The sequence below is a fragment of the Aythya ferina genome (genome assembly GCF_964211825.1).
Source record: "Aythya ferina genome assembly, chromosome: 3".
In the NCBI taxonomy this organism is placed as follows: Eukaryota; Metazoa; Chordata; class Aves; order Anseriformes; family Anatidae; genus Aythya; species Aythya ferina.
Window position 1 is genome coordinate 61,568,777 of NC_140298.1, and position 72,089 is coordinate 61,640,865.

The 72,089-nt window shown below is 44.0% G+C and overlaps 2 long non-coding RNA genes across 2 annotated transcripts; one reads left to right on the forward strand and one right to left on the reverse strand.

The window, feature by feature from the left end:
* Nucleotides 1-17,158: 17,158 nt before the first annotated feature.
* Nucleotides 17,159-47,971, forward strand: LOC311434454. The gene is made up of 3 exons (XR_014691507.1): nt 17,159-17,277; nt 25,898-26,156; nt 47,217-47,971. It is a non-coding gene; the product is annotated as an uncharacterized lncRNA (long non-coding RNA).
* A 9,400-nt stretch (nt 47,972-57,371) lies between these two features.
* LOC311434654 lies at nt 57,372-62,207 on the reverse strand. Its single transcript, XR_014691625.1, has 4 exons — nt 62,181-62,207; nt 61,137-61,256; nt 60,885-60,973; nt 57,372-58,106 (listed from the first exon to the last, which is right to left on the reverse strand). It is a non-coding gene; the product is annotated as an uncharacterized lncRNA (long non-coding RNA).
* Nucleotides 62,208-72,089: the final 9,882 nt, after the last annotated feature.

The following is a 72,089-nucleotide window of genomic DNA, read 5'->3' on the forward strand; positions in this document are numbered from 1 at the left end:
TTAGGTTCCTAATTTGGAGCTGAGTTACTCTGCAGACTTCACTGACTGCACAGACTTTTTCTCTACTGGCATATCTTAGGGGCTTGGACAGCAAGTTAACACCTAAAGACCTGCATGAACATGCCAAAATGTAGGTGTCTCAATCTAGAGCTGATTCTATGTTGGGCTCTCTTGTAGTGAGACCCTAAGAAACAACAGATACTTTATTATAAAAGTCATAGCATTTACTGCAAGGACACAGCTGTTAGTTGAGGATCAACTTAAATTAGCACATGCAGAGCTCTGTGCCACTGCAGCAAAACAGCTCCCAGTACCTGAGCTAATGTATTTACAGCTCAGTGCTATCCGTGTGCTGCATTGCTGTCTGCAATGGAAGCACACCTGAGGATTCCTGGTCCTGAGGCTAATGCTGCTGTTGAACCACTCTCCCCAGGATCACAGGTCACTGCACTTAGCAGGAGAAGTGAAGATTATCTTAGTGGTGTAACCATGCATTTTTTTAGTTGGTGCCAAAGCCATTAAACATATAAATCAAAACAAAATGTCCTGCATTTTCCCTGCAGTTTCTCTTGGAGAGATGAGATATCTGCACCCCACAGCTCAGAAGAACCATGAAGAAAAAAAAAAAAAAAAAAAGTGTTAAATTATTAATGATAGCAGCCACTTGACCAGCAGTGCTACTAGCATGGAAAGTGTCCCTAGCCAGAGGCTGATACCAGATTTAAGATTAGCTTCAGGCTTAAACTAACATCAGAAATGTAGACATAGCCCAAACTCTTACATGTGAATAATAATTCATACGTGGAACACATAATGAACAGCAGTGATATATCATGTTTTCTTGATGTATCGCTAAGTTATACCCAACCCACAATCAGTCACACAGAGACATGAGTAAATGTGGATTCAGAAGAGGAAGGAATAGTGATTGCAGGCTATAAGGGCGTTTGCAAATGACTTGCAAATGTCAGCCAGGCTTTATTTGCATTAACTAATTTTCAAATCAGAAATAAATGGATTTTTGATTGGTTAAATTAAGAAAGACTTGGGAAAAGAATAAGTGAAAGGAAAAGCATTTGAAAAACGTAATTGCACACTACAATATCCATGAACATTATGTAAGGATTTACAAATCAGCCTTGAATTACCAGGTAGTGGAGACAGGCATTTTGAATTGTTTTTCTGAAACCCTCATGGAGTTCAAAAATAATTCAAGAAGGATAAAGGTTGTCTCAAAAATGATGCTGGAAATGCACCCTCATATTTCAGTTTATAAGGAGCTTCTTAAAAATAATCCCCCCTCTGTATTATTATTTGAAGTAGAAGAAAGAGAAGGAAGTCTCGCTTGGACTACAACCAAGTGAACTTGCCAGCAGAGCTTTGAAGGTATGGCCATCAAAATGTCCATCTCAGCAACTGAACTCCCCTCAAAAAATTGCTGCTACCAGCTGAGGGAGGTTTGATGAATGAAAAAAAAAAAAACGCCCAATTCTAAGGAACTTCTGTTTGGTAGTTAAAGGTTCAGTTTACCTCCTGATCACTTGAAATAGATGCATCTGCTACAATTATGCTCTCTTGTTAAGTGGTGGTGTGAAACTAAAAGTTTCAAACTTTTAGTTTGAAACACAGGCTCTTTGTATTCAGTTCATAGCTTTCCTTTGGCTGCTTCCTCTGTTCTCCTTTTGTGCGTATCACATTGAAATCTCCCTTCTTGTAACTGGATGTAATCCCAGTCCCAGTTCCTAATAACAGTGGTCACTGGTGGTAAGCAGCTTTCCAGGGGAAAAACATTATCTGAGGCATTTATAACTGGGCTGGACAAAACAGCCGAAAATGTGTAGGAGGGAGCGGGAACAATTCTGCAGTGCTGAGGGTTGGGCTGTGTGACCAAAGGGGTCTTTTCTATCTCCAATTTCTATGCCTATCATGGAAGCACACAGTCTAATGAGCCAGATATTCAAACATCTTCAGGCAAACCATTTTGGCCAGGAAGAATGTACACTGGATGCTCAACTTGATGCATCTGAAAGAAAATCAATAGTTTTCCAAAGGCCATAATAGGACAGAAATAGTTCTGGCAGTTCTGGATATTTCTCTGTGGAAATTTGTACCATCAGTTATATAAGCAACCAAGTATTTTTTGCATCAAAGGCTGTAGAGAGCAATTTTAGTTACTTTTCCCTTCAGATCTGAGTTTTGCTGTCTTTATATGGATGTCATTAGCATATCCCAGCACTCCAAAGTCTTTTTTGTTTAAGCCACATGGTTTCCCACCCAATGGATTACACTGCAAGTTCTCTGTATTGCAGAAGGTCAAGGAAAGGACCCCCACCATTGGAAACGATTGTCATGTATGTATGGAAAAGGGGGAACAATCTGATGGGCTGACCCAGCTTCTTCTACCATATCAGACTTCATGCAGCATTAAAAATACAAGTTGAAGAGCAATCTTACGGAAAATTTTGCAGGGAGATGTGATGTTCAGACAGTTCAGGAGGAGATGTTTCAAAGCAGGATAGTGGGGAAATGCTCCTCAGGGGGCCATGTCCATGAGGTATGTAAGTGGGTGTCATCAGGACTGGGTTTCAGCAGGTACAGGTCACCTGCCCTAAAAAAGGGGGAGGAGAGACCTCATTCATCACCCCAGGAGACTCACCCTTGGAGTACTCAGCCCTGGTGAGGCTGTACCTCAAGTACTGTGTTCAGCTTTGGGCCTGTCACTACAACAAGGACATGGAGGCCCTGGAGCACGTCCAGAGCAAGGTTATGAAGCTGGTGAAGGGCCTGGAGCACAAGTCCTGTGAGGAGCGGCTGAGGGAACTGGGGGTGTTTGCTCTGGAGAAAAGGAGGCTCAGGGGAGACCTTATTGCTCTCTACAGCTACCTGAGAGGAAGGTGTGGGGAGCTGAGGGTTGGCCTCTTCTCAAAGATAACTAGTGACAGGACTAGAGGGAATGGCCTCAAGTTGCACCCAGGGAGGTTCAGGTTGGAAATGAGAAGACATTTCTGCTCAGAAAGAGCAGTCAGGCACTGGGACGGGTTGCCCAGGGAGGTGGCGGAGTCACCGTCCCTGGGGGTGTTTAAGGAAAGGTTGGACCTGGTGCTTAGGGACATGGTTTAGTGGATGACGTTGGTGGTAGGGGGATGGTTTGACCAGGTGATCTTGAAGGTCTCTTCCAACCTTAATAATTCTATGATATAAGTGGGTACAAAACTGCCTGTGTACTTGTGGAGACACCTTACCCTGCTGTGTTATCCCACGGGGGCAGCAGGCGGGTAACAGACAGCCTCCGGATGGTACAGCTAAGCCAGTCAAAAATTCTCCAGGAGAATACACACTTAATGGAAAATAACTATTTGCTGAACCTGAAGTACTGAAAGGATCTTGTTGGTTTCCACAAAGTTACATTTTTAAAAAGCCCTTAAAATTGGGCATTTTTCTTAAAATTCAGCATTTTTCATACAATGTTTTTAGTTTGGAAAAGTTGGATCATCAGTTTCATAAACAAGCTATAATTTCAAAATTATATATATTTTGTATTGTTAATAAATTAATGTGTTTTGATCACTTATTTTGTACTCACTATAATGCCATTTTCTAAATCAATTACCAAACCAATTATCTATTACAAATGACCACTTTTCTCTGTTACCAATGAGCAAACCAAATATGAATTACCAAACCAATTAGAATACCAATTAACAATTTCCATTGTAATTACCAGTCACTGGTAAGAATTACCCCAACGGCCATTTTGAATAGCAATTGCCAATTAAAATACCAATTACCAAAGCAAACACCAGTTACAGTAACACTTACCAATTAGAATACTAATGAATTATTGCATTACCCTATCTGATATTGTTTATAATTACAATAATTATTATGCTCTATTCATATATAAAAATTAAACTACAAACTCGAAAAAGCTCTCCAAATCAAAACAGAAATAAAACCTTTTAGATGACTGTAATTATATTTCCTCACAGAAATCTGCACAAGGGTATTATAAACCTGGGGGGCTTTTTATGCCAGTGGTGAATGAAGAATGTCAGAATTCCCTACGGGATGGAAATTTTTGGCTCCCATTTTTAGCAGCAAAACACAGATTGGACGGAAAGCCTACTTGCTCCCAGACACTCCAGCTGGTAACCTTGGGCTCCCTAGTCCCAAATCCCTGAGGTGGGCAGGGTGGTCTGTGTGGGAGGTCTGGCAGGGTTGCCGCAGAGGTTGCCACCAGGATGGTTGCAATGCCTTCAGTCCTGTTGGTGGGGCAATGAGGCCTGGGGCAGGGATGGAGGAGCTCCAGGGCTGAGCTGAGCGGATGCTTCCAGCTTTGGAGCTGCATGACTCGAATACCAGGTGTGTGAACAGTAGTCATGAAATCCTTTCCCCTTGCTGTGCCCAGCCATGAGAGCACTCTGGCCTGTGGCAGTTCCTGACCTATGCCTGGCCCCAGTCTGCAAACACACTGTTTTTTAACCTTCCCAGGGCCCATACTGTTTGACAGCATGGAGAAGAGCATGCAATGTTTTCTGCCTGTGACCTCTGTCTGTTTTCCTAGTGATGTAACCTATACAAGTTTTTGGTTCAGGCACCCCATGGAGCTGTAGTTTGGCATTACCATTTCTACAATGGGCTCAGGGACTTGATACACACAGACCTCAAACTGATAGTTTTATTCAGATGTCCATTGCTGATGGGCCTCACATCCAGCAGCATTGCTGCAGTACTGCGGCAGCTCCTCTACATCACGCTATATGAATATATAACCTCCTCCCCAAGCTGTATGAGAGCCCAGCAATACACAGGCTATTGCTCATTACATAGAATCTGTGAGTCCATATGTTCAAATGAGGATGTGTGATACATTATTCACCCTCACAGTAACTTTATAACTGCACATATTTGACTTGCTGGGGCACGTAACATCTCCTAGGTTCCAGTTAGTGAGTTGGAGGCTTCTCCCAGGGAACCAAAATATTACAGGCTAGTACTTTTCTCATGGCTGAGCAAGTCCTGTGGGATATTCAATAGAGAACATACGCCCTGGCAAAAGCCTATGGGTGATCCAGCCTCAGGGGGCTTCTTAGCAGATGCTGTTACTGACAATTTTAACCCCCATGGCATAGATTATGAAATGACAGAAAGTCTGTCTGACTCAGGGACTGAAGCATCCCCAAAGTGCCCAAGCATAACATCACCTTGCACGAACACAGACTCTGGAAAATAAAGTGGGAAGGGGCAGAAACAGAGCAAACCTCTTTCCTCAAAGTGCCACAGCATTCAGTAACTCCAGAGAGAAAAATATCTGAAAGGAAATATTTATTTGGATTAGGAAGGAACGTGTGGCATGAAAAAAATAAAAAGAGAAAATGATCAATGTTCTGCTTGCAGTTCTGGCTTCCCAACAAGTACTTAATCTTTCTCAGACAGGTTTTAAACGATCTTTGTCTCTTTCCAAAAATTGTGTTATTCACTTTTTTTTTTTTTTTTCACATTTCCTGCTGCAAAGTGTGAAGTTTAAGACTAAATATTGGGATGTCTGAAGTTTAACGCAACTCTGATTTTCCCTGTGCAGGTTCTGTTTGCAGCCAATGAGCCAGCAACAGATTTTCCTGTAAGCATTTGACCAGGGAGCAACAAACCATCACTTTTTGCTTACATAATAACTTTCATCCAACACGGGCAAATTACAGTAGTGAGCTGGCAATATTATCGACATCACCATCAAAGACAGATTAATCATCTGGTCCAAACTCTCTATTAAGATTAAAATATATCCTTATGCAATACTGCCACTTCCTCAGAGCTAGACCAGGGAGGGCTTTTCCTGGACTCCTTAAATTTAGAGAGGAATGATCATATTTTACCTTGCTTTGCATCAGAGCGCGGTCAATTGATGGAGATGTTCACAGTGCTCTATCATTTTCTCTCCAGTTCATGAAAAGCTGGATTTAGGAACTACAGAGCAGCTGGCCAGCTCATCAAAGCAATTTCACAGGGACTTTTGTTGCCTATTTGTCTGCTTCCACTCTCAGCTCTTTTAGAAATATTTAGGCAAATGTAATTGATTCATGCTGCTAATGGGTCCTTTCTAGTCTGCTTTTTCTTACCACATCTCTAAAAGATTGATCTTCTTTTTCATTTTTGCTGCTCCTGTGCAATGGACTGCAAGTCTGTAATTAACCATCTTTTCTTGCTCTATATTTGATCAGAGAACAAACAAACAAACAAACAAAAACCTCATCCATCACTTTTTTGGGGGGTGAAATAGAGGATTGTCCTCTACATTTCTAGTCTTTCAGATGAGCCATAAGTCTGAAAAAACAAAAAATGTTTTTTCTCTTGGAAGGACCATACACCGTGGGCTTACCAGTTGAGAGACATGGCCATTCATTGTATAATCTTGGTGGCTTGGGAACATTTTGTTCAGTAACTTAACAGAAACTGATAAAACTGCTCAGCGATTGATTCCTATTAATGTGCCATGAACTGGGCAAGGCTCAGGTCTGGAAAAGAACAAGCAAATTTTGGTAACGCAGTCCAGAAGCGAGAGCCTATAAACCAGTGCTTGCTCCTGCAGATGCCTCAAATCTTTAGCTGCATTTTTGACAGCTATATTCTCTAGGATCCTTAAGCACCTGAGCGCCTTATCACAGCTTAGCAACTGAGCCCTTACCGCATGCTTAAGCCCAATGACATCCACAAGCTGTGTGTTTTCTGGGTGGTCCAGCCGGGAAAATGGATTCTGAGCATAAAGTGGGGATAGAGAAAACAGATATACCTGATTTATCTTCCAGCAGAATGGTGAAAGTACTTGCCCTAGCTGTGACAAATATGGGTTTGGTTTCCTCTCCTGCCTGCAGAAGATCAAATCTACTTTGCCTGCGTTGCTGGGGACCACCTGCTCTTGTGTCTTGCCTAAAACAGCCCTGTGGAGCAAGGACTGGCACTTGCATCGCCCCATGCTAGGAGGAAGTCAGATTTAACACATTTCATACCTGATTTTGAAAAATGAACAGCTGTAAGAGGAGGGATAGGGGGTTCCTTCCCTTCTCTTTTGGGCAATTACCAAGTGCAGCCTCCTTGCTGAGAGAAAAGAGTCTCCACTACCCTAAGTCGCAGTCATGAGGACACTGTGAGAAATGGGGAGGAGGCAGGAAGAGGGGAACCACGAATGCATCCAGGCCCGTGGGCTCCTGTCGCCAGCCACCTCTTTCCCACAGCACACGTGCGACCTTGAAAAGCACCGTCATGAAAATGTGGTTTAAGGAGCTTTGCTAAAATGTGACTTCTGCAGGAGACAGGTGATAAATCCGGTGGGTCAGGCCAGGATCTCCACATCCATCCATGAAATATAAAGCTTGTTAGAGCTGGCAGACGGTGGCAGCCTCCTGGGAGGTGACCAGGCCCGTTGGCACCCTGATGCCATCAGCTCCTGCCGACAGCAGCTGTGCTGGAGGAGCTGTGAAGTCCAGGGCTGGCTGTGCCTCACACACACCCCCTCGTTTCACCACCACCCACCGGGCCCCCTGCTCCCAAACCCACAAGGTGCTGAAGGAGCTGGGGCAGGAGCACAGGGACCAGGCCCTGCTCTGCACACCAGCTGTGCCCCGTGTCAGCCCTGCCACTGACAGCTGGCAAGGGACGTGGGTATTAGGACCCCGTGACAGACTGCTCAGAGCTCAGACACCCATCTCAAGGCAGGTTCCTGCTGGCTTATTTTTGGGACCAGGATATCCCTGTTATCGAGGCCTGTCAGCAGCATAACCGTGCTAGCAGAGCCAGCGTGCTGGGTTAACTCCTCTGCACTGAGCCGGTGGGCTGGGGCTTCATCCTCCTGCAGCACCCTGCAGCCTGCAAGGGGATTCTTGCTCCTTCTGCCTCAGCACACGCTTAGAAAAACCCAGCCAGCTACAGGAGGATCAAATTTTGGTCTTGTCAACCTTGAAAATGTTCCTTTAGCTTCTCACCGCCCACACGTGCTGCATGTATTCATACACATATGCAAATAAGAAAATACAGTCATATGCGAGCGCATACACACAGAAACACATACAGTTGCACCTACATGGGGTTTGCGTAGTAAGCATAACATTAATGTATAAAGGACCAGAAGGATGTGTAAAACAAGACAGTCTTTTGGATCAATGCAGGAGGTTTAAGCCCACCAGCCTGCTTTTTGTCATCTTAATTCTCCAGATCTTGAAAGGTACTGTGCTGCCATCTTCATTCTTTTTTTTTTTTTTCAGAAGTCCTATGGCTACCTGTGGGATGGACAAATAATTACAAATATTGACTGGCTTTAAGGCAGAGAGCACTAAAACATCACCTGGGGGAAAAAAAAAAAAAAAAAGTTCCTCAAGTTCTCATACATTGCCTGAAGGCAAAGAGCCAGCAGAAAACACACAATCGAAAGGAACTATTTTTACCCGAAGACAATTTCATTTCCCACTCTCATCCTCAGAGACAGTCCCTGCTTGTTGCCATTACCTGTAGCTCTGGCGTGCCCAGCTGTGCAAGGCACGCTGTGCAGGGCACTGCACAAAATGTATTAACATTGTTGGTTTTCTGCTCTCTGATTCGCTTTTCTTTCTGCTCCTAGAGCAGGCTCCAGGGATGAAGGCGAGCCACGAGGTGCTGTCTGTGGTCAGGAGCATCCCGCAAGGAGGAGAGGAGCAGCTGCCCCTGGATAATGCTGCATGCTCAGCACTCTCCCATGTGTACATGTTCCTGCAGGATGGGTCGGGGCTGCTGGATCTGGCTCAGGAGAGGTAGCTCCACCACTCCCGCTGCCACAGCTCGCTGCTCCAAAGCTGTGATGAGAAGAGGGAGATGGCAAAGAAATATCTTCAGCCATCAGCAGCTTTCTGTTCCCAGCTCTGGTCTCCCCAGACAGCTGATACTTTGCAGTCCCAGAGAGCTGGTATTTCTTAGCAGCATCTTCTTGCTGCTGGCACCTGCACTTTATGTTCTGAGTCAGACATCCATGCTATATTGGCACGCACAGTACCATTCTCTATGGCCAATAAAAATGTGTTTCTGCCTGTGTTCTTGGAAATGAGTCCCCATCCCTCCTCGACAGCGTTTAGCTTCTGAGTTACTGTTCAGAAGGGAGGTAATTAGGTCCTACCAGGGGTCTGGCTTTACCAATAGCTCTGAAACCAAACAAATGCATGCTGCATCACGCACATTCTCCACCCCTGAAAGCTGTCTCCAGTGTTTATCTCTTTGGCCCTGGCTCTTCTCCCCTGGGAGAACCAGCCTTTTTGCCACAGCTGCAGCTGGGACACCTGGGAGAGTGAGGCAGGAGCATGCTGGCACAGATCTAACATGTTGTCAGCACAACACACAGTCGTATCCCTCAGGCTACTTTGCTGCCATCTCAAATGCAAGCGACGATGTCTTTTTTAACAGCAATGCCATGAGTGCATTAGCAGGGTTTGCTCTCTGACCTCCCTGTACAGATGGAGCAGGGAGCCCGCCACGTGCCTGTGATCCCTGAGCGTGCTCCTGGGGATAGGAAAAGTAAACATATTACGGGGCTGTAACCCATGCGGTGGACATCTGCAGTGACTTCCCAGCTCCTTCAGTGGGGAGTCGGAGTAACCAAAGTGCTCAATACCTGGAGATCACCACCCAGCCAGCTGAACCATTAAAATCAAATGCTGTGAGGGTGTCAGCACATTATAGGGATCACTGGATGTAAAAAGGCTCTTGTGCACTTCAGCTCCTCTTACACTCTGTGTATGCACCTGTCTTGGCCCCCACAATAAATCCCGATCAGTTGGTGCTCAGTAGGTTGTGCTGCCCCAGTGCTGCACATTAACATTTTTTAACCTTTCTGATTCTGCTGTTGTAATTAACCCAACACTCTGAAGCCTCCTTTGCCAATTCTTTGATATATGCTGATAGAGAAATAAATCTAAAGGCTTCCAATGTGAACCTGCAGAACACAGCAGTCTGGACAAACACAATTTATAAAAGCCATTTCAGCTTCATGTAAAGAGACATTCTCTGTAATTAATATACAATTACAAAAATCCACACATTTATTTGCACACATTTATGCACAGCCACACATACATATACATGTGTGCATGTCTTACAGAAAATGCTGAGGAATAGACAGGCACTTGGTATATACAGAACCTACTATCCTAAGAAACCAAATGGGGATATTAATTTCCTTGCTACGGGAGAGAGCTTATCAAGACATATATTTTTTGAAGTCAGATAACAAGCCCATAATCTCCCTCTTTCCCCACTGAAAGAACAATGATAGACTTCTGACACCAGCACACAAAAGCAGAAAAATTTAAAGTTAAAGCTTCCTTTCTCTGAATGTCTGCAATGCATCATACTTTAACCTAAAGACTGCTACAATATCTAGACATGACTAAAAGAATTAAGGTCAGGATGGAAGATGTATCTCAGAGGATTTCTTCACTGGGTTAAGACAAAGAATATTACTGAATTTTCAAAAGCAAACCTAGTGGGGAGAGATATTTCTGTGGAAATGTCTAAGAGAAAGCGATGTCCTTGCCTTGTAACTCCACACACACCTACACAGACATGCACTCACACACACACATGCACATACATGCATGATTGCAAGCTGCTAAAAGAGTGTATGTGTGTATTTTTTAGGTGTGGTGTGCTCTTGTACATGTATTGAAAATCTGCTCTTGCTAGTCACCCAGACTTTTTTCCCCTGGTCCTTCCATTTAAATACAAGTTTACCCACTTCCGAAATCTTTCCAATGACTATATGAGTTTCTATCATTATTACTTGCATGGGATATTCCAGTGTTACACTTTACTGCTCAGTTTGATTTCAGGATATTTAAAAACAGTGCTGACAATGGGTTGACTCTCTGTTCCCTAAATCTATCAGAGAGTTCTCATGGGAGGGTGGCTGGCCCATGCATTTTAAAATGTAGTATTTCTCATTCATTTCACTCATTTAACCTTTCATCAGTAGATAATGATGCTCAATATCACATCCAAATGTTAACCAGCTGACCAAAAATGAAAATAAACATCTTAGGCCACATTGTTTAAATGTGTGAAACTGGCCTCATTTCAAGGATTAAGAGAGAGACTTGCATTTGACTGACTGTTCAGCTAGTACAGTGTTGACAAATTGCATGACTAGTGCTGAAAAAAAAATCCTCCAGAATCTCCATCTTGCTAAAAACTCTAATATCTCACTGCTTTTTTAATACTGCAGTGAAGCAGAAAGTTTCCCCTGGAATGTGTTGATTGAGAAATATGAAAGGTTAACCTTCCCCATGCTGCAGAAGGTCAAATGTACCCCCTTCCTGGGGATTAGCTCTCTGGTAATTCAAGCTACAACAAAACATATGCCTTTGCCTCGCTTCTCCCCCAACCCTGGCTGTTCTTAGGGTTTCCTGCAGGACTCCCATCTGTTAGACCAGTCATTTCTCTGGTGTGTGTATATAGCAATAGCTATAATTATCTAGGTATAGATATGTAAAAGATAGATGATACACAGAAATGATGTAGATACGTGTACGTTCATGCACGCTTACCTACACATTTGTACTCCTGGACACTTTGAAGCCTCTGTCAGAATTACCACTGATTTCAGCACAGCCCAGGTTTACACGCATGAGTTTATTTGCAGGTGCAATTGAGCAATGCAGTTAGCAATAGCATTGATCTGAATTTTTCTCTCAGAATAGTTTCCCGTTAAAAGATGCCAGTTTGTCCAAAATGAAGTATTGCATATAAATGTACTAATTATGATGGCATTTCTCTTTGCAGAAAGAAATTTTTTAAAAAAGCATATTGACTGGGTCAAAACATCTCCCATTTTGGACATTTTTGGAGCGGAACAAGCTGATACTTTTTCTAAGCTGCCTTGCATTTAGGAAAGTTTATGTAGTGTTTGATATACTTTTCTTAATTAAAATACCAGGATGAGTATGAGTTTATCAACATAAAGCTCTTTGGTCAACATGAAATATTACAGAGAAATGTTTTTGTGAGAAATCTCATATGTTTTTTGTTTGTTTGTTTGTTTTTAGATTTTGCTACAGTTTAAGAGATTTTCTCTTAAATTGTAAAGAAAATTGTAAAATTTCTCTTTAAATTGAGCAAAACTCAATCCAGAGAAACTAGTTCCACCCAAGTGGAACCCAAGTGTGTTTTAGGCAAATTTTCCATGGGGACAAGCTTGAAATGCCTGATCAGGCATAGAAGGCAGAAGAGAGTGCCATGGTTGTGTTTTCATTGGTAGGTCCCAATGCCCTGTAGAGACATCTAGGATGCCCTGGGAACCATCTCCAGAGACCACAGTGACAAAGAGGAGCTGGCTTAGGGTCTCATGCTGAAATATACTGGGCAGAGCTCCTGTCCACCTGTGCCTTATAAAGCCTTCAGGATATTGTCGGTGCTTAGCCAACACCAACGTCATACCAACAAGCAAGTAAGAAACTGCTTGCAGCGCTTTTTGAAAATGGCATGATAAGGCAATCGTCTCCTTCTCTGAGGCACTTGCCAGGAAGAGGCTATTAGAATTTTTTCCTTTATCCTTTAGAAACCTTTTGAATAGATTTATAATATCTCATTTGCTGTTAAATGTGCTACATGGCACTGTGTAAGTGGGTTGCGTTCATTGCTGAATAAAAGAAGAGTATGTCACGAACCTCTCATTATTTTAATTTTGATATCTATAGTTGGCATTTCAAGTCGATGAAAGACATGTACTATTCACAACAAAATGATATTGTTTTACTTCATTTTGAAACATTTTCACAGAGAAAAAAATGACCATATTTGAGTCCTCAATTTTCCATTACAGATAGACAATTTTATTGTCAGGTTGATAGTTATGAGATTATGTCTTCTTTGAAAATGTTGAAAAAACCTGTCACATTGTAGATAAATTTCAATCTCACTAGCAGCGGAAATTCCAAAATACACTTAGGTGACGCTATTATGAGCAGCAGAATCAATCCATTAGTTCAGAAATAGGCAGGATTAGGTAAAAAGTTAAAGAAAAAAAAAAAAAAGAAAAGAGAAAAAAAAGGACTGCTCACATATGGAAATTAAAACAGTCACTGATGACTCCACAAAGAGACAGCTCAAATTATACTCACAATTATCAGGTAGAAGACTGCAAATTATACTCCCAATTCACAAAGAAAAAGCAATCTAGAGGAGAAGCACTGATTTACATAATCAATATAATACAAATTCAGGGAGGCCACTTTTCAGCACACGCACACACGCACACAAAAGAAAGCAGAGCAGGAGATGGGATTTGCACTAGGCAGATAATGGAAGAAGAACCCTGCAGAGAGAAAACTGAGATAAAAGGAAAAGGACTTTAGAGAGAGGAGGCAGGACAGCACCACCTTGCCTGTGTGCCAGCCCAAGTGCTGGCTCTGAGGAAGCTCTCGTGGGGGAGATGATTTAAGGTGTCTTTTAAGTTTCATAATGTCATCTGGAATGGAGAGTAAGCCCTTGGACTGGCTTTCCGAAGTCTAACATGTTCTTTGCTGGAAGTCAGAAACACCTGATGGCTTCCAGCAGGTATAGGCAGATCCTGAACACCCCTTTTAAATGAATAATCATAATTTAAATTATAATGTTAAATTAAAATTATATTATTCAGTTATAACTACACTATTTAAAGTACATTTAAACTGTGATGATCCAATGAATCAAACCTTTTTGTTTTTTTTCAAACTCTTTTTATGCTTTACGGGCTCCAGGAGACAGGTTAATAGCTCAAATAAAAGAGAAGTATGCCACAAGCTCAGGCACTCTGAAAGAGTCCTTCCCTGATCATCAGAAGGAGCAAATGTCTCACAGTGAGTCCCATACAAATATTTCTACCTTCAGCCTCTTGCTACTAGGGAGAATCTGAGGTTTCCCAGACATCACCCGTTTTGCAGATGTGACTTCAAACATTAATGAAAGCATTCATTTGGGCTTGGAGAAGAAACTGCAAAATCTGTAAATAAGAAAGGACTCAGTTTATGAAGAAGTTCTTCACTGTGAGGGTGGTGAGGCCCTGGCACAGGTTGCCCAGAGAAACCGTGGAGGCTGGATGGGGCTTTGCGCAACCTGGGCTGGTAGGAGGTGTCCCTGCCCATGGCAGGGGGGTGGAATTAGGTGGTCTGTAAGGTCCCTTCCAACCCAAACCATCCTGTGATTCAATGTGGGTCCTGATTTGGCCACATTACACTTGGCTTGATCCAAAGGTGGGAGGCAATTCCCATGGGATGGTGGGCATTGAGTATGAGGGACTTGGTCCTGCAAGGCAGGTTTGGCCATGGTCTAAAAGGGCTTGGACAATATGTAAACATATTTCCATGGTTCAGTGCAGCCACTGGGACTTGGTGAGCTCTAGACCATGAACAGACAAGATGAACCTCTGGAAAGCAGCAGTGATGAGACAGAGTGTACTGGAGCAGAGGACGAGCCCCAGGGCTCCTCGCTTCCAGGATTTGGCCCTCATCCGTTCCTCAGGTCACATCTCAGGACACAAGCCACAGTGATTGCAAGTGTGTGTCTTCAAGGAGGTCACTGCAGGCACAATACAGAAATGCAAGTGTGCTCTGAGCACCTGGAAGGACACAATCCTCTTGTGGGTTTTTTTCCTTTGCTCAAAAGCCACTGAGCCAGTAGACCGGGCTGTAAAAACATATTTTGGTGCTGTGGCAGAAACTCCCTCCTGCTTCCATTGCCAAAACTCCCTCCGACTTCCTTCAGGTGGCCCCAGCCCAAGCATCCTGCCAGCTGCAGGAGCACCGCCTGGTCCCGCGGGGATGCTGTGAGCTGGCGGCCTGGCCGGACCGCGGCACACACCGCAATGTTCGCACCCTCGTAAGGAAACTAAAAATAAATTTACAGGAAAATAATACATTCTTTCTAATCTGAGTCAAACCTAAAAATTAATCAGCTATAATTATCAAACCTAATTTAATTAAAACTAGCTACTCACCATCTGGTGTTATTTGTATAAATTTGGAAATCTACTATTTCATATTAAATTCCTCCGTTTAACGAATTATGTTAGAGAATATATTTCTCCACTATAATCATTATGTAATTAATCATTCTACAAATTATATTTCCTTCCACTTGATTGTTTGCATAATAACAGGGCAGATGATCAGCTACTTTTTTCGTCAAAACTGGATTTAAAATGAAGACTTGCAACATCAATAAAAATAATTCACTGAAGTCGAAAGATGAATGACAAGGCAAGATTTTATTTCTCAGCTTCATCACTGAGAGTATAAATGACAACCCCGTTTGATTTTTTTTGCGTATGTGTAAGTTTATAGACAGATATATAATACCACAAGAATATTATATATGTGCATACAGTATGTAATACCCAATTAAGAACAAGAGCTTGATTTAAGGCTCTCCCTCCTGATGGAGTGTGGAAACGTATAGTTCAAGACATTTAAAAATGTGTCATCAGAAGTATATTCCAAGGAGATATTATGTTCATTTATATACTGGTGCGTAAAACGCACTAAAATGAACATGATGAGAAGACAGAGAATTGATCAACACTAAAACAAGAATGTTTGACACAGCTGGCATGGCGGTCACGGCTTTCTCAGTGAAATCTCTAAAAATGCCCATACTTTTTGACATGTAGGTATTTCTGCAAGAATGTAGAGAAACGTCTATATCAGTTCACAAAAGGCTGTTCCCAAAGGGCATCCATGGGAGGCCACAGGAGGGAGAGGATGACAACAAAGTGTTGAGGCAGCAAAATGGGGGGCAGTTTGGGGCACAGGCTATCTAGACCAGATTTGGAGACATGGCACTTATCCCAGCTTGACTGTTCACCTGCTATATTAATTTAGGATTATGTCTTCATGTGTTTTGTCTGTGTAGATGGTAATTAAGTGGCTCTCCAGCTGCATTTGCACAGCACTGGGTTGAGGTGGGAGCTCTTAACAGTGGTCTTTACGTATCTCTGTAAAAATAGAGAGTAACAGCAAAATACAAAATACAAATGCACTGTTCAGGTGCATTGAAAGTGAGAGAAAGGAAAGGAATCCCACAATCCCAGAAGGGCTGAGGCTGGCAGGGCCCTCTGGAGGCCACCTGCCCCAACCCCTGTCCAAGCAGGGACACCCAGAGCAGGCTGCCCAGGACCATGTCCAGGGGGCTTCTGAAGGTCTCTGAGGAGGAGACTCCACCACCCCTCTGAGCAACTTGTGCCAGTGCTGTGACACCTGCACAGCAAAGGACTTTCTTTTCTGCTAGGTTAACAATTGGGCTTGATGATCTTGGAGGTCTCTTCCAACCTAAATGTTTCTACAATTCTGAAATTTAGAAGGAAGAAATGAGGAAAAAAAAAAAGTAAGAAAAAAAAAAAAAGTGGAGGAAAAATTTCCTCCCTAAATCTTAAATATTTGTAAAAACATGCTTGTACCCACAGTTTTCGCTTGCCATCACCCATGGCTGAAAAACTACCCATTAGTCCCTAAGTCACCTACTTGCAATAGCATTGGACTCCCTAAAAAAAAAAAAAATAAATAGCAGGGGCTCTCCTAAGCCATCCACAGTAACCAAACCTCCCTCAGAGTGAACATTCATTTGTAACAACAGCATTTAAAAACACTATAGGAAAGAGTGCTCATGTTCAGCTTGTTCAGTATGCAATTATCTTCTGTGTAGAAGTCTTGGCTGGTTTAAGTTTCCTGGGGCTCCTGAGCACACAAGATGCTCCCACCCCTCTTCCCTTTATGCAGCATCTGGGCTTTGTCCTCACCAGCAGTATTTATAGAAAAGCATCCAGTCCATCACGTTTGGTACTTCACTATTTAATGGTGAAATAAATCCAGTAAGGATGAGTTTTGTTGTTTGGTTGCCGTTGGACTTGGTCCTGATGGGAGCCTGAAACCACTTAGGCTCTCTGGGAGCCCAGGAGAGAGATTTTCAGATGTACGCAGAGAATGCAAGATGACAAACTGCTAGATTCAGTTAAATCGGGACTGTTAATTATAGCAGTTTAAATTGGGTTCTGACTCAGATTTTGAATTCATAGTGGCAAGATGACAGCCTGGAGAAGGTGTTTGCAAATGGCTGACTCAGAGGATGATGATCAGCACAACGGTGCCTTCTGCCCGTGCTAGTACTACGTGTTTGTAGGAGCGCTGCTCCCCGGCGCTGGTTGCCAGCCCAGCTCCACCCCTTGGTCTGTCCACCACAGATTACGAAGCCTGGAAAGACAAAGTGAGCAACTGGAGGAAGGATCGTATAAATTGGGTGAGTACTGAATGGCAGCCCGCCATCTCTCTTAGTGCTCTGTCCTCTTCTTTCCACCTCTAATGCTGATTTTCCAGATGTTTCTGTAGGCATCCAGCTGCTTCTGACTTGAGTTGATGAAATGGCTTCTGAGTGAAGAGCAAGCATTTCCTAAATCCTTTGTGAAGCAGAGAGGCTGAATTTCCACCCGGTTCTCCAAATTGTGAGCCAGCATGTGAGGCTGCGGTCGGGAAGGCCATGGGCTGCCAAAGGGATGGGTGCTCTGGGGAAAAGCTGCCTTGGTAGGGAGGTCACAAAATCTGTCCAAATTTCTGGCCAAATTCCCTCAAATTGAGGCCTCCTCCTGGAAATACTGAATGCTGGCAGATTCCAGTGCTGCCTCTCCTCTCCCCAAAGCACTTTTGCTTTTTTCTGCTAGTTGTCCTTGAAATCATTTCATTCTTGCTTTCATACAAGACAAAAATTCCCAAGATCTGGTTCCCCGTGTACTCACAGTGCAGATCAGCTCAGATGCTCAAACGGTTGCTGACATTAATTTGCAAGCGTCGTAAATGACTAAGTTTCATAACTGTATTTTGTTAGTTGCAAGTGGGGGTCAAGATCTAATACCACATGAATAATACAGCTAACTCCTGCTTTGATCTTTGAAATCCTCATACCTGTGCTTTTCTGTGTGCACTGTCAGCTAGGCACCAAACAGCGAGTGGGGAGGGTTTGTTACAAGCTGCTTGGGACCGATCCAGAAGCCAAGGAGCACATCTAGTGAAGTAAATCACATATCAGTTCCACACAGAAATAATGCACCAATCCTGAAATTACTGTTTTCAAATTTCTGACTCTGCTCTAATGATTATTAGAATGGAGAGAGTAATATATTCAATGAATTACTGGTTTTAATCCATTGAATAGCTAAGAACAGATTGTGATTCCCTGGTCTATTTGGTATTCAAATGAATTCAACAGATACCTTTTCTAATCTTCAACTTGGTGGTCTGAAAGCAAATTTCCACTGTACCTAGTTGGTGGTGGTCTGATTAATCACATGCATCCTATCTGTTTCCTGACAGGAACATTGTAGGAACATCTAGGCTGAATCCCTATTTGCACAAATGCACAACTGGGTTTTCACAATGTGGAAACAACTTACACATGTGGCTTTCCTCATGCTCTTTTTTCCTTCTTTTTCCTTCTTTCTTTCTTTCTTTCTTTCTTTCTTTCTTTCTTTCTTTCTTTCTTTCTTTCTTTCTTTCTTTCCTTCTTTCCTTCTTTCCTTCTTTCCTTCTTTCCTTCTTTCCTTCTTTCCTTCTTTCCTTCTTTCTTTCCTTCCTTCTTTTTCTTTCTTTCTTTCTTTCTTTCTTTCTTTCTTTCTTTCTTTCTTTCTTTCTTTCTTTCTTTCTTTCTTTCTTTCTTTCTTTCTCTTTCCTTCCTTCCTTCCTTCCTTCCTTCCTTCCTTCCTTCCTTCCTTCCTTCCTTCCTTCCTTCCTTCCTTCCTTCCTTCCTTCCTTCCTTCCTTCCTTCCTCTCTTTCCCAAAGTGTCACAGAAAATGAACTCAAAATGAATTTAAATGGGTCCAGAGCAAACTTGTTTACTTTTTTTTTTTTTTCCCCTCCTATGGCACATCTAGGAACAGACTGTGATTGAGGCTCTGATACAGAAAGGTGATTTATGATAGTCTTAGCTTTAGATGTGCTGCCCTGCTCCTGTTGCATTCAGTGTGACTGTGCAAGCAGAAAATGAAGTATGAGCATTGTCTTGGGAAGATCAGGGCCTAAGCTAAGATTATCTGAAAACTTTTTGAATTATTCAGCTCAAATACTCACTGTTTGGACACTACTCCTGAAAGAACTAAGTCTACCATCATTACTTCCTAGTCCTCTAGACAACTTGAACCATGAATTATTGTCACTATTCCCCTGTACAAACAAACAAACGAACAAAAAAGATGCCACTGAGCATAAACAAACTTATATTTTCTGTAAGGGAACATGCCTGAGAGAGACAAACCCAGGCAAAGTAACATCCACTGTGAATTTCCTAGGCCAAGGATATTTTTTTCAAATTATTTCACCGCTAGGTTCAACTTCAACTTTAATATATATAATTTTAATTTCAGAGTAGATTTTACATTTTTTGACAAGTAAACTGGCATATTTCTTGAGGGCTCCCAACAGGATATCACGTAGCTGCCTGTAATTGAGGGAAGGAAGATGGGCAGAAGCATGCCTCATTGAGGTGATGTTCTTCTAGTCCACAGCAGAGTTCCTGCAGATGTCAACAGTGAGCTTGACCACTGCCAAAAGGAAGAAGCTGATCTTCATGTATTAGCCAAACTCTATCATACCCACAGAAACTGTCCGTGATTTCCTGGAAAGTATTCTTGCACTGGGAGGACTCCTCTTGGTTTTTTGTGCTGCACCCAGTTTGGAAGCACCCAGTTTGAGAGGCTATCCTTCCCACCACACAAGAGAAGCGCTATGTTTAGGTTTCCATGGCTGTTCTGTAGATAAGCTGTGTAGATGGATCATGCAAACTCAACCCAACACTCAGTGCCTGCAGTAAAATAGATGTTCTGAAGGTGCCTCTAGCGAAAGTGTAAAATCAGAGTGAAATGTCTTTCCCCAGCGACAGACTTACAATCAGCCATATGAGAGACGTTCCAACCTACATTTGTGCCTTAAATTTGTGCCTCAGTCAACAGAAGGAACAAGGCGTAGTTGTGGAGATTTACAGTTTCTGAAGTTCTCCGCTGTAGAGATGTGGTGACAGATTTACCCGTCAGGAAACAGACTGGGAGAGGAGGGAAGACGGGGCAGGTGTGAGGATCTCCAGATCAGCGTGTGGTCTGGATGAGCAGCTCTGTTTCTCTCTGTTGCCATCCTATTTTTCTCCTATCCATACTATCCATCCAGCCATGATATATCCCAATGGATATAACCCTCTTAGGCTGTGGGACACAGTGAGAGGCCCTCAGAGAAAACAGTTCCTGACCCCTCACCATGGTGGGGTAGAGCAGTGGATGGTGGACTTTTGGTGGCTCCAGGAGCTGAATGCTGCTCCGGAGAATGTAAAAAGGCAAAGGGGAAGGAGGAAAATGGGGACTGAGTGGTGAGAAGGGCTGGCAGGTGCTGGGAATGGTGTGAGGATGCTGGAGGGCATGTGCTCAGCTCCTTGGGCTTGTCGCACCTTCTCAGGGCCTGTGGCCTGCAGCAAAGCAGCCATAAAAGCTAGCATTGTCTCAGAGCACTTAGCCGGTCATGCTTAAAGGGATTGTAAGTGTTTGTTAGAGGTTGGAAGCAAGAATGTGAGTAAAAACATAAGGTAAGCCCTCAGGGTAGATGTACTCTGTGACAGTGTAACCTGCTCCTCCTACTTCCCAGTTTTGCACCTGGTTAACTCTAGGTCAGAATGAAGCTATAAAGTCATAAATGATTATTTGTGACCCCAGACAAGAACATAACCTTTCTATCTTTAGACTCCATTCAAGTGGCAAAACCCTGATTACAGAATATTTTTCCATGAATTAGGAATGCAGGCTCTGTAGGTCACAGGGAGTTCAGACTATTCCCTTGGCATAAGCAGATGTCTTCAAGATAAACCCCTCCTGAACACGTCAACAGTTCCAAACTAGCTTGTGTGCCCTGAAAAGGAAGAAAAAAAAAAAAAAAAAAAAAAGAAAGAAAAAAAAAAAGAGAGAGAGAGAAAGAAAAAAAAAAAAAAAAAAGAAGAAAAGGGAGGTATCACCTTTCCAAAAGACTGAACAGCCAGGTGACTTCAGGAGCTAGATTAAATTGCATTTCAGGTGTTGGCTCTACAGCACGTGGCTATCGATCTGGAAGCAGGCCTTTTTGGTGATACACAAACCTGAGGGAAGGAGGATGTGCTGCACAGCCTGTAGGTGCTGCAGGGCTGTGCTGCCTTCATGCAGGGACTGTGGGGCCAGCCTAGAGGAGGTGACAAGCAGGGCACGCAGAGGCACCCACAACAGCCTGTGCAAAATTGCTGCAGCAGCTGCTTTGCCACTGTTTCTTCCTGCTCCCTATTTTGCTTCTTTTTCTTGACTTTATTTCCCCACAGTCCTCCTGCTGGCCTTCTACCTACTACCCAAATTCTCCATTCTCCTCTATATCTCCTTCACTTTTCCTTAACATCCCGTTTTAAGAAAACCTTCTTATCTTCTCTAAACTTTATTCCTTCCTTCTCTGCCCCTTTTCCCCAGTCTATCTTCTGGTTCCTTATTCAGACGTACGCCTTGTTCCAGTTGCAGTTTATCCAGGATCCTCCTCCACTCGTTGTTCTTGCTGTGACATTCTCATCTGGAGCACATCCCTCCCTCCCAAAGGCGAGCGGCTGTGTTTCCCGGTGAAGCTCCCTCCATCTGCCTTCCAATCAATCATCTCTGTACCAACTGCTGGGATTCGGCTGGCAAGCACCGTGCCCTCCTGGCAGCACACGACCCTCCCAAAACACTTACTCATGGAGGAGACAGATCCTGGCACTGTGGTGCCAGTGGAGAAGCAGGGTGATGGTCACTGCTCCTCTGAGCAGGCACGATGGCTGTACCTGTCCAGAGCTACGCCCTTACCTTCCCAGCACATAGCGAGTATTTTATGTCATTGGCCAAGCGGGAGAGCTGAATCATTAGCAGCATCATGGCTTATAAATCTTCGTGTGACAGGGCACGGTGGTGAAGGCATCTGCCATGCTTTGCTCTTTGGGAAGCAACTGGCTGAGTTTCAGCTGCTGTAATATGGAGTGCTGTGTAACAGGGAGGCAGCCTGCCTCAGAACTGCTCCCCCGGCCATTTTCTGGAAGGATGATGTACTGCCTAGCTTCATCCAGCCTGCACAACGAATACTGTGACCGTACCCCTCCTAGTTATGTCATGGCTTTTTATCCCGTGGGACACTAAAGCATTTGTGGTTTATAGAAATGCAGAACAGCGTCAGCTCTCCTTCAAGTGCCAGGCTGGAGTTTTAGCAGCTCTCTGCTCATGCTGCTGCACAGCCATCTTCACATGAAACGAGGTGATAAATAACAGCCCGAGTCAAGCCCAAGCAGGTTTGCATGGGCTGGCCACCCCAGGACACACACACATGCTGTCCTTTCCCTTGCTGGCACAGAAGAGCCGCTCCTCTGCCCCCGTGCCCTTCCTCAGCCCAGCAGAAACACCTGCACACAGCTGGTGGGGATAACAGGGCAGCCAGGACCTCGCTTCGGTACCTGCATTTTTACTTTCATTAGTGGAAGCATTGTCTCTGGTTCCTCCTTTATCTCCCTGATATCTTACTACTGTTGCTTGCATGGGTAAGAGCATTGTAGTACCAGCAGTATGGAAGCATTGCTGTAAATAGGAGCGTTTTTAACTCCAACCCTTTCTCTGTCTCTAATAGGACAGTTTATGTATTGTTCAAAACAGGAAAGGCAAAAACATAGCAGGAAGACTATTTCTCAGTGGCACCTGTGATGTCGGAAACAGATATGCACATTAAAAGGAAAACACCTTCTCATCTGCCATGTAAAAGAAATTAAGGGATGATATCTGCTGCGAAATATCAACCAGGCACCGTAGCAGGACTCATTCCATGCCCTTGGGTGTTTAGCAGTTATGGTGTACTTGGCTTGGACTTTTCCAGATATTATATCTGCATAAGCTGTCTTTTAAAACATAAATACTTTTCCACAGAGGAAGACTATGTCTCCCCTTCTTTGCCATTAACAAAGGTATTTTGACTGGATGAATAATTTAGGCAGGAAAGGGCCTCAGGAGGTGGGAAGGGACTGTGGGAAGTGTCCAGACCAAGCTGCTGCTCACAGCGGGCTCAGATTCAAGGTGCTCAGGGTTGAAAGCCTTCATGGATGGAGACTGCTCAGCTTTCCTGGGCAATCCTCTCTGCTTCCTCATGCAGAAGGTTTCTCCTTAAGGCCAGTCTGAGCTTCTCTTGCTCTCTTGTTTCACTTCATGTTGTCTCTCATCCTGCTGCCACACAGCACTACACAGGGTCATGCTTGCCCTTCTCAATGGTCTCCTTGCAGGTGGTGGGCGGCTGTTAGGCATATTTTGGGAGAAGTCACAAATGTCTCCGGTGCCACGCTGGTCTCCTAAGGGGTGAGACCATCACTGTCAGATTTTCTTCTGCCACAAAGGAAAGCTGGGTATAAAATCTCCCTTCTTCTCTCCTCGGTGCTTAAATCACTGCTGTGATCATATACTAGAGTGCGTTACGATATTTAATATGATTTACCTTTTTGTAGTAGTCCTGTGAGACCGGAAACCAGTTTCATTCTGAATTTATGAATATGTAAATGAGGCATGGTGAAACTAATTGGCTTGCCCACAGGAAGGTTGTCACAGAATAGGAGCTTGAACCTGTTACACCTGTTAACACGTTCCGTGCTCTGTCTATTTGTCCTTCCCTGCCTCTGTTCTGCTGCCCAGCTGCATCCAGGGGTGAGCTGACCTGTACCACCACATGCTGCTAGCATGAGCTGCAGGCTGCCATCAGGTCCCACGCACCTATGGAAGGGGGAAAGGGCTTGGGCTAATCCGTGTGCTCATCAAAATGCAGAGCCCCAGGGGAAGCCCAGCTTGGGCTCCTCCTTTTTTTCTTATGTTTCCTGAAAATGAGTTGATTCCTCCTGCTATAAGGTGACAATACAAAACATTGCAGAAAGCAAATTCTTCACGTACCAAAAAAGTAACACCAGCGGAATAAACATGACCATCCTTGTAGCTACCCTGCTTTTCCTTTTGTTTTTGACATGGGACCTTCTCTATCCCTCTTCTGCTTGTTTCCGTGCACAAGTTATACATAGATCTCTCTACCCCATTTCATCAACAACAACAAAAAAGGAGTACGAAAGGTCTGCAGAAGCCCCCGGGGAAGTGATGCAATCACAGATGTTGTAGGATCTATGTCCCAGCTGCAGTGAACCTGCATGTGGCAGCTGCTGTTGCACAGCCATCACCAGTAACAGCTGGAGGGGCTCTGCTTGTAATGGCACATCCCCCGGGAAGGAGCGAGTGCGAGCAAAAGCAGCAGGCGCTGCGTACAAGGCATCGCACTGCAACGCTTTACTTTGCCTTTTGTTAGGAAACAAGCACAAAAGCAGGGAGAAAAACAAGAAAAATTGGAGATGTTCTCCTGCACCCCCCTCCCTAGAAGTAGCATCAGCTATCTAACCACCCCAAATTATGCTCTTCCCTCTCTGACTGAGCCCATAAGACAGCTGAGACCAAAGTATTTGCTATTGTTTGACCTTTTCTAAATATCCTTCTTAAAGCAGTGGAAGGACTCAGTGCAAAATAAAGGTGGCCGAAAAGCAAAATAAAAATGAAAAAAGAGCCGCGATCTCTGGAGCCTGCACAGAGAAGCCGTATTCCTTGTAGGTTTTTTTTTTCTCATTACCTGAGAAGAAGACGTACATTAGGAGAACATATAAGAAATAAAACAAAAATGAGGTTTATATCCTCACTAAAGAAAAAGCAGTTCCTACGTTCATTGTCACTGTGTTTTGATATATATTTAGCTATATTATGTCCTAGGATCATCTAATTTCCATATAAAGTATCGCTACTTTCAGTTTTACTAGACAGTGTTCAGGGGAGACTTTGATTTGTGTGCCCGAGGGTAGATCTGAGAAAAGCATAATTTTCTTTAAGTCCCCTCTGTCATGCACCATCAGTAAATTCCTGTACAGATTACAACATGGGTGTTTAGTCAGAGGTCTGCACTCCCACGGAGGAGAGTGGGAGGGAATAATAAATGTGTGGACCAAAGTGGAAAAAAAAAAAAAAAAAAAAAAAAAAGGTAAAAGAAAAGAGAGAAAGAGAGAGAGAAATTTCATTAAGAAAGGTTACTGAATCAAAAAGAATTTATCAAAAGTAGACTGGTGAGAGTGGCTCTTGAATTTTTATGAATTTGTGGGGCACACAAGTCAGCCTGCTTTGGACTGTAATTTCAGCTAATAGCAGAATGGGGACCACTGAGGCACACTCTGTCACTGTTTCTAATCTCCACTGCTCTGGAACACCAGTTACGCATCAATTCAATTAATCACCAGTGATAACAAAAGCTGTTTTTTTTCCCCACTTTAGAAGTGATGCCTTTTTTTTTTTTTTTCTTTTTAAAGTGCAGAACTTTATCAGTCACAATTTCTTTTTCCCTTGGAAAAAAAAAAAAAAAAAAAAAAAAAAAAAAAAAAAAAAAGCTTATAAAGTTCATCTATACAGAGCGCGTAAATCCTATCTCCTACAGTTTTCCCCTGTAACCTTGCATGAAATACGGCTCGAGGCTGTGCTAATTCTCAGCGTTTAATGCGGACTGATGAAAGCAGTTCATCACTCACAGGGATGTACCGTGCTCTCAGTAGCACACCCATGGATCAGGATGCACACACGTGTCAGACCAGCAAAGCCACAGGCAGTGGTGTCATGGCATGGCATGTAAGTACACCATACCAGGTACACCACAGCAGCCAGCAGGTAGCTCTTTGGGGATACATTAAAAAATGAACACTTTCCACCATACAGAAAAGCCTCTCCTTCTTGTCACTCTCCCCCCTCCCTAGATTTATCTCCTTCTGCTAATGACTTTTTCAATTTGTGCCTTTCTCTGACAGATAAAGCTTTGTCTGCCTGTTCTCTTGGCTTGGTGCGACTCTCGCCTTGTTTGCTGCTCATTACCAGCCCTCTGCAGAAGGTAGAGGCACGAACCCTCCCATCAGCAGCTCAATGATCCCACTTCAAACCCAGTCGTTCTGCTGCCACATCTCATCCTGACAACTCATTATCCACCCGCCCAGGTCAGTCTGGCTCTTGCATATTCTCTGTGCTGCGACCCCAGACTCTCTCTCCTGCCTGCTACGCCTTAATTCACTGGTAAGCTTCCCCTGCTGAGTGTGACCCTCTCTTGCAGTGGAAAGGGAAGGGAAGTAGAGGAGCACAGACGCGTGGCTGTGTTCAGAGGTGGTCCTTCATCTCAGCCCCCTTTCTGCTGCCCAGAGGGGCTGCTCCAGAGGAGGTGCCAGACTCTTCCTAACTCCCCGAATGCCACTTCTGTGGGGAAGGCACAAAAGGAGAGCACATGGGACTCTGCCTGTGCTCCCAGCTTGTGACATATGAATGATTAGAGCTGACATTTACAACATCTCCCATCTGAAGCCTTGTAGATATGTCTACCAGGCTGCGAGGCAGGCAGGTGTGATCATCTCTGTGTAACGGAGGAGCAAACGGAGGCACAGCGTGAGGACACGAGCTCATGGCCCATCCTTTCCTTTCCTTAACACCAGGGTTGGGGAAGTCAGGCATTGAACAGGCTGGGCTAGGCCACAGCCTTCCCAGTGAGGCAGGAACATCCATGTGCAATTATTGTGTCAGTGTGAAAGGGAAAAATTTGAATATGAAGTTTTCTAGGTAGAAAATAGGTCTGTCTTTCATCTTCCTCTCTCTTTCAGTCAGGAAAGAATAAGTTTGTTTCTAATGACAGACACCCTATCTGTAACCAAATACATTGCTTCCTTTGGTGCAGTAGAGGACCAGCAAAATTTCACGGCCTGGTTGTTCTCAGATGGTGCACTCGAGGCTGAGCATTCCCGTATCTCTCAGGAGATGAATCAGGGTGCTGGCTCCAGTTCCCTTTCAGAGACAGCAGCCCCAGTGATGACCAAAGAGGTGGCTCTTAGCTCAGCTCTCCCGAGTGAGAAATGTCTGACTCAGTGTTTGTGCCAGGCCGCACAGCACCACCTGGCTCAGGCATCAAGGTACTGTCACAGCACCAGTGATGTAAGGAGGCGGTGTGCTCTGAAATACCTCTGGCTGCCCACTAGAGCAGACAGGAAGCTCGGTTACCACCACTCTGAGCTGGCTGTGAGGGTCACGGCCAGGCTTCATGCACTCCAGCACCATTGACCTTCACTGCTCAGCAAAATCCTCCTTCCTGTAGCACTCATCTACACATTCCCTCCTCGGCTCTGTCCTGACTGGCATAAAGGGTCTGTTCTTTGACCAGCACCAATCTTCTCCATCCCCAAAAGTGCAGCCCACACAAGCAGAGGCAGGACTTAGACCATTTCCAGTGCCCTGCAGGCAAGTGACCCCTGCAACGGCGCCCAGGACAGCCCTCTGTCATGAGCTGCACATGCAATTACCATGATCTTTTCTAAAAGGGCTCTGCAGGGACGTGTCTATTTAAGCAGAAGCAGCAGTTACCAGACTCCAGAGCTGTCATTACACCAACATTTGCAGCTCTGCATTTACCTCTTTGTGGCTCCCTGAGCTCTTGCAGCACTGACAGCCCATACCACACGGCGCTTAGCTCATACCCTACCTGAGCAGTAAGCACATAGGCAGACAGGTCCTGGGGGAAAAAAGAGAGGTGATATTTGCTCTGTAGCCTTTATTTTTATGGGTTAAACCTGACAAACCCAGTCTGCTCTCAAAATGCTTCTTGTAGGACAATACGTCTCAGGTCTCCATGCTTTGCTGCTTCTTTTCTGCCTCACTTTTTCCACACCTTGGGATGTTTTTGCTTTTCTCCAACCACCTTTCCAAGCTGACTGCAGTTCTCCCCATGCCTTCCCTCATATCCATAAGCCCTGATCTTCTGGGTCTCTCTAGAGGTTGCTCACCTCGCTGTGAGTGCTGAGCTGCAGTGACCACATCCAGTTTCTGCACCAGCCTTCCTTTCTTCTGTAGGGTGAGCGTGGCTGTGTCCCCACCCTGGAGGGACAGAGATCATCATGCCTGCCCACATCCCCCTGTCAAGGACTGGGCTCCCCAGGCATTTCTCAGAGGCCTCATGTTTCTTAATACATTTAAGAGAAATCTGAAGGAAGGAGTGGAAGAAATGTTCATACAGCGGTGGCCCAACACTTTGGGACAGCAGTTAATAACCTAGGAGTGATTGCAATGACCTGGGTGAATTAGAGGAGCTGTCAGGAAGGAGATGAAATGTAACAAGTCTAAGAACAGCACAGTTAAGAGAATTACAAATGCAGCTCTAAAGAAGGGTATCCGTGACTGGGCAAGAACAATGCAGGGAAAGAACCTGGGGTAATCACTCATGAAGGAATTAGGATGAGTAGTTAATGAAAAGCCATAATTAAGGGAAGCAAATATAGTCTTGGGATGTGTGAGAGGGAAAATAATATGAAAAATTTTACCCAGAGTGTTTTGATCACATCAGCTGAAACGCAGCTACCGGCGGAGTTGGGTTTGTACCTCTGGAGCATGAAGCTGGGAATCCCCAGCTCAGAAACTGTGCTCGAGAGCCCCCATCCCTCCAGCAAAGCCTCTGCTTGTTAACTTTCACATATGCTGCAAGGTCAATCTGTTTTCAGGCTGTTTACAGGGCTGAAAGAGCAGGGAGGGATGAAACCACCTTTTTCTGGATCAGACGAGAGTTTTCACATCTTTATATTTCATGTCCATTTTATAATCTCCCGCTAGTAAATAGAGGTATGAGTCCTAAAGCTACAGCAAACATGTGCAGGGAGGAAAAGTTTATCTTCTGCTCACAGAGCACCGTTGCACACCCTGTAGGAATTATGCATGATGGTGGGCACAAAGGGAGATGTGACGTTGCTGATAAGCAGGTGGGAGCCAGCTGAGCTGCAGCTGGGCAGCATTGAACATCTGCCTAAAAACACGTGGGGGCTCCTCTGATTTTAGTGCAGTTCCTGCATCCAAGAGCTCCCGTACTGTATGACCAACAGGATGAGGAAGAGGAGGGAGAGCCAACAGCAGGCAGGTTGTCCAGCCTCCGAAGGCAGCTGATGGGAGGAAGGATTGCAAGACTCAAAGGTGGGATGTCCAAAGCCCACGGTGTGCTCATTGCAGTTGCTTGCCTGCCTCAGTTCTTTTGGAAGGTTTCTTACCCATAATAAGAATAACTGAGGCCCCTGGGGCTGGTTTTCCTTGCTCTCTTCCTTCCCCCTGTGTTTGCAGTGCCAGTAGACCATCCTCTGAGGAGGCTGAGGGATGGTGTGCTGAGATACAAGCTGAAATGAGAGGAAAAATAGCCTGTGCTTAGAAGATGCAAATGATGAGGGAGACAAAGTGACCATCTGTCTACCCAACTTCCTTAATCCTGTATAGGCAAGGAGCTACTTTAAAAGTCAATATTCCTTCTGTTTCCTCACCCACCTGTCTCTGTAGTCAGCTCCTGCCTGAATTCTTTGATGTCCATAAATGAAGGGAAGGAAAGGGGATCTGGGCTGTCTTACCTCAGGAAAAATATCCACACAGATAACTGCCTGCCCTAGCCTTTGATGTAATGAAACTTGATTATCTAAGTACCACTGCAGTAAAATTGGATACCAGTGGGCCCAGTGTCCATTTTAATGGCATGGTAATTCACTTTGCCTGCAGCCGTAGAGAGGCTGTTACAACAAAATCCTACTGCTAATAGACAGAAGGTCAGTCTTATCCGTCCTGTCACAGGTAGATTACCACAGCTGAAATCCCCATGGCAGTGGTGGCTTTCTACCCTTTGCATGTAGTGAGCCCCTGCACTTTCTGACACGCAGAAGGAAAACCTCAAATATGTGTTCTCCACCTGCAAATCAAATGCGATCCACTGTTAATGCTACAGTATTCAGAGGGTGTTGCACTTTACAGGCATTCACCTACTGGCAGGTCCCTAACACAAGGAGCTTTCCTTACGTGTTTAAGCATCACGAGACAAGGACAGGCTGGATGGAGGGGATGGGAGGGCTAAAAAAATAATATTTTGTGCCACTGTGGTTTGTTAGGCACAGATCTTACACATGCTGCAACATTGCTGAAGCCAGGAAAGGATTTCATATTTTACTGCTATGGGGAAGCTTGTGTGGTTTCTAGTAAGTATGTGTGATCCAAAAACCTTACCAAAACCACTGGGGATTATAACAGCCTTCCACGAGGGCTAAAAGAGGTAGTGATTAAATATCCCTTTACTCATTGTTAGCTGATCAAAAAGAAGCCCAAATTATGTGCTAATATGACAGCCAGGGCACATAGTGTCAGAGTATTGATGCAAATGCTTGATGGCATAAAATGAGGCTGTAAATCAGAGGTAAAAAGACAAAAAAAAACTCCTTGAAGGTGTTGAAGTCTGGAAACAGCAAGTGTGGCAAACCGTAGCATGGCTTCATGAGAAAGCCATGAGACTGACAACCTTTTTGGGCAGAATTCTGGCTGAAAGAAAGGGGTTGAAATTTCGGCCAAGGAAAATGCATCCTGTGTTCATGGCACATCAATAAACAGGGTCGCTTCGGAGAAGTATCTGTTGGTATACAAACCAAGGCAGGCTGAGATATCTATGGCAAATACAAGTACAGAGGAATCGGTCAAGGGATATCCAACAACTGAGGTAAGTTAAAGACCATCTGAAGTTATCCCCTAGGGCTCTTAATCATGTTTAAGCCCACAGTTGCCTACCATTCATGTACAAAACCTTAGATTTGACTTAACCCCCTGGGTTCTCCATGGCTGAGGGTACAGTTTAAAGCTGTTGGGCTGCTCCAGCCAATTTTGAAGGGTAGAAAACAGTCCTGTCCGTGTGAGGGACTTCATATAACAATCAGTGGGGAATCCTTACTGTGATTCATCCCAGCTCTCTTGAACTCCTACCTTGGGATGCATGAAGCAGCCTCTGGAAGTGCTTGTTCCTTTTCCCTCCTCACAGCGAGACCCCTAGGTGCTTGGCTGGATAGGCAGCTCACCTCTGCTAATGTGCACACCTCTCACACAAGTGGGACCGATGTCCCTACACCTACTGTCCAAAAGTTGGCTCACAGCCTCCAGGAGGCCTCCATGAACCAACTGGAGAGGACAAAACACACAGGGAAACTCTCCTTCTCACAGGCAGCTCTCACCCCATTCTGTACATTTTCTGCTCTGCCAGTCTAGTCTTCTGAGGCATACACTGGCATGTTTTGTCTTCACAAACACAAAACATTATTATTCAAAAAAAAAATTACGTTTTATTTATTGGAATCTGAAGAGAATTACACTAGATAAATGTGGTCTTAATTGCCCTCTCTGGCTGTACAGATGTTTATTCTTTCCTCGTTTTGTTTCATTTTGTGTTTTTTTTTTGTTTGTTTGTTTCTTTTTTTTTCCATACACTTATGTTAAGAAGAAATATTAAGCCTACACAATGTACGCAAACACATTTCACTGTTTGAGCAGGAGGAATTGGAGTTGGGCGATAGATTGTAATTCATCAAAAGGTCTGATACTGCATTATCAAAGGACACTTTCCTGTATTTTGAAAAACCTTTTCCCAACAAACATTCAAGTACATTGTTTGATCAAACAATAACAACACTTTAATCTACATCGTGTACTTTCTTCAAAATAAGAAGTGGGGAATAATGGTTCTCTCTGTTTTAAAAATGAATCCTTTTAGAAATGCTTTTAGAGGCAAAGACTTGGTGCCAGGATTTTTCTTACTCGGAGAATTTAGTGTTTTGCTGGAACAGAAACCTTATCCTTGAAGTCCAAGATGATGCATAATGTGACTTAGAGTTTAGGTGCCACAGATACATGCCCTGCACAAATGTACTCTTCCCATCTTTGAGCAGATTCAGACAATCTTGGTCTTGAATCAAGGTCCACTGAAGTGACTCCCAACCTCTTGGTTGACATCAGTCAGCTCTGGATTAGGCATCCTAAAAGTAAAGGAAGATGTATCTGACCCTACATGCTGACCCTGCCACAAAATAATACTGATCTCCAGGAATGATTTAGAAGGACCCCAAAAACATGTATGTTTCTATCATCAGCAAACAACCCAGATCCTATAGTTCTTTCCTTTCTTTTATTTACTTATTTATTTATTAACATCAATTAAATTAAGGCTGGGATTCAATTCTGCCACATTTAGCCACTGAAAAGAATAGTGCTTGTTCTAACCTAGTTCACCTCCTGTTGCTACCAGGCAGCAATGGCCAGTCCAGAACCTAGTGCATCCCACCTATCTTCCATACCTCCCTGCCAGGAATGTGAGCTACTAGTTAAGGCTTTTGGCTAAGCAACAGGAGGTGATATAAATGCCTCCTGCAATGACACGGATATTGCACCGTGCTTGATCAAGGTCTCATTTACTGTAGGCTGTTAGTTTCAAAACCGCACAGCATAGTTCTTTTCTCTCCTGGCTGTTCCTTTGAAAAAGATTAGGTGCCTGGCAAGTTTTCATACTCATTTAAAAAGCTAGAATGCAGCCAGATAGCACCACAGTCAATCATGGCTGTTATTATTAGGACCTCATCTGTTTCAGGAAGTTAGTGGAAGTCCTGCTTAACCAAGCAGGGCAGGAGTTGCCCTCCACTTTTCCCCCCTCCCTCAGGCTATTAAGTTTCCTCGTCAAAAGTTCGTGTATTTCATCTATAGTTTTAGGAACAATATTTGCTGGAAGCTAGAAAAGTGAAAGTTAAAACTGGAAAGTTATATTCAAGAACAAGTTAGTAAGGATAATTAGGCAGTAGTGTAGACAGGCCCCCGTCTGTCTGAATCAAAAGCTCTGGATCTGTATGACCATGTTAGATAAGATAATGGTGGGAATGATATAATAAGGAATTCTGTAAATGTAAGGGGTCAAGGTGGAGAGCCGAGATGATCTTTTTTTACCTGTGATTTTTAAGTATGTCTAATGACATAGCCTTTTTAAAGGCAACGAGAGAAAAAGTGTCTTTCAAGTTTGCCCATTTGGCAGACATTAATTCAGCTGAGCTAAGCAACCTGTAAATGGAACTGACAAATGCTATTATGCCAGGTGCTAAGTTTTTTTTCCTCTTTTATTTTTAATGAACACAAAAAAGATCCAAAATTCTTCCCACAGAAGACCATGTCTGGGAATTTGCCAGAAAATTCGGGGTCACTGATTTGTTTGAAGCACAGCAAAATACAGCTACCTTCATTTTTAATAAGCAAATAGGACCTGCACAGAGCACAGCCCCAACCTGCCTTGCTGATCTGCTGCATGCAGCATCCTGAGGCACGGCCAGCCATCTCGGTGGGCTGCAACCATGTGTTAAACATGCATGAGGCTGCAGGACTCAGCAGTACAGGCACACTGGGATCATTGCTCATCAACACTGGCTGACCAAAACTGTTCTCCCCTGAAAAGTCATTATTTAGAATGAAACCTGGCTAGACAAAATGAATTTCTCCTTGTATCTTTGAATAGGAATGAGGTCCATGCTTTTTTTCTGCAAAAATAAAACTGTAATTCTATTTTTTTGCATAATTTCAGGCAAATTTCAGTTCCTTCCTTTCTATAGAATAAGTTACCATGTTTCTCGAACAAGCAAAAATAGATAATCTAAATAAGTATCATAAATAATTTTATGAAGCCAAAGGTGATTAAAAAGCAAATTCCCAGGAAAAAGCACCAATGCAGTCAAATGCTTGTGAACCTCCACTGACCCGCTCCTTGTGGATGCTGATGTTGTATGTTGCTGTTCTGAGTTGGTCTTGTGTAGCCACGTCCTGGGTTATTGACTGGAGAACAGGTAGAATAGAGAACCAGCCTCACCACTTAGTATTTTAGTATTTTAAGGTCAAATTTTATTGAGTGAGCTCCTACCTACCATACTGAGACATCCCAGGGCATGTTATAGTAAAAAACGAGCCCTCTTGAGTGACTTTCAGGCACGATGCTGTTGGTGGTTTTCTGTAGATCGGGAATAGTTCGGATGTGTAGGAACTCCACATCTCCCTGAGAGCCCATCCATGAGGGACTGTCACGGTTGGCTCTGCTGCCAGCCCCACCGAGAAACCTGCCTCTCCTCTCCATCCCTGTGCCACAGGGGACTAGGTAATCATATGTAGCCCATTACACAGCACAAGACACCCGGCAATTGGTAAAGTTCAATGGCACCCCAGGAAAAAAAAACAGTTTACTTCTAATTCTATTTCACTTGCGTTTTTGAAACTCCGTAAATGATGACGCAATTTGCATTTAACTCAGTTACTATGTTGTGGGATTCACCAGAGCTTTTCAATTCAGGTTAAAAACTATATTTTCCAACCAGCCAGGACATGTTAGCCTGCATGTTAGTCACCAGTCTATCTCACAGCTGCCTGGACCTGGCTGGAAAAGGAGGAAGACCTGCAGAGCAGCAGCCAGCAGCATGAGCTCCATCACACAACTCTTTGAGACCAGCAGGAATTAAAACCTCTGTTAGGTTGGTGAGGTGGATTGAAAACCTGCTGAATGACCAGGCCAGTTATAGGCAACTGAGCTGTGGTATACTGTGAGGGTCAGTACTGGGGCGAGTACTGTTTTATATCTATGTCAATGACTTGGATGATGGCACAGGGTGCACCCTCAGCAAGCCTTCAGACAATAAGAACCAGGAGGAGTGGCTGATACACTAGATGGTTGTGCTGCCATCCAGAGGGATGTGCAGAGACTGGAGAAATAGGCAGAGGAGAACCTCCTGAACTTCAGTGAGGGGAAAAGCAAGTTCCTGGAACATCCCCTTACACCAGAACGTGCTGTGGTCCAACCCACTGGAAAGCAACTCCGCAATGAAGGAGCTGGGGTTTCTGGTGGACACCATGCTGAACATGAGCCAGCAATGCATGCCTGTGGCAAAATAAATAAATAAATACATAAACAAACAAACAAATAAATAAATAAAAAGACCAACAGCATCCTGGGCTACATTAGGGGAAGTGTTGTGAACAGGTATAAATATGAAATAGTAAAAGTCAGTAGTGTTCCCAGAGAAGTTCATCTATTCCAATCTATTCCAGATAACCACCTGACAAAACCTCCTGAATGCTATAGAGGAAAACAAGAAGTGCCATGACAATTTTACCACATGATTGTCATTCTTTCCATGTCCCAGAAATGCAGGCACAGTGGGATGATGGGATCGCTGTCAGTTCTGGGTCGTACTGTGTAATTTGAACGCATGATGAGAGAAATGTTACCTTACTTCATCTACAGCTAAAAACTATTTTTATCTCTGTATATGCTATATCATGATGGCCTCATGTTCTTGTTTACATTTCCACTTACAAAGATGACCAGTTAACTGCACTTGTAGTTGCCCACACATTTCCAGTCATCTTTAGCTTAAGGAGCGAGGTTTCACAGCTACAATTACCACTGTCACATCCTCTATCATTAAAGATTTTGTTATTTAGTTGTGTCTATTTTATTTCACTCTTCTTATCATAGGAATTCTCCTAGAAATCTTAGGTGTATTTGGTTTCCTCTAGTCTGGCAATATTAGGTTATAGCTGTGGAATGATATGTAACCTCTTGTTTCTAAACCCAGAATCGTGCATGTAGGCAATGCATCATCCATGAAGACTGTTTTGTTTTGCTTTGCTTCTTTTTTTTTTTTTTTTTTCCCAGTAATGAATCACTTTCTTCACACCACTGTACTCTAACCTTATAATGACATTCATTATCACAACATATTCAAAGCCTCTGCTTGTGAATGTAGTAAGGAGTTGTTATTGTAAGGATGAATGCAAGGGGAAATTTGGTAGTTAGAAGTGTTAGAAGAGTATCAGTTCAATCCAGAAATGGTTTCTTGAGACTCCGCACATAAAACATGATTACATACACAGATGCACAGTTACACACGTATACATTATCATTTCCAGTCTTTCAAAGGAAAGAGAATTCAGTCACTGAAGATGTAAGCTGTATACGTTATATACACACCCAGTTCCTCCAAACACAGCAGTGGGAACGTGGCAATGAAAAAGCAGTGACAGTCTGTCCCATGAGTGAGTCTGTCCATAGAGGGGTGGAAGAACAGGACAAGATCCAGCCTATGACACATGGGGCGTGTGCATCCTCCATATAGAGCCAGTAACATTATCAAAATCCTGACTTCAGATAAGGAAGTCTATTTAGGGTAAGAGTTTTTGCATTCATAGCCCCCAGTGTCCACTGGGGGGTAATACAGAGTTTGGATTAAAAACAGATGTTAACATCTGGGCACCCCAACTCTACTTTGAAAAAACAACCCATAGCCAGATATGTCCAGCAAAGATTTCTTTGTCCTAAACATTTATTGCTCTGTCCAGGGCTTTGAGACATGCTCCGGTATTATGATCTTTGTGTTTGTAATATCACAGTGATCTCACTTCGGAGGCTGATGTGTTCCTTGCTACAGATATCAACACCCTCATGATTTTTAGCAGTGCAGCAATGCAAATAAAGACAAATCAGGTTGCTGAGAGGCCCTGTCAAGCATTTTTTTATTATTTTTATTATATTTTTTAATTTGATGTAAGGAAGTGACTTACAGTGAAGAAGATACATCGAATAATTTGCTTTCCACCAGAAGGGATAAACAGCTGTATGTCAGCAGAGACATACAAGCCAACCTTGTTTTAGCTAGGAAACAGATCATAAAGCTATCAATGCTTAGTAGTTTGAGACGAGTACAGAGTAAGTTCTGGGATCATTTTGCTTTAGGGAATTTTGATATGACATCCACAATAGTGTTATAGCAACACATATACACTGTAATGATGATAAGGTAACCATGGCAATGATGATAAGACAGAACTGATTCCAACATACCATAAGAAGTATGCCATAAGAGGAGAGATACATGAACATACAGAGTTTCAGAAAATGAGTATGTCAAGTACACGTGCTTAGGCTTAAAAGCCTCTTGTGCAAGGGGTAGTTTATTTCCCCATGAGAGTATCACCTACCCTCCTGCTTTTTTTTCCTGTTAGGCCAGGGAAATGATAGCTCTGAAATGGTAACAGGCTGTTAGTTTGGCTTATAAGGATGCTATCTTTATTTTAGCAATAGAGTGAGTTAGTACTGTGCTAGGCTTCTGGATCAGCTATACAAATATCACAGCAGTAATTTCCATGTGATTGGATAGGTGAAGGGAGTAAGGGACAACATGTCTGAGCATTTTATCTAGTTTATTTGGGAGAAAACCTGAAGCTGGACCCATAATTGCTTCAGAAATTACAGACAGCAGTTTGCACCTGGGAAGCCTGAATCATCACTGGAAGTTGACTGTGAAGCAATGGGTCCAAGCAGGGAGCTGATGGGGAGCTGTGTGCTGTGTTGGCTGAGCTTGGTCACACACTCAGCTTCCTACTCGTGCAGCCTCAGGAGCCCACGGGGGCTCTGTTGGTGAGTCTCAGCCTCTGGGCAGGCAGCAGGGGAAGAAAGGTGTCTGTATAAGCAGGGGCTGCCCAGCTCTCTGAGCTTCATGAGACCCAACGCGACCCCAAGGCTCTGCAACACTGCAACAAACACCCTGGGTGAACACATTTCTTTGGTGTGGTTCCCGCCTGTGCTGCTTAGGTTCAGCTGAGACCTGGCCTTGCTCATCCAAGGGCTGCTTTCTGACCTGTTAGCTGTCTCAAAGGTCGTGTCATTTAAGAACAAAAGACACAACAATGTGCCACGTGTTGGTAGTTGCACTCAGAGCATGCCATCACCTGGCTACCATAGTGATCTCATAGAGGCAAAGAAGAGAAGCTGCCACAGTACAGAGCATATCCTTTACAGAAGAACAGTTGTTCTTCAAGTGCTAACTGATTTTATAACCCTAATATAGAGAAAACTCACTGATTTTAGGGTCAAACTTCCTCTGTTGGAATTGCAGTATTCAGCACACTGCAATGCATTTCACAAGCATTTGATTGCAAAAATGGTCCACAGGTCCAGCAGGCTGGGATTAATAGTGCTAAAGACATTGAGGTTTCCAGTCTGTGTTTCAGGCTTGCAACTTCATGGCAGCGTCAACTGTTGCTGCTCTTTTCCTCTTTGAAACAGAAAGGAAAAATACAAATTTGCAACATCACAAATCTGTTTTGCATAAACCCTTGGGCCAAAGCCATCTCCAATGTAACTCTATTGCCTTGAGTCGTATATATTTTCTTTCTGCATTTCACTCCAGAGATGTAGTCACTGCGGGCAGTAAGATGATTTGGTGAGAACGATTGCAGGGATTATCACAAACAGATCCCGATCTCTAATCTAATCAAAATCCCTGCCTAATACCCAGCGCATTAAGTCCGAGTTCAAAGCACTGCAAACTAACTGATGTACTTGGCATCCCTCGGACCAGGCAGCAGAAGCAGGAGATGAATGCATAAAACAGGAAATGGATCATGGCCAATTAGTGGTGCAGAAACCGTGGCGGGTCATTTCCAAAATAACAAATGAGCTTGGCAGGCTGGCATGCCTTTGTGCGGTGACCTGAGTCAGGCGGGCGTCAGAGACCTTATTCCAGCGCTGTGGGTGGCTGCACAGCCCTCATGGGCTTCATTTGGTGCTGCAAGTTAGGCTCAGGAGGCCGTGCTGGTCCACAGGCACAGCTGGGTGGGTGGAAGAACAAGAGAAACTTGAGATATAAGTCAAACTTGTCACTGCGAGGCATTTACAAATCATCTGAACTATGGTCCCCATTACTCAGAGCCTGGCTCTGGCCAAGAGGGATATCCATCCAGCAGGGAGGATGGGGAAAGGCAAAGCTCAGATTTCAGCCCATTCCTGTCCTCAGTTATCAAGAGGTAAAAAGGGGATAGAGGAGCAGGGAACGTCTAGTAGACAGAAAGACTAGCAGCCAGTTAGAGTCTGTGAGCCCATTAGTCCAGGCAAACTGCAAACAAGCCCAACAAGCTGCTCCTTGCAGCAATGGGGCTGCAGCACAAAGAAGTGAAAGGGAAGAAGGGGAAACAGAGGCACAGCAAGGTGAGGGGGGTTGCTTTGGTTTGCCCTTGACCACAGTGGTGGGCACTGACCTGCTGAAAGGTTCATGGGGTGTCTCCAGTGTGATGACTCCAGCTCCCGGCTCTGCTGGTGGGCACAGGCTGGTTGGTAAGGGTGGGCAACCCACATGCAGAGAGAAGAATCTGCTCTGCCAGAAGAGGGTCCTAGTAACACTAATACTAGGGTTTTAATGTTTAAAAATGTCACTGTTAAACAAGGATGTTTGAATTAGTCCATTGTTACTTCAGGTCAACGTGAAATAGAATAAAATATGATGAAAGGACCAGAATCTCTTTTTTCATTCTTCTTTTTTATTTTCTTTTTTCTTTTTGTGACACATGAGGACACATGTGAGAGAGGCAGAGAGTAAAAGAGAATAGAACAGGGAATAAAGGTGCTTGAAAAGCTTTTCCTCTTTTTTTTTTTTTTGTTTGTTTGTTTGTTTGTTTAAAAGAGAGCTATGTGTTATGTATGTGCTTAATCTGTCTCTCTTGTTTTCCAGGCAAAGAATGGGTGGGACCTCAAAAGAACTGACTACTTAAGTCCCATTATATATTTTTCTTTATTGAAGCCTTCATAGTTCTATTGTGTGCCAAAACAGCGTTTGAAAACCTTTTCAATGACCTCTTGTATCAGTCGTGCTCTAAATTTCATTCCATCATCAAGGCCTTCAGCAAACAGCCTCCCTCTTTGGAAACACCTGGGGGGCTGGGAATTAAAAACTTTGATTTCTAGAAGCTGGTACATGAGTTGATGAGCTATAGGTGGAAATGAAGCCAAAGGCAACCTTCTCCTGAAAAGGAAGGTTTGAATTGTAGCCTGGAATTAGACTTTACAACATGTATTCCTGACATCAGACCGGTTTTACTCATTCCTCTTTCTTTGCTTGTTATTGAGGCTATTACAGATAAACATGTTGACAGCTCATCTTGGGAAAAGAAACATCTCAGCTCTGCAGAAAACCACCCTCAGAGTGGTGTGTGTGGCTGCATAATCTATACCAATCCTAGGGCAGAAAAACATATCTGCTCAGACAGACAGGCAGAAAAATCTTCGATATTATTTTCTAGTTCTTGAAGTCTTGAGTAACAAAACCATGCCAGGACTAGCTGTGGTGTGTTGCACTGAATTGTTGAACGTTTTTGTGTTGAGACTGAAGCTGTGCAGAGAATAGAAATTCTGTTTAATGTAAATTTTCAAGGTCTTGATGTCAGTTTTCACTGTGGTTAGCTATGAAACACTTATGCTTCAAAATTCTTCAAGAAAACTTTTTGAAGCTTCACTTCAGGTTGATCAAAATACATTTCAGCTATGATACCTCATTTTGATTTTATTTCTCAGGAAAGTTATTATAACATAAAATAGAATGCAAAATTAAACAATTCAAAGGAAGACAATACTTTCAAAACAAGAAAAACTAGTGTTTAATTCCCCAAATGTCAAAACAAGATAGTCTGGTATCAGAGATACTTTTGCTGTTGAGACTGAAATATGGCAAAATCAACATTTTCTGTACCATGGTACCACTAGTGTTTTCCTGTCCAGCCTTCATGGACAGGTACTAAAAGGAGTACAAATTATTAACTAATTTATCAATATCACCATTTTTCTTGTTTATCAAATAAGTAACATAACTGGATCAATTACATAATTTTAAGTGAAGAGAGCAACTTTTTGTAAATGAAATTTTGTCCTGTTTACAGTAGAATTTTTCACAGATACACCTTTTTAAAACCACTAAAAGCTGCAAAACATAGACGTAGGACAAATAAAAAATAATAATAATAATAATAATAAAAAGTCTGGCCTTATCAGATAATCAAAAGTTTTAATTAAAAAAAAAGAAACAGGTATTCTGCAGGAGATTGTACTGTTCTGCAACAGGGTCATAACACTATTTGGTCCTATGGCAATGATAGGTATTTACACTGACACATTATCCTACCAGCCTCTGACATGCCACCTGCATAGATAGGATGAACAGAGGCTTTAGGAGGCAAAAAAAAATGAGAGTTCCCAATCCATGTGCACAGAACCAAAAAGTTGACCCAATAATAATAATAAGAAGAGGACCCGAGATACTGTTGCTTACAGCCACAAAGGAAGCTGGGATCCACTGTAAAGAAGCTTCTTGAATTTGAGGTGGTCTTGAACTGGAGATATACAAAGGCATTGAACTCCAGAACAACAACAACAACAAAAAAATACATTGGGGAAAACAGGAAAATCAGTAAAGCGAGAGCAGTGAGATGGAATAGTAGGAGTTGGGAGGCATGACCGTGGAGATGAGGACAAGGACAGCCTTCCAAAGGAGTGGGCTGACTGAAGGACTGTGTTAACTCATGGGCTGGATGAAATGAAACAGCAAAATGTAAAATAAATATAGCGTAACATAACATAAAATAAATAAATAAATAAATGAAAAACTACAACAAAAAAGCTGTAATTTTAAGCTTGCTAATTGGAAATGTCAGAGAATAAAGAGCTGGGTGGACTGATTTAACCATAGCTATGACCTGACCATAGGAAAAGTATTCCAACTGAGCTATTTCCATTTATTGCATGAAAGCATTAATACCAGAGCACAGACTCAGTTATGGAGACTTCATCTGGACTTTTGTGTGCAACTGTAATCATTCATCTTGCAGGAGGAGACTTAAAACTAGACCAGGCAAAGGAAGAGCTGTTAGGATGACCCAGGGAATGGAAACAACTACGCAAGCGAAGCCTGAGAGAAGTTATGCTTATGCTGTAGTGAACCATAAATTCAGGTACTTACCGTTATGAAAATACGGTGTTTTCCTGAAAAGATTACCCTGCACGGAAGCAGCATAAATCAGCCCATGCAAAATCCCACGCCTGGATTAGCTTGCTAAAAACTAATCCAGCTGTTTTTACACTGTCCTTTATCAGCCAGTTTATGGGAGAGTTTGGCATGTGCAACCTCAGAAAGCAAATGCTGAGAAGGTATCTGATTGCCATCCATAAATATGCTGAGGGAAGGAATGGAGAATCAACAGAGAGGAAGAAATGCTAATGAAGCTCAAGGACTACCTTGGCACCTGGACAAGTGGTAAAATCTGGCCATGAGCAAATTTGAACTGGAAATCTGAAGAAGAATTTTAACCATCAAAGAGGGATAGCTCCAGAGTGGCTTTCTTGCAGAAAAATAAATAAATAAATAAATAAAATCAGGAGCAGAAGACTTAATTTGTTTTACAGTTTCATCAAACTGGATCTCAATTAATATTTTAAAGGGATTTCATGGCACAGCTGTTTGAAATAATAGGGATCTGGATTCATTGATCCAGAAGATTGCTTTCAATCCTGTCTTCCTAAAATACAGCTGTAAATAAGCCAAGAAAATATGAAAGTCCACAAAAAAAAAAAAAAAAAAAAAAAAAAAAAAAAATCCTCTATAAAAATACCACAAACACCAAAATCAAAATGAGCAGAACAAAAAAGAGGTGCAAAGGGTGACATCACAGTCCCAGGAGAAAAGGGAATCTAGCCTGGAACACAAAAGAAGGAGAAGGGTGGGAGAAAACATTAGGCAACAGAGCAGAGACATCTAGTAAAAATAAGTGGTGTTGGTGTCAGAAAAGGTGTGATTTAGTGTCCTTATTAATAATCTATAGGGAATGTGAGCTGCACACAAAGGGCTCTCACAGATGGCCCTGGCTTTGGAGGAGCTGTAGGGTAAGTCAGGACATGGAAATAACACAAAGTGACCTGCTGAGACTGGGGACACTGCTAGAGAAAACAACAAGATGAGTTGCCACTTGTAAGCATGAAAACATACCTAAGGCAAAATCCTCCAAAACACTTGTAGTCAATGGCAAACTGCTAGCAGGAATACTAAAACACTTTGCAATGAGAGTGGGTGGCCAATTGAACATAAGTGCATATTACAGTTTGGCTGCAAAAATGCTGATGCAATTTTAGGGTGCGGTTCCCTTGATATTTGAATCAAAGGCAGTAGCAACCTATTTTCTACATCATTTTAATGCAAATGTATTTGGAATAATGCATTCGGGGGAGGTGCTGTGCATGGACAAATTGGAACAAAGACAGTGGGAAACAACAAAAAGTATCAAGAAGATCAGGACTGTTTGTCTAAAAATCAGATGTAAAAGCTCTGTGTGTATTAATGGCAAAGGTCCTTTCAGTCCTGTTTTTCTGTGACTCCACACTGTGCTCCTCGCTAAGCAGATAGACTCAGAAGATATGAATGCCAAAGGGGAGGAAACAATTTAGACTGCTACATAGACACACAAGTGCCAAATGGGGTGAAATTAGCAACGTGAAACCACAGGCTGATGAGCAGGAAAATCTCTCAAGATGTATTCAGCTGTAGAAAAACTGCCAGGGGACTGGTGGAAGCTGGTCACTCAGGATTTTTACAACAAGGCTGGACAAAACACTAGAAAATGTACCATAGGGAGCAATTCTTCTCTGGCAAAGAGCGGTGGAGCAGATGATCTAATAGGCTTCTTGCATCTCTAACCTCTACAGTTGCATGATTTCTCAGTATAAAGCACAAGATTTCAAGAGGAAAAAGAAATAAATTGAAGGGAAAATATTAGATGGGCAAAAACACACACACACACACACAAAAAAAAGGTGGAGAATGAATGAAGTTCTGTCCTCTTGCCTTTCTGTATTTAAAGGAGTTGCTTCTGGCACATTGTTTTCTTGTCAGAGACACTTCATTTTCTCTTTCCCTCACTTACCATTTTTTCTCTCTCTACAAAGGCAGAAAGAGCCACTTGGGACTGCTGATGTCTTTCTGAGGAAGGATGCTGCTCTCATGCTTTGGAACTGCATCAAGGCTTTGGCCATTCAAAACATAAAAACCCCATTGTTTTCTTTGGGAATGGGTTTCTTTGTGAATCAAGCCCCCAGCAAGTACATACATCATGGCATATGCACCAACATAACAGCCCCACGCCCTTTTTACATTGTCTTTGCCCCCCATTCCAGCAAAAGCTTTCTTTTTACCACTTTGCCCACTTCTTGCACAGGTACCCTACTTTTTGGCCCATGTTGCCTCCTGCAGCTGAAACACCCTTTCCTGAGTTTGTCCAGTGCCTTTGGCTCTTCAATTTGCATTACAGCATTTCTTGAAAACCTACTTTTCTCTTAGCAAAGGGGTAATTAGCCGAGTATGGTCACGCCATTTATAAAATTGAATGGGGAGTTACTTTGGAAGGGACCTTTGAATGTCATCTGATCCAAACCCTTGAAGGGGCAGCTTCAGAGTTAAAGCAGGCTGCTCAGAGCCTTGTGTAGCTGAGTCAAATTTTGGACCAAAATTTCAAAGCATCTCCAAGGACTGGGATTTGACAATTTCTCTGGGCAGCCTGCACAAGTGCTTTGCCAGCCTCATCAAGAAAACGTTTCCTTTAACCCAGTCATCATTTCCCCCAGTGTAGAAAGGCCTCCCCTGTCTTTTTCTTTTCTGAACTAAGCAAACCTCCTCTGTCAGCCCCTCCTTGAACATTGGGTGCTCTAGCCCCTGATCATCACTGTCACCTTCCACTGGAGTCCTGCTAGCTTGTCTACACACAAAGAGGATGGGTTGGAATGCCAAGAACACAGTTAACACCCAATTTCTGACTTTTTTCTCCCTCTTTAACTGACTGCCTATTTGAACATTTATTACAAGTTCTAAAAAACTTACTATAAATTCTTAAAAACATGCGTTTTTCATGTTTTTAAGAGGTTCTTTTGGAAACATCTAACCCATTGGGAACATTGGGAAGAAAGAAACTACAACTAACGAGGTTTGCCTGTCTGTCTGTTTGTACCCAAGCCTGATTTTCAGGGGACCTGAGCATTTGCAAGTCCAGACTAGCTTCAGGGAGGATTGTGTGTGAACAGCACTTCCAAAAAACAGGGCATTTTTCACAACCCTAGGTCTGGTTTTTCAATGTGCATTTGGACACCTGAGTCCTACTCATCGTTAGTGGGAATTACAGATCCTCTCGTGGATTTGAAATCTTGATCAGTATATGTCCTGATGACAAGCAAATGCATTTTCCAAGGGAATAATATCCTGATTTTTGGAAGTTGTGAAAGCTTTGACATACCAACGTGTCAGATATGTAACAAAAGAACATGCACCACTGCCCATTATCTAGCTGGTAGGGATTTTAGGAGAGAATGAGCAGATGGGTAGTAATTACAAGAGGACAGTTTATAGTTGTGTAAAACAGAAAGGTTTTCCCAAATTGGAAGCTTTAGAAACATTTCATAAAGATATGCTCATATTACTGCCTCCAAACCTTCGAGTTGGTTCACCTTTACCTTTGAATTGGATGGACCTTTTATTCAGGAAAATACTTTTCCAATTTTTTTGCAAATTTCATTTACTGTCTGCATATAGATAGAAACTATTTGTCAAAAAGCTGCAGCCAGCTCCATCTGAATAGCTGTGACTTCCTATTCAGCAATGTACAGAAGGGAGTTATTCACCCTAGTGGTGTTATCAGGATAGGAGGACTTCTGCCTTCGATTTTAGAGCACACACTAGGACAGTTGGCTCCTCAGGACCAGCCAGCTCCTAGAAAAATGCCCTCCAGCTCATGGCTAGGTCTCCGGAGATGAGCAAACCAAGGAGAAGTGCTGTCGTGTACTGGGATGCCTGAGGCTGCTTTAGGCCTCAGTTTTGTTCTTCTTCCCCTTTGCCTTGGGTCAGTCCTTCCTGACCTGCTTCAGTCCTTTAGCAACCTGGTGTCTGGAGCTGGTGCCAGCCCCACATCATCTCTGGATGTGGTAGAAAAAAAAAGAGGATTAAAATCAAGGTGAACCCTGAGTTGTCTACTCTAATGAGAGAGCACTGAGCACAGGCCATGGGAGAGCGGGGCCTGTTTGGTGTCCAGCCAGTGGCCAAAGGGATGCCAGCTGTGTCCAAGGGAGGAGAAGCTGTGTGAAACCTCTGTCTTACTTGACCCGGGCGAGCAGAGGTTCTAGTTTGCCCTGGAAAACTACTGGCAGCATACGCAGATTTGTCACAGTTTGTGATGTTAATGGCAGTAACGGGATGTGGAAATTTTAGACTTTACACCTCAGCTGCACATCAGCACCTTGCACTGGATCCGCTCCAGCTGGGCTAGAGCAACATTTGGATGGGATCTTCTCACCTATTTTTAGTTGCCTAAGGATCTGTCACACATCTGCAATTCTCTTCAGAGCCAGTGGAGAGAAACGTGAAGGTGACTTGTCCCATCCCAGGGGACTCCAGCGTTGGGTAGGGATGTCATGCTGGGGACAGTAGCACTCATCAGTCCACAGGCAGAGGTGGCAGATACTTAAACTATGGACGTGGCTTTGCTCAGGTAATTTAGGAATCTGCTCTTGTGCTCAGCTAAAGCACAGTATTTCAGTGAGGGAAGACGTGAGTCATGTCTTTATTCTTGGGTTTACAACAGCAAGGCTCAACCCTTTCAGTCACTGCCTTGATGCTGCTCTGCATGCAGTCCTGTGGCTCACTTTGGGCTACTCAGCCCTTGTGTTCCTGCAGTCCCCAAGAAAAACACAACTTTATAATAAAGCAAAACAGCCCCAAATTCAACTATTCCGCCTGGGGGATAAAAAGGAATACTCCAAATGACTCGTTATTCCACACGGAGTGCCCATTACTTCTGTTGACTTCAGGGCTGCAGTCACTCATGGAGAACAGGGCGATAGTATTTACATGGGGATTTCAAGGAAGACTGCTCTTATAAATTAGTAAAATGCATGAGTCATCCCAGCGCAGCGTTTGATCTAGGAGACGCAGCTATCAGCCCAGCACAACATCCTAGCATCTGTCCAAAACGCAGCGCACCCTCATTAGCACGCTGTTCCTGGGAGCTAAGCAGGCTGAGGGTTGCAGGGAGGTGCTATTGTTATACCAGGAGTAATTCTTATGTTTTATTGATACCCAATAAACTGTGTGTTAGCCCGAAAGCAGAAAGAGACGGAGCGAGCACGCTGGTAGAGATATCTGTTATATAACACTCAAACACGAGGTGGGGAACTGGCCAAATCCTTTTCAATTACTTTTTTTCAATAAACATCAGGTCTGGGGAGGAGGACCATCTGAGCGATTTAATAATTAATGAGAATGTATTCATCCAGGCACCTCACCTATAAATAAAACTCGTGTATAACGTATTTGTGGATTTTCACAACATTTTTTCCATTCTACTTTCTTTTTTAACTTTTTTTTTTTTTTTTTAATTTCCTTCTAGGCGCAATTGCCCTAAGATTTTCCCAGAAATCAACCAAGTAACCACCTGGGGGAAAGCAAAGGAGCACATGGAGCTCAGGCCCCTGCCCATTCAGGAGCAGAAGTGGTGTTTGCAATGACCGGGACTTCTGGCAATGCGGAAACCTGGCCAGTGAGCCATGGCGAGATGGAGATTAGGTAATGCTACAGGACTCTGTGAAAAACAGACAAATGTGGGTGCTGCACACAAGCTGAGAATTACTGTGGGTGTCAATTAACCTCACAGATCACAGGGTTTATTTGGCTGAATTATTTATCCCAAAGATAAAACACCAAAAGAAAGAAAAGCATCATTAAATAGCACAGCCTTGCACAGAGTTTAGGCAGTGAACCAAGTTTCCGAACAATTTAATTTATTAGGGACCTAAATTGTACTAGATTATCAAATCAAGTGGAATAGAGGGAGGCAATGCATTTTGCATACGGTGCCCAGAATGTAATAAGTGTGTTATTTCATTCATGCCATGTCTCAGCCTGAGTAGTGAAGAGAAGGCGATGTTTCCTCCGTAGGGTAATTTTCCATTTTTTATCCATTTTCAAAAGCTGTCAAACAGCTGTCATGAAGGAAAAACGTTTCTGGTTTATCACTGAAGCTTGAAACCTGTTAAATGTGAATGTAAAGTGGAGCACTACATATAGTCCCAATACAATGGGAAGAAGCTTAACTGTTTGAAGTCTGTCTTTAGGGAGATTATACCCCGGCAGAAAAGGACAATAAGAGAGTTTTGCCTTGGGAAAAGAGAGACTGACAGGTCTGCGTGTTTTTCTGCAATCAATATTGTAGACAGAGCTCTTCTTACATGGCAGAGTTCAATTAAAGGAAGAAAAAAAAAAAAAACAAAAAAAACAAAAAAACACAACAACAAAAACAGATGAGAATTTGGGGGAATTCCCCAAAGAGTTCAAATCCTTCCCGGGAGGAGGGAATGTTTTTTTCAAGATGAGTTTGCATGAAAAATTCATGCAGTGGATGGATACAGTCATACAAAAAAATGATAAATAAATAATTGTCTTAATTCTTACTGCCTCACATAGCAATTGCACATCCATGTTGACCACTTCAGTTTGCAAAACTAGTCCTTGGTGTAAACATGTGTAAAATTAAATCATCCAGAAAAGCAAAATAAGACAAAAGGTCACACATGCTAACTGAAGCAAGCGGCTCATACTGAAGTCTCTCACAACATCCAGGAAACAAGAAACTGCCACACGCAGCCAAGAAGCCGGTACAGGGATGAACACAAAGAGACAGACAAAACACAGCATGAAAACGGGTGATAAGCAGAGATTTGCAGCCATCAGGAAGGAGAGAAGAGGAGGCAGCTGCAAAGACAGGAGGCCGGAAAAGATAGACGAATTGGGCTGGAAATATATACAGTTATGATAACGGGTATGAAAGAGATTACATGAAGCTGCAATTAGCTAGCTGTACTCGACTGCTATTCAGTCTTACTTGCATCTCTCCCTCTCACTCCCCTCCTTTTCCCCAGTTGATCTTTGTTGGAGAAGAGCTGTGTACACAACACTTGGGTTGGACAAATAAAGCACCAGCCTGGGTTTACGGTCTTTGCATCTTCAGGCTGTGGAGAAATGCAAGAGGACCTTCCAGAGGAGCTCAGAAAAGCCCATCGGCCACCGCTGCTTCCCTCCCCACCACACTCCTCCTCTGCTAGCAAAACACAGTCAAAAAGGAGCAAATGAAATGTTCCCTACACTTTGGTTCCAATGGTACTTTTTTTCTAGCCATTTCTGTTTCTTTTTTTCCCTGCCAGTTCCTCTCCCTTGCCTTCTTTTCCCTTTCTGCAAGATTGTCTTCTGTGTCACCACTCATCATTTTCTTTTCCTCAGCCTGTTCTTCCCTTTGGATACCTGCTGCTCCCTGCACGGACCCTGGATACCTTCCTGCCTCTCTGCTTACCTGTCTGCCCCTGCTTCTACCAAGAGAAGCTTTGCACTGTGTTTCATGCATGATCCCCTTACTTCACTATCTTCTTTGGAGGGGCTGTGGTTTTGTGATTTTGTATGTGCCAAGGAAAGCCCTAGAACACAAGGTTGAAACTTCCAAACACTACTCCAAGGAGGACTCCCAAAGGCTTGCTCTTGGAGACAAACTCCTCATGAACTGCTCCCTGGTGGCAATGAACTTGGGTTCTTACAGAAATCGAATAGGCACACAGCAAAGATACCTCCTCAAGAACTGGGATCCTTCTGGAAAAGCTTTTTAATTTGCACAGAGCAGGCAGAATGAACTCCTGTTCAGTCTGTGGTGTTACGTGAGCCCACGCTCTGGTTTGACTCACCACTGGGCCCAACGTGGAGGTTGTGGCTAGACACCTCAAGTGAGAGAATATCAATGTATAGTAGAAAACACTCGTTTTGAATGAGTAATCTGAAAGCTAGAGGTTGCCGGTTCTATTTAGTAACAGGATGCATTCACACTACATTGTTTTACCCAAAACCATAGCAATCACTATGCTACATGCATCACCACCGAAAACCCCCTCTGGGAAGGAGGCCAGCAGGTGGGAGATCTACCTGATTACTGCTGTGGTGAACACAGGTTTTGGCAAGTAGTCCTTGGGCAAACAGCTAGGTTTATGTGAAATGCCCGGAGTCTTTGATTTACACATTTGTCAAATTCCGCTTCGGAGCAAAAAGCAGAAACTCGTGTGCCTGTGTGTTTTTTAAGGTCTTGTCCAAAAGACCCTACTACAGAAAACTCATTTAATCTACCTCAGAGGGATAAAGGGCTGAGTCAACCCTGCTAGGATTTGAACCTATCACTCCAGGGAGCCTAATTATTGCAAATGTGATGCTTAGGCCACTAAACCCTTCCCTCCTGCTCTAATCACCTCTCAAAGAGTCCCTTTTGATCCTGGAAGGTTACGCAGCACCGACGATAAAGGCAAAGTATTTAACAAAGTCGCCATAAGTGGAGTAGATCATTATTCATATTACAGCAGGTTTAAAAGAGCCGGGCAAGGATGAGAACATTGTGCTGTAACAAAGATTACAGTAGCAGAGCTGTGAATTGCTTCTCAGCGCCACTCCGGGTTTTCTTTCTGCTACACAATGGGAAAATGGAGCAAGAGGAGAGCGGAGCTAAATCACACTTGCTCCCAAAGCACTGCACCCCTGATGGCGTGTTTACCTGGAAGATGGTTCATTTCCAGGAGCCACGCGGTCACCGCCTCTGGTTTCAGCACGCAGGGACTGTCCTTGCCATGGGCACATCAGTGCTGCAGGAGCGCAGGAGGCTCGGTGTGGGGGCGTGGGGAGGACCATGGGGAGCACAGGTGCAGAGAAGCAGATGAAAAAAGTATCTGCGGAGGGAATGTGAACAACAGCTCCTTGAGTTTCTCTGCGTGTCTCAGGATGTTGGTAGTATTTCTGCACAGTTTGGAAGGCACAAGTGAAAGCTGATGAGAATCTCTTGTCTTATTATAACAGGGCTCCTGGTTGGAGGTGGAAGGAAAAGCAGAGCTGGGGAGCAAAAGGAAGCCATTTCTTTCAAACTCTGAGCTTTAAAGAAAGCACATCCCATGCCCCTCCTCAGAGATAACATTGCAGCTGATGACTTTGTCTTTTATTCCCTGCGAGAAGAGAGAATTTTTCTCCCTCCTTCCATTACCTGAAAGGGATGCATGCCTTCTACTGACATGCAGATAGACAAAATCTGAAATGCTAATGGACTGGCAGTGTTTGCAGTGGGGTGAACAGTTTTCTGCTGGAAGGCTGGTTGGCAGGATACCGTCCTGCAGTCATTGAATCATTGCACTGAATCACAGCCATGTTGGCAGGATCCCATTCTGAGGAAGTTCACAGTACTGTCAAACACCTGCTGTTGCCATTGAATGATATTATGCAAGATCTGAAATTCTATTTATCGAGATCCCTATTTGATTTTTTTTTTCCCCATCCTCTTCAGGCACCAGAGTCTCAAATGACTGCACTAAAACCTTTTCCCAAGAGAATTATACAATACTCAGCCTGATGCCAGGATAACAGTTCTTGTAGGGTGAAATTCTGCTCTTCTGACTCTGCACTGATGCAGAAATGGCAAAATAGTGAAAGATACAGAGGCATGTAAGCATTCCTACAGTATGCACTCTGCAGAGTTACTCTGGTAAGGAAACCAAAGAGGTTTTGACTCACAGAAGCCCAGCTACCCTTTTTCTCCCCCTTGAAAGCCCTGGTTGTACAGCCTGGAAGGAAAGGACGCTGCTAGAAATGGGTTTTATCTCCTAGTCTGGTGAGACAGTGACTGCTTCAGGAGACTTCTTGAGCCACCGTGATGAGAAGTTTGGCTTACAGATGCCTAGAAGTGAAGACTACCAGGTGATGAGAATTACAGGGCAAGTATACTGCCAGCTCTAATAGCTTATAAAATAAAGTAATTTAAAGTGATATTTCCTTGTTTTATTCCATACCTTCTGTCATGTCATACAGCCACCTTCTCCTTGATCTCCGTGGGTCCTTTCTCAAAAGCAGTAGCTCACACCTTAGGAAACCATCCTGATCTCCAGCCTCTTTGGCTTTCTCCCAGCCCTGTGGGCAGCAGGGCTGTGGACACATCTCCACTGCAGCCATCCCTGCTTTCCACCAGACCCGCTCCTCCTCTCTGCTTCCATGGCTCTGCCCTTTTCCCTTTTGGGAAATCTAGTCTGCCATCACCACTGGCTGGCTGGCCCTTTCCTTGGAGGATGGATCTGCTCTTTGTGCAGAGGTCTCCTCCTGCCCAAGCCACAACACCCACCTGGTTCACCAGGAGAAGCCAGCCAGCTGTGCCAGGCTGCAGCACAGCTCCTCCTGTCAGAGCCCAGCCTTTCCTGACAGCTCCCTCGAGCAGCTGGGTAACACCATTACCTCGCATCGAGTTTGCAGCCTGGGTGTGAGCTTCTCTTTGGCTTCTCACATCCAGCCCATATCTTAAAGTCTCACCTTTTCTTTAAATAACAGTAGAATCTAGGCTTGCTTATCCAGCTAAAACTCTCACAACTGCAACTCTCAACCAGGCTCTCGGTATCTCGGGTCTCAGTTATTGCAGCATCCTCTCCTTCAGCACTAGCACAGCTTTGCCTTGCCAGTATTCCTCTGGAGCACCTCTGCAAAGACCTTTCTCGTAGCCTGACTGTGCCAGCTCTCCAGTGAGTCCCTCCACTTTTTCTTTGGCATGAAGGCCCTGCTTGTCCCTGTGCTGTCATCGTCTTTTCAGCACTGAAGAGGTGATTTCTGTCTCCTGTTTGCCCCAGTCACTGCTGTCCCTTTTGAATCCCAAACAAGCACCTTTTCTTTCCTACCATGTTCTTCCCCAAGGCAGCCCTTGGAATTGCAAACAGCATGTCTCCAAAGCGGTGTAATCCACCTTACTGTTGTCTTTGAAATCCTTCCTCTATGCTCACCTGGTACAGGAGAGCCACAGAAGTCTTTATAATAGCTGGCAACAAGTTTGGGTGCTGAAAAAAAGTCCCCCTCCAGCTGTTCATTCCCCCCTGCCCTTCTCCTACAAGAAGTCAGCACCAACAGACCAGGGCACAAGAGGATTTAACAAATCTTTCAAAGAGGTATCTTTAAAAAAAACAAACAAACAAGCAAACAGAAACCACAAAAACAGCCGCAAGCTACATACACAATTTTGCACATGCATTTAAGCCCTACAATTTGTATTATTTTGGAGGAAGGATGTGACTGAACCTGCTACCAGGATACCAGGTAGCTGCTGGGACATCAGCAATGCAGAACAGCGACCAGAACAACTTGCTCCTCGTCATATGCAAAGCCTGTGGCAGGGCAAGGGCTTGGACCTGTCTCAGAGATCCTCAGCTGGTGCCAGGCACTCGGGCATTAATCATCTGCAAACTTGCTGCTCTGTCTTCAAGCTGATACAAGCTAGTCACTTCTGAGCTAAGAGCCTGGAAACAATGGCTTTTAAAACTGGGAAGTGAGGTGGTAATTAACATGACCGGTCTATCACCCAGCATATTAAACCGCGTTATAAATGTTTTGTTGCTGAAGATTAATTATGTAAATCTTCACAGGAGCCTCACACAACTGAAGGAAATATTAATGTTTGTCCATCAGCTCTGATTTCTTCTCTCAGATGCTTCCCAAAGGTTGTTGGAGCCCTAGCCCGCTGCCAACAGCGTGCAATTTCAATTAACAGTGCTCGCAACCAGCTAACATTTCTGTGTGCGTGTGGCCGACTGCAGCTGCTAATGGTGTTTCAGGCAAGCGCTGGCTGGATCTGCAGGCACGGCAGGTCAGGAGCTGCAGCTCTGGCTGAGGGCACATCCAATATAATCTGCTCTTCATTCCGTGGCCCTGGGTTGCCAGGTGATTAATGGGAAGTATTGCTCGGTGAAAACTAAAAGACCCTGCATTTTTAAGGCCATTGGAATATTGTAAGGTGTTGTTGTTGTTTTTTTTTTTTTTTTTTTTGATTAGTTGTTCACTGTGTAACACAGATGCCATTTAGAAAAATGACTTGTAAGTCCAGCCTGGACACCTCAGAGCTTCTTAGGTGCAAGCAGAATCAGCTGAGAAACAGGTATTAAGGTTGCAGAAAGTTCCATCAAGTTTACTGCAATTACTTTCAATGTGTCCAAATTTAAGCTCAATAGAAAAATGTTTTGTGGAGAAGGAGTTTTGTAAGCTCTGAGCACAGGTGAATAAGCTGAGGAAAAATGTGTCAGTCGTGAAGTTCTATATCCACCGATTTTTAGTCTAAATACCACTCACTAAAACTCCTCAAAAACATCCAGGCCGGATTCTGGCCTCTGTGGATGATGTGTGTGACAAGTGGGATCCATCCTATTTGGCTCTCAGTGCCCACCATGCGAATTCTGTGTACAAGAAAGTCGCCGGAGGAACAATTTGTGTTCGGGAAAGACACACAGGCACTTCAAGGTTTGTTTCTGAAGCCCCTTTGGTGAGACGAAATGTCTGTTCCACACCATCAGCCCTAAAGCAAATGGAGGCGTGCAGTTCAGATGCAGACACATTTGGTTAGGACATCTGAGCTGTGCCAGTCATGGTCTATCAGGAGAACGCAGTGTTCCTGGTGGCTGTAAAGCCCGTATTTATACCTGCCCTCCAGCTGAGGCCCCTGTCAATAGCAAAGCGCTGACATTAGCTCGTGTTGTAGGATTTGCTGGAAATGTGATGATGTGTCCAAGCTCCAGCATTGTTTTTTGCCAACAGCATCTCCGCTGCTCAAAGATGCATGGTTTTGCAACCCAAGAGCCCTGCTAGACAGAAGTGAAGCTGCAGGGGAAAAATCTCATTGCAAATGCTAAAGGATGAAAACAGCATCTCTGCTCAGCTGGAGGGGAGCTCAGCTTCTTCTGGATATTAGTAGACCGGGAAAAAAGAAGTTTAAACTGGGAGCAATTCTGAATCTTCAGATGCAAGACAAGGTGAGCATAATTGGCCACACGGTTTCAGATTCAGGATTTCTCTTTTGTGCTGTAGACCTCACAGCCACATGACACTCTTTCCTGCAAAACAGAGATCTAAAATAAATAAATAAATAAATAATTCTCTCTTTTGCTAGGGCTAGAACACATGAGAAATCTGTGTCTTGTTGTGCATTGCTGACCCTGAAACATGAAGACAGAAATACAAAATACCATTGATTTTTCATTCTTTCCCTAATGATCACGTTAACAGAAAAACCCAGCTACTTTGTTTTATAACCCCCAAGCACTTCCCGTGGCTCCTCAGGTGCCAAACCCAGCACTTATTAACACCCTGCTCCCCCGGGCTCCTCGAGGAACACCTCGACATGGCTACAGGCTTTCCAGCATAGTTGCACAGAATTAAAAAACAAGCGTGTTAAAAAAAAAAAAAAAAAAAAAGGCATGCAAAATGCAAAATTAACATGCGAACAAACAACAGGGGCCACTCCACTGATTATATTTTCACTGTCATGTCGTATTAATTAAAAATTCCCATCCCTTAATTAAAACGAAGCAGCCAGTGAATCTCCACCATGTTACGCAGGGCGAATGAATCAAAGGGGTCTTCTCTGAGGGGTCTTCAATAGCCCTGTCAGGTAGGACCCAGGGCGTTGAGTGAAAAGATCGTCCTCGTCGATAGCGTTCAGAGCTTGGATCCATATTTCCACAAGGTACAAGCTTGTGACCCAAGGTTTTGGTCTGGCCCCACCTTTAATTAGAACCTGCTCTGGCTCTCCCTCGCTCAGCTGCAGCGCTTGGCATGGGCCTCCCGCATATTTAGATGACAACTAATGAGGATTTTTATTAAACTTGAGCCTCGGCCGGCTGGGAGGAGGGAACGGCTCTTTAGCATCAGATAGCAAAGACTTTTTGCCTCTGGACTATTTCTCAGCACGGAGCAAAGAGCTGGGGGAGGAGAAGGTGTTGGGAACGCTGTCAGTGCTGCCGCTAATGGGGCCTGCCTGGGGCACGCTGCTCGGCATCCCTTGGAAGGTGACCTTGACTGCTAACATTTACATTTTAGCAGCCATTTGACATATTTGATTGCGTGTACAGCAACAACACGTGGTTCTGGAAGCGGCATCTAGCTCAGATCAATGTCTTCAGTGGCACTCTCTCCCCTTGTCCTGCCACACTCTGATGTTGGCCATGCAACCCGAAAGTGCCTGCTGCAGGAGCACCAAGGCACTGCCCCTTCTCATTAATGCGGGTAATTGATCTCATCAGGCTGCAGCCGTGCAGGCTAGCTCAAGGTACAATCTGCAAGCTAAAGACCTTCTCAAAACAATTAAGTCATTCAAATTGGTAAGAAGAGTGCTCGCTGTCCCAGGAACCAAACAGCTGGCCATCATTATGTGCCTTCAGTGTCATTTATCAGCCGGGGATGGGTGGCAGAGGCTGCAGATGTCTGCCAGAGGTATCACTGGGTTAGATCCCGGAAAGCTCCATGTCTGCAGCTCCTGTCATTTCCTTACCCCACAGGATCTGTCTTGCAGAAGGTGGAGGTTTGACAACAGCTCCCAGCCCTCATTGCCACATGTTTCAGAAGCTCAGCAGATGGCTGCGAGCTCCTACCACCTGGCCAAAGGGTGCTGTCGCCCTTCCAAACAAATGGCATTAGCACCTCTGAGGGACAGGCCAACCCACCGGCGCTGCTGGGCTTTAACTCATGATAGAAGGATTGCTAAGAGCACACATGGGGCCAGATAGGACGGCTTACCAGATGGGTGGTAATTTGTTAAGCTGCTATAATGCAAAAGCTTTCAATTGAGTATTCAGTACCCTAAGATCTTCAGCCAACATAAGAGTCATTTGGTTTGCCTTTAATATAATTGGAAAAGATAGGAAATTAAATTTTTAGGCCATAGTGTGTGCCAATCCCTTTATTTGCTTTGAAAATAAAAATCTCCCTCTCCCTGCTGCTGAAAGTTCAATCACTTATCAAAATAGTGATGCCCTTTGTCCTGGCACATTACTCTAATGCTAAAACATATGTTATATTAAATATTAACCAGCCGCTAATTGGTGCATCATTTGGCCAAGGGAAGAGGTGGCTTCATACTGTCAGTGGCCTTTTTCACTCTCCCAATATCTTAGTACTTTGCTTGTCAGCTAGCTTATCCTCCCGCTCTGCCTCTGTCAGCCCCGAGCCTGAGGAGCATTTTGGCTTCTTCCAAAATCAGTTTTGTGCTTGCTTTCGCCTCCTAGCTTATGTACAGCTGTTGTGGGCGATATGGCTTGGGGGATGAGTTAGTGGATTGAGTTCTGGATTTTAATTCATTTTGGCAACTGTCCTCCTGGGTGGACATCGGAAAATCACTCCGTCTACCTCGCGCTTCTGTTTCCCAGGTGTAAACATCAGGGAGAAATACACTGTTCTTTAAATTACCAAGGTTGTACCCTCACTTTAGGACACAGGAAAAAACTTGCGTTGTAAAATCCCCTGTTGGAAAATCTTTGTCAGAATAATTTCGTCGAGTTACACTGTTGGCAAATTCCTAAATATGAGATCATTTCACTCAGCGCACCTAGAGATGGTGAGTGGCACGCATGCCACAATTACGATGCGAGATGAATATCTGGCTGATGAGTTGAGTGGTGGTGATTTTTCAGATGTGCAACGCTACCTTTATTTGCATGGCAAGAGCCTCGCATCTTAAAATAGCTTCCAGATCCCCGAGCAAAGCAGGCTTCCCACCGAGGGCTGCAGCTGGGGCAGCTGCTGGGAGGGACTGGTGGGAGGATCTGTGTGGTGCTGGGGACAACAAATGTCCTACCTGATAGGGAGAAGGATGGTATGTGTGGGGAACTGTGGCCATGCTGCAGTGGGGTCAGGCTTTATCCTTCCTGATGCCCACAGGGGCAAGGTGTAACAGCCAGGCTGGGCTCTCAGAGCCAAGTTGAGGAGAAATGCTGAAGGCTGTGATCAAGAGCCATGTGGAATGGCCAGAAGAATCATGGCTAGAACTGGGGGCTCCTCAGTGACTTCCAAAGTCACTGAGGAGTGACCAAACCCAATGAGCCTGGGTGGCCAGACCCACCTCTAGCACAGCTCCAGATCTGCTGGCCCAACACAAGCACTCCTGGCAGGGGAGAGATTACACTTTGGCCAGGGCACTCCACCAGAGAAAGGATTTTCTTGTTGTTTTCCCCCATTTCAAAGAACTCAAAAGTCCTATCCCGTTTCTATAAGGAGTTAATTTTCTGTTTAGAAAAATCATGAAAAAAAAAAAAAAAAAAAAAAAGTTTCCATTGTGCAGTCCCCAAGCTTTCAAGATGCTTCAATGGGTTCCTGGGAAATCTCTTCAGGACAGAGTCTGGCTGAGCTGTCAGATTGACTGCTAGAGGCGCAGCTGAGTTTCAAATGGCCGAGCAGTGGGCGTGCGAGACGCATCCTGAAAAAAAAGAAGAAGATGTTTGACAAGTGAAGTGTTTTTATTTTATGATGGAGAACGAGAAGGAACATCAGACAGGTAAATCGCCCTGCCGAGCATGAGAGTTCCTGACTGACAGGCTCAGCATCTGCCCCGCCTGCTCAAGAGGATCCAGCATCTATTTTTACTGAAAAGCAACTGCTTAAATTGCCATTTGCTGACTTTTCATTACTGATTATAATTACAACGTGCAGGTTGAGAAGAGCAAAGGGAAGGCTTGGCTTTGCAAGCAGGGGGAAATGTGAAACAACTCTTCCTCAACCAAACAGAAGCGAAGGAAGCTGGAGGGAGTAGGAAAAAAACTTGCAAATCATCAGAAATCAAAAGCAGACGATCCGAGGGAGCGGGGCCAACACTGACATTTATTAAAGTTTAGCAATTAAAATCACGATCTACTAATTAGAATATATGTCAAGGACTGACTCCTACTAATGCGTTCCTGCAATGGGAATATCTTCACATCAGAAAATTTGAAAACATAACACTGTAATTTGAGGTCATTTACTACCATGCTAGGATACAAACATATCTGATTAAGTATTTTGTCTGAATGCTGCGATAAAGAGGCCCAAATAAACAAACAGCCTAGAAAGAGAGCACGAGGACATCAGATAATGCGGTGTGAAGCTGTTTACCCGGCTGAAAGGGAGAAGCTTTCTTTAGTCACAAGCACCACAGCCACCAGAGAATTTGTGTCCTTTCAGCCCTGAGTGGGTGAAGAAAAAGCCTTGCAGCACAACGTCATGCATTTTGTATGGACACTATTCAGCAAAGTGTTTAAACATGTGTTTTAATCTATTACCATTCAGCAGTTAAGTGCATAACTTGTACTAAAATCCAGGAGAAGATAAAGATGTGCTGAATCAGAGACTTATACACTGCACTTTTTACAGTAAAACTATTTTGGCAAGGCTTGTGAACACTTTAAAAATATTATTGGGGCTGGTTTTAGATCTCCCTCCTTCTCAAGCCCTAGCTATTGTAAGGTGAACAGTACAGGGCTGGGAAGGAAAGGAAGATTAAACTTAATCAATCCAAAGGTATTCAGAAGATGTCCAGAATAACTTTGCTGTACATAGAAGGTCTCAGCTTTGAAGTCCAATATTTGGAGAATATTCAGGGCTAAAGGCGAAAGCTAAACATCTCTTCAGAATGCTTTGAAGCTCTTCTTTCCACCGTCGATATAAAGTTCACATTTCTAGTCAGACAGATGATGAGGTATTTGATCCTTCAGCAAGGCCTGGCACAAAACCGATCCCTGGGTGCAGTGGCAGTCGAGACAGAGCAACCCCAGAGGTGAGAGCAGGGAGGATCTTTGGAAAGAAACAAATAAGCAGGATACCCAAAATGGCAGCGTCTGGAAGCCGCTCCGGGGTGGGATGTCAGGACGAACCCCCTGGGAGATGCGATACTGCAGGCAGGGCAGGGGAGGAGGTCAAACGTGCAAGGCCCCGCAATTTGTCAGGCGGCTAACACCATCATTACCTGCGTGTGCGTGCGGGCGGGCATGCCTGACGGCAAATTACACTCACAGATTTCCAGGGTAAAAGTCCTCTTGTTGGCAGAACAGAGCACTGCACCCCCCCCCCCTGCACCCCCATTAGGAGATATTGTTTTATAATGAGCGATGAAAGTGAGCTCTCACCGGGTGAGGCTGTGGATGAGTCACTGCTGAAATCAGCAGCAATGTCGATAGTTTTGATTTTTCTGCCTGTTACACACTTTTCTTTTCTTCTGACATCACTAGGAGGAAGGACGGAGGATGAAGTGTGGGCCTGAAAAAGGAGAGAAGGGGACTGAGGGTGGGCCGAGGTACTGGGCTTAGACAGAGGTCTGGGGGCAGCTGTCGCCCATGGGGGCCCCGTGCTGGAGCAGTTTGCTCCTGGGGGATGGACCCCGTGGGACGGAGCCGTGTGGGAGCAGTGCTTGAGGAGCTGCTGCCTGTGGGCAGCCCCCGCAGGCTCAGTTCAGGAAGGACGGCATCCCATGGGAGGGAACCCATGGGGAGCAGGGGCAGAGAGGGACCGTGAAGGAACAGCAGAGATAAAGCATCAGGGACTGACCACAGCCCCCATTCCCCGTTCCCCTGCATCACTTGGGGGGAGGATGGAGAAGAGGATGGATGGGAGGAAGGTGTCCTTAGTTGCTTTTAGGTTCTCACTGCTCTGGTCTGTTAGCAATAGGCAATAAATTTAATTAATCTCCCTACGCTGAGTCTGTTTTGCCCATGACAGCAATTGGTGAGTGATCTCCTTGTCCTTATCTCAACCCATGAGCCTTTTTTTCATCTTATTTTCTCCCCCTGTTCTGCTGAGGAGGGGGAGTGAGAGAACAGCGTGGTGGAGCTCAGCTGCCCGTCACTGTGAAACCACCACAGATGAAGGAGACAGACGGGGGAGAAAAACAGTTTTCCCGGGTCCCTCATTACTGCTGTTACCCAATGTCAGGTTCAGAAGGGAAGTGTTTGGGATCCAGATGCTTCCTGAGACTCCCCAGCAAGCGAATGTCTGCATGCAACCCCTCGAGCACCATCATTTGCGGCAGGAGCCCTGCTGCCAGGGAGGAGCCAGCCCTGCGTGCACCCAGGGCACAGGAACACCAGCCTCAAACAGCAGGCACCACACGCAGAAGCACGCCTTGCAACGTCAGTGGAGGAAAGGAGGCGAGGAGAGACCAAAAAAATAATAATAAAAATCACATGATCTGCCACCAGTGCTATCCTAGGATTCCCTTACTCACATTTCTCTGGGCTTCTCCCTCGTTGCTCTCACAATGGCCATTTCTTTGTACTTGGTTGGAAAACATCAGCTGCTGCACTGGTACCTCCTCTGAAAAACAATGAGGAAAGTCGGCGGTGAAATGGCAAATAACAAATGCAAGGTAATGCACACTGAAAGAAACCATCTGAACTGCCTGCATGCATTGCTGGGTCCTGAACGGACTGCAGCCATCCAGAAAAAAAAAAAAAAAAAATAGGGCTCAACAACTCACTGAAATCTCTGCTATTTCATGCTGGCCATTGTCTCAGACTCTGTGGGGGAGATTCTTTAGTATTATTTTTGTGCCATTATATAAGTTGAAGGACTGTGTTTCATTCCAGCCATTTCAGATCTGAAAAGAGAGACAGTAAAAATAGCAGGGGCCTGGGGACAGGTGACAAAGAGGATTAGAGGGATGGGAAAGCCGGTGTGTAAAAGATTGAGATGTAGGATTTGTCACAGTTACAGGGTTTGCTGCCCCTCTGACCTCTTCCTAGTACAAAGGCAGGCTCTGCTTCTCCAGGACACTGGCAGTCTGTCTATCCTTTCCCTGCAAGCAGCCCCCGGACAGCTTACTGAGCCTTTCCTTCAAGAAGCTTTCTAATGTCCAGGTTTCTTGGGATCTCTTGATGTCCCTCCTTAGCGAAAGAAATTTTCAGCTGGCCTCTGGAAATAGCAACCTGCCAGCTCTGTCTGTCTTGTCATGACCCCTGCCATGCCATTTGCTAATCTGGAGGTGCAGTGCAGCCTTCCAGCTAGTTTCCTAACAGCTCTGCTATTAAACTAAACCAGCGTCCATACACAGTAATCCCTGCCATCACACCCCATCCTTAGGGACTGAAAAGGCACCTGTATCCTCCACTAGATAGGGCCGTGGTGATGACCCCCCCTTGAAGGCCACGAGACACAATTCCCATTTTCTACTCTGTCACCGCTTCCCTGCATGACCCTGCTCTCCTGAGGTGGGATTCGTCTGACAAACCTGAGGTCCCCTCTGTGAAATATGCCTCCTGCTGTGACAGGGGAGGGACACGTGCAATGGGTCTCTTACCTCAGGCCCCTATCTCAGAATCAGACCTCAGAACAGGCATCAGCAGGCAGGCAAGGAAGGCTGCTTCAGGGCTGAAGGACGATGAGCAGGAGAAGCTCACCTCAGGCCACACTGGGCCCCAGTGAAGGTGGGCTAAGTACTCCTGAGCCACTGACAGAAACCACAAGGCTTCTTTCAAGCAAGCCTAGAAGGACGAACCCATAACACCCAGTGTCTTGTACTTACCAGGCTGTTCCAGGTTAGCTTGCTGCTGTCAAAAGAAAAGCAGGCGCTGACGAACGAAGAAGTGATCAGCAATTTTACCAACACATACACCTTCTTGAAGGCACCTTGCTCTTAATGACCTGGTCTGTGAGTGATTTTGTGCCCTGACTTGATGTCAGTTTGCCTTCTAAGCACAGCCCAAGGGGCAGGGAAGCAGCACCATGGCACAGGGCTACCTTTGGCTCCCCATCACCTCCACTCAGTGTCAACCCGACGCCACAGAGCTCAGAGTGGCTTTCCCTAGGGAAGCAACCAACAAAAAAATCAGAAGAGATGTTCCTGTAGAGGCAACCACGTACTTGCAAAGAGTTAATGGAGAAAGATAGCACCAAAAATAACAAATTAGAAGTACCTTCAAGTCTCCTCAACGATGGAAATGCAAAAATCGCATTTTTCTTTTCTTTTTTTTTCCATATTAATAAGCCTGTTTTGCAGAACTGCCATTCTCTTACACAAACACTTACCACCGTCCATACCCTTCCTTCCTTCACCGTCATAAATCATCTCGTGAGTGTTCCCTGTGAAGTTGCTAACTGCACTTTTGCTATTAATCTCAGCTCTAACTTTTTCGAGAGTATCTCTACTTGCTGATCCATCTCAGGCAAGCAAGACAGTGCCTTGGACAGGGCTCTGCTCCCCCTGTGGGAGCATCACTCTTGTTAGCTGTGAAGCGTCCCTAACAATGCACCTTTTAATGATGCTCCCCTTTGGCTTTTACCAGGCTCCTAGCAAGACTTGTACTCCATTTTCCTGTAATAACTCAGCTGCCACCAGGTTGGTGCTCCTGACAGATACATCCTTACCCAGACTTTCCTGACTTGCCCCAGCTGGAGCAGGGAGATGCAAAGTGACTGCTGTGCTCAGGGGGGGTGATAAGGACTCACCTCTTCGGTGACCTGGAGTATTTCCACTGGGGCTGCGATAGGCAGCAGGCGAGCACATGAATTAATGCTCCCTGCAGCTCCCCGGGGTGCTGTTATTCACTCGTTTTCCTGCACGCCTTTCTGCAGACCCGCACCCAAATGTGGTCTGTGGCACGTTTACCACCTTAACCTCCTCCTTTAGTGGTCTGTATCAAACTCAAGCCGAAGAAAAATTGTCCCCTCCACTAGATGCTCAGACAAATAGGAGAACTCTTCAGCTGAGTGATTTCAGATGGTAAAATAATTGGTGTAACTATACACAGGGTAACTATATGCATGCAGAATGCAGTCACAGCATTTATGCCCTTTACCTCCAAAGGACACATCTCTACCCAGCAATCTACAAGAGCATTTTCGCAGGCTCAGCCAGTGGAAAGAATTGATAAACACTTGAGCGGGCCTCATGTATATTTCATCTGGGAGGCAAGAGCGAGGGGTGCGCATGCACGCACACACACACAGAGAGCAGCGTGTACGTAAGGTTCTTCTAGCACTATATAATACCTCTGACAGCTCTTTAAATATTACAGACTACACAAGCATCTCCCCGCCTTGCAGACTGGGATGGGGGGGCAAGGAAGTGCAGCACGACAAGGCAAAGGCCTTTCTTTACAAGATCATACGCAAAAAGAAAAAAGTATTGTGTGGGTTTCTATTTTATTTCCACAGGTTAGTACCTGATTTTGGTAAAATATGTTAGGAGGCTAGTGTCATCCCAAACCCAAGTGGACTCAGACATTTGTTTCAGAGATAAAAATGAATGCCTGCAGGGTAGGATGGAGCTCATCAGCAGCCACACCAAGAACAGAAAAGAGGATTTTGCTGAGAACAAAACAAAACACAACATCCTTCTCTGAACAGCAGGACCTAGAAATGTGAGAACACTCCTTCCTGGAACAGTCAGTTTTGGTGAGCCCAGGGCTCTGCTCCACACCTCAGAAATTCCTGAATCTACCTCTTCTCTTCCTTTCTCCCTCTACAACAATTGACTGCCTACAACGCAGGGCACGTTGCATGCCAAGATGGTATTTTACATACTGATAAAGCAGGCTAGATCACGCAGCTGTTCCATGCCTTGAATAGGAGCTCTCCAAAAAATCCTGAGGATGAAAGAGGTGTGGTGAGACAGGTGAGTGCCATGGCTGGCACAGGAGCCCTGTGGATGACAGCCAGGCCCAGTCACCTGCACCCTGACTGAACCCTGAGAAGCAAGGTCAAGCACGGGTGAAACCTAGAGAGTAAATAGGGCATGACATGGTTCATATTGAAGATACTACACTGTCATCTTGGGATTTCCCTGAGAGAGAAGGGAGCTCCTGTACCAAAATAAGCCCCAAAGAAGGGGGAACAGCCCTCGTGAAACCACCAGGACTGGCCTGCACCTTGGTGACTTTGTCAGCCTGTCATGCCCAGAGCAGGGTGATAGTATTTCCTGACCGGTGAGTGGTTACAATTCATCTCAAGCCTCATAATCCCGAGGGTTGAATTTTTCACTGGTAACAGATGATTGCTTGCACAGGTGGTGGCCTTCAAAACCAGGTGTGTGCATCCCTTCCAGCAGGACTTGGCAGCCACAGGGGCATGGTCCAGATTTAAGGAAACATCTTTCCAGAAAATCTAGGAAAACTGCAGCGCACTGTCTCATGTTTAAAGAGCTGAAAACCTCTTCCAAACAGGGATCAAATTGTTGATATGCCATATCCTTATCAAAGGGAGGAAAAAAAAAAAAAAAAGAAGAAGTCTGACCAGATAGAGTAGCAATACCTAATTGTTAAAATAAAACTGCAGCTCAAACAATGTCAGAGTTGTCTGTGGGGGCTGGCTTACTTTTCCCAAAATGCCGTAATCTTCCCTCTCAGTCTGCGATTGTTAATTTTTGACAAGTTGCAAGGCCTAATTTAGGCTGATCTGATCTGATGGGGTGACCTATTTCTATTGCCTGTTCCCTCTCTCCTCCTGCTGCTCGCCTCTCTGATGGCCACTCCGGCTCACCCCCACAGCCCTGCTAACAGCTTTTGTTATTTCGGCTCTTGGAACAGTACCCTTAATGGTGAGAACCGAGCACAGTTTCTCAGCTTACAGGAATTTCTAAAGCCATTTCTCCTGTCTCACACACCTCACAGGAAGCTCTTACACAAAATCTTCTCTCTTTTTCTCCTAGGCTCTGGCCTTTGCACCCCAAAGGCTGGAAAGTATTGCTGGTGATCTGAGGAACCTAGGCACATTCAGGCGGCACTAACTGGGCTAGATTTCTGCACGCTATTCCAGCTGCCAGTTTTTCTCCATTTAATGCTATCATTCCCACTTTGACAGAAATGCCCCTCAAAGATGGCAACGCAGCCTATGCGAAACAATTCCTGTTGCTGACCCTGGACCCCATACCTGGGGATGTGGTGGGGGTGTGGGAAGGAGGGTGGGATGGGGGAGTTGTCTTCTCTCTGGGTGTGGGCCACACCAAATCATTTGCATCTGGGAAGGTGTTTTTTTGTTTGGTTGGTTTTGTTTGGTTTTGGGTTTTTTTTTGTTTTTGTTTGTTTGTTTTCAGAATGAGCATGCAGCATCCTGCCAGGACATGAAGGTGTCAGGATCTGTCCTCTCTTGGACTTCTTTCATCATGACTCAGTGTGAGAAGCAAGCCAAAAGCTCCAAAATTTCTGGGATTGCGCAAATACCACCCCACCCCCCCTTTTTTTTCCCCCTTGGGTTAATCTTTTATTGGTGTTCCCTCCTCCCCCCAGAGTAGATTATATTTTAATCTACTTTGCTAGCTACTGCCCTTTTCAAACTATTTGACAGAACAGTGCTCCATGATACAATGCTGACAAGCAAAAAATATTGAATGGTTAAATGCTATTTTCTAAAACAATGTAGGAGAGCTCACCACCAAAAAACGTACCATGGCCAGAGACACTGGAAGAAGAACCATCTCCAGTTAATGCTGGCACTTGGTATAACATGACTGCACTGGGACTTGGGGGTCTCAGTATCTTAAAACAGGATTCTGAGTCCTAAGAGATATAATGAAAAGGTTTAGACTTTTGCTTCCAGTCTTTATACTAGGAGAAGATGAAAGAGCTTTGAGTTTTGTTATTGATTCTGCCCTAATGTGATATTGATATGAATTTTAAACACTGTGTGTAGATAGAGAGCTTGCAATGATCAGATCAAATATAGTCTATTAATGCTAGTCCGGGCAATTTTGTATTGTATAACATGATAAAAATTGGACAAGGCCTTACTTGGTTCCTGTGTGTGAAGCTCTAGCAGGTATGTGGTTTTTATGTTCTCACATCTAATCAATATATCTTGTGGGGTTTTTTTTGGATTGGTCACAGAGACACCGCCTAAGGACTGATGAAGCTTAAATGCTGTGACTACTTCATACTGATGTTTTGCCTTCCATTTCTGTAAAATCGCTGTCATTCTGGAGAGATTAGATATTGTATATTGAGGAACATATTCTCAGGGCTTTTGTGTTTGCCTTCATAATAGTAACAAAAATACTGGTAGTAGCAATAGTACAGGCAGTAATAAAAATCTAAATACTTGTCCTAAATAGCATCCTATTATGTTTGGGCTCTAATCTTTGTAAATGCTGATCATCTTTTGTCTTCCTAGAGCTAGAAGATGCTTTCCTCTTTCAAGCTTTTCTTCAGAGAAACTCCTTTCAAGGTTGAGGCATTGTTGGAAGCTAACAACAGTGGCTTTGAAATATATCATTTAAGCCAGAGAGTGACAAACACCCTACCCTGCTCCTGGGAGAGTAGCTGTGCATTCACTTAATGAGGTAGCTGAAGACTTCTCTGGTCTTTTTCCCACTTTGAGCCCAAATGCCAGAGGCAAAGTGGTGAGCTTTCCTTGCATTTGCACGAAGATTTCAAGCGCTGTGTCTCCATGCACTTACACCTGTTGTCACCTTTCTGGAAGGGTCATTTTGACTTGCATAGTTATTAAATCCTGTCTCCTTTGTTCTACCAAGATCAATCCTAGGCCAATGCGTTTAAGGAGAGATGTGTGCGCAGAGTGGAGCATGATGGTGAATATTGTTTGTAGGCAAAGGCAATATAAGCTTGACTATACGCTGCTCCCTTTTGAGTGCATGACACCTCTTGGTGAGAGGGTACCTGGGTCTCCACAACAATTACACCTGTCACTGTTCATGCAGGGTGGTAGTAAGAGCAACAACTGTACCAGTTGTGGTAACTTCCCTGATTCAGAGCCACTGAACAGAGGCAGACAAAGAAGTTTCACTCAGTGATCTTTGCACACAAGCTGCCACAGAAAAGTATATGGGAACAAGGAACTCTCCATCTATCCCAAAACATATCTTGACCTGAAATGCTCATTTGCTTTATAACCTCAGCTGTGCCTTATGTACTACATTCTTTACAAAACACACTTCAAATATTTACACCAAAAAGGCTCCTGGAAGAGAAAGGCTATGTAGCATCTTTGTATGTTATATTTAGAGCATATGCTAGAGGAGAATTCTTACAGACTCTTCTTCATGTATCACTTGGATAATGAGTATGCCTGAAATTCTAAATATAGGGTAGATGTCGCATGCACAGTGAAGAATTCATCCATGAGATAAGTTACAGATTTATGATGCACAGCTCATTAGGTTTTGTTATCTGATTCACCAAGATTTCAATGAAGACAGATTGCCAAATAGGAAAAGAGGCAAAGAAAATCCAGTCAATTTATTCTGAAGGATCCATTCTTTCCATACTACATTGTGTTGGGGCAGGCCTGCTTTAAATGAAGGCGTATGCAATCGTTTTATGCCACAGTTTGGTCTGACGGTACTTAGCAGTCTTCATCAAATGGTATTTATTTCATCAAAGCAAGGGAAACAGAAACTTGTCCATAAACTGGAAGCTCCACTCATTAATCTAATGAGAGCTGTTTGTTCTTCCCATTTCACTTTCATGCCTGTTGGGGACAAGAAGGCTTTTCGTTTTATCATTGTTGTCCATACAGCCATCCCACACTGCAGAATCCATGATGACTGCATTTTCGAAAGAGTATCTCCCCAGGGACTGTAATTATTCATCTTTCAGGAGACACAAGATCTATAATACACAAGTGCTGCAGACAGGAACTAGTTTACAGGTTTATCTCATGACTGAAAGTATAATCCATCTTCACTGGCATGATTTAGGAGGTGCCACGTAAGAGAAGAAAGAAAGTGGGTCAACCCCATTTCAACTTGTATTCCCTTGTTCACATAGGTCCTATTCTTTTAATTTCTCATTGACAAGAGTTAACACTTGAGTGAGCAGAAGAAATGGGCCCTGTTTCTTGTATTCTGCAACACACCTTGTAGCTATTAGAATTGCGTTTGCACGAGGTTTGGATGCCCTGAGAGCTTTCTTTCCCCATGAGCTACCTGGCCTGGCATCACCTCCGCCAGGAGCAAGCAGAACAAAGAAGCTCTGCTTCTGATGGAGATGGTGGCTTGAGATCTGATCACCTTGACATCTCTGTGGGTTAAGAAACAAGCTATTAATGAGAACTTGACCGTACTAATGGGATCTTCCTAATGCTTAAATGGTAGGACTAAGTCTCTGAAGGGGGATTCCCAAGCTCCCATGTTTCATCTAGTGAATGATAACTTAAGACACTTTCTAGTGTCTCATCCTCCCTCTTTTTCCAGCAAGTCACTTTATCCTTCATTACCACCACAGAAATAGCCCTGTAGCAATTACTGCAACTCCTCTCCCAGGAAAGTTTATTCTGAAGACGGGACTTAACATAGTTTAAAGCTTCTAGAAATGCAATTCAGCCTCCAAAGACAATGAAGACATGTTGTTGCTATCTCTCCATGCATCAGTTTGGAAGATCAGGCTGTGTGTATAAAAGAAAATCTAAATGAACATGGCTCCAAACTGAGGATTTGTTTGGATAATGATATGACATGTCTGATCACATTGTCTCCTTTATTCACCTTCATCCCCATGTACTTCTAATTTTCATGTATGCTTGAATCCACATTGTAAATATCCCACTCCACTGTGTTTATTTTCCCTGAACCCTACAACAACCTTCTGTTTTTCCTAAAGAATAAGGATAGATCATCTTTTTCATTCTGAGACAAGATGTTATACAACAACCCCAAAGATGCACATTTTTGTACAAAACTTGCTGAAATCCACTATCTGTAGTCTTACATCCAGCCTTGCCTGATATTAAAGGGGAACTCGAGTGCTATCCAGAAACGCTAACAAAGGATTGTTAACATTGGTCAGCATGGAGAGCACAGGGTCTCTAACATCAGGTACATTAGGAAGCAAGCATCATTCCAGGGTGCCCACATTGCAAAATGCTTCAAATAACCAGAGGAATCAGACAGGCAGGAACAGCTACACTTTACCCTAGACATCTAAATTCAAGGATCTGCATTTCTCCTGGCATGGCTGACATTATTGATTCTGAAAGTGGAAGAAGTCTCATACCTCTCTGCCTTGCTTTTGGCATTAGAGATTAAGTCAACCTGCAGAGACCCGTTTGAGCTAAGAGAGACCAAAAAGCTCCTCACATGCCAGTTCAAAATTGCAAATACCAAACTGAAAGGGACTAAATCCAACCACTGCAACTTCAGCTATCTGAAGCTGTAGTTTGTAAATACCCCTGAAATATAGTGAGACTGATGGAAACCCTAAATCTAAGCTTCTTTGAAGCTGTAAATCCAAATGTAAATGTTGCCCCTCAAGGCTGTCTCTGATTTGGAGTCTGTTCCCTGATTAAAGGCATTCCAGATAGACAGTGCTGCTATATCAAATCACCAGTCATTTTTTCGGCAGAATTACACACTGGTTTTAGTATGGAGTCACACTTCAAAATCAATCTCATAATATGGCCAATATTTAGGAAAAAATATCCTCATGGCTAATATTTATAACTTGTCAAATTTACACCACCTCAAGTGAGCTAAGTTCAAAATAAATCTTGTTTATTTTTCACAATTTCACATCAGTCATTGAGCTGTCTGATTTATATGATCATTTGTATCATTGTAGTGTCTAGGAGCACTTGCTCACCATAACTGCCTTCACTTTCCCAGCTCGTGTGCACTACCATGCAATCAGAGCTTGCAAACACCGTGAGGAAATAATCAGACAAAAATAAATACAAATGAATTAGATCGTTTTCATGATTACCAGGCCTTGAAATACAAAAAAATCATCCCACGAGTAAATGAAAATTTGGGCCTAATCTCTTCAGCCTATATTCCTTAAATGATATAGTCCTTCCAAAGACACAACTCATTTCTTTATTCTAAAAGCCTTTCAGGTTTTCAGCTCACCTTCATTCTCATGCAATTATAGGATGGCAAATTGTGGCAGGAATTGATTAGTCTGGACTCATACATTGCTAGTTCTCTGCATCTGCCTCCCATGTTACTATAGTTTCTCCCTGACACCTACCCTTCTTTGACATTTTTCTAGGAAGCTGACCACTGTGCTTCCATTTATTAAGCCCTCCCCATGAAGATATCAATTGCCTCCTGGCAACAGGAACATTATATGCCTTTGGGGGACAGGCGTATTCAAGAAATTTTTCTGAGTGAGATACAACACTTGCTGTTAGCATTTTAGAAAGGAGAAGAATATTTACCCTTTCTTCTATCAGAATTACACAAAAGTAGAAATACAGCCTTTTGTCACAGAGTGGTCAAGAGTCAGTTTTAGAACAGATGTGCACAACAGTTTTGTCCTGGCTTTTCAGAGAAAAAAAAAAAAATCTGTTGAAGGGGAAAAGGATGCATGATTGTGCCTCTGGTACTTTACAGCTTCGGTCTTGAAACTTTCTGGAATCCCTGATGCAGCCAGGACCCCCTGACACCACAGGTATGGTCACTGAATTTTACACACTATCCATTGTTTATACGGAGGAAAACAGCAAGCCTAGTCTTAATGATGATTTTAAAGAACTGAGCTGGGCTGTTTGGGACAGTATTAAAGGACTAGATACTAAATCATAGATAAACATGGTCTTGATCGTCTCATCATTCAAACTTATTAGTGAGAAGATGTTGCAATCATTACAGTGCTGAGTAGAGTACATGTATTCACTTACCCATGTGAATTACAAAAATCACATTCTTAAGTACGTGCATTGCAAAACTATTCTGGAGACCGCAGTTGCTTGCAGCAGGGCATAGAACAAGAAATTAACGGGCAGAAAGGAAACAGAGGAGTTCAGTAACAAGACAGAATGATGTAGTACTGCACCCAGAGAACCTGTAATCCAGTTCTGGAGTCATGTAAGAGCTTAAATATAAAGAGTGAAAGCTGAGACAGAAAATCCCCTGGTAGACGTTAACTCCTGAAGCCCCAAGCCCGCTTGTGACAACGCTACAGGTTCCACTCCTGCAGGACCAGTTGTACACAGCACCTACCTCACAGCTGCTCCCATCAACCCTTATCACGCTGACTTTGTGAGGATATCCCCAGGCCATCTGGCTCCTTTTTGTGCAGGGTGTTGCTCAGCTGCAGGTTTCCCCACACCTGTGCAGCTTGCAATCTCGTTTAAAAAGAAACACAGGTTGTCATAATGAACAACAGTGGGAACATGGAAAAAAAGCAACTGTAAATTGCAATAAAAACCATTTGGTTTGGTGCCAAACAAAGCTCTTTATGCCAAGTTTTTTCTCATTGTGTGTTTCTACAGCACTGGTCAGGATAGGGCCTAGGCAGGCCCAGGACATGCTAAGGAGGCTGTGACAGTGGGTGGCAGCAGGGAGGGAGCTTGTCCTGGCTGCCAGGGGAGGTGAAACCCACCCTGAGAAACAACAAAAGGAAGACATTGCTCCTTCCAAGCAGCAAGCAGTCAAGGACCATCTCAACTTTCAAGCCTTTTCTTTGATCTGTCCCATACATCGGTATCTTGGTTTGTTTTGCTCCAGTTTATGGTTTTATTTATTTGTTCATTCATTTTAATT